Here is a 72,089-nt window from a genome sequence, read left to right as displayed (position 1 = left end):
GTGATGCCAAATTTAATTACCCGTTTATTCTTTGATTCGTTCTGTCTTTTAATCATATTAATACAGAAAATACAAAAATAAACAACTATCAGATGCTAGCTTTTATAAGTGGCTCTAATACCACTGAAGGAGAATAGTGATCCAAAATGCAGCGCAAATTAAAATTTTCTCCTTTAGTGATCCTTACGAATGGGCATGATCAGTGATAGAATCGTTACCTCTTGTGGCGATTGAAACCCTTGATGCAGATCAAAGGAGTGATCACGAACATTGAATGGTGACAACGCCTCTACTAAGTCCACACGAACGGAATCCTTCAGTCTCAGTGCTAGCTACTACGAATGAAGGCTTGGAGTGAGAGTGAGAGAGAGTGAGAGAAACGAAATTTTCAGCTAACCCCATGCTTCTTCACAAGGGTTCTATTTATAGAACCACTTGTGTGGGTTGCAAGCTAAAATGCCCACTTAAGTGTATGTGGCCCATATCTTATGATACACCAAAATCACTTAAGCGCGTGGTACCTTACCATATTTCGTATTCTACTTAAGTGCACCATACCTTACAATATTCTACAATTCACGTAAGTGCACCGTACCTTACGTTGTTCCTTATTTACTTTATCTCTCATCAAACCGTCCTTTTGTGTGTGACCCTGTAGGTTCTCACGACATTGGTAATTATATAAATCACGTATTTAACATAATAAACAGTAAGCGATATCTAGCAACACATCACTGCTACCCAAGACACTAAAAATATCAAGTGATATGACAAATCCTTTTGTGATAATATTATGTGTACAATCACCATATTACCCTTATATCTATATTGAACACAAGGCATAGACCATGTCATCCTTGTCCAGTTCAACATTGAGCCCTTAGACATTTATCCTGTTATGTAGGATGGGCAAATTCCATCTAGGTCACTCATGTCCTTCAACATGCTTCGTGGAGTACCCATCAACTGTCTATATGGTCATCCAGTTACGAACAACATTTGATCAACAATAAGGCACTCAACTCTACATCTAGGGTCCATAGTGGTTTCAGGTCGAAGGGTGGTATACACCAATATCACCATGAGAATAACTTATGACACTTTGCATAACATTCTATATAGTATTCTCATAGCGGGTCAATCCAGTATACATATTACTCTTAGTATTCATACCTATGTTTAAGACTTGATAACTCCTTATCCATGATCCATGAGATGTGGTCATCAGTCTATATACATAATAGTCTTAATGCTTTAATGTTATCCCATTTTACAACAAAGCTCGACTACAGATACTTTAAGAATAATATCCTTATGTTTAATAGGATTGATCGGTCACCATTTCACTTAATTTTCATCATGTTCTCGGCCAAAATGCATCAATGTGGTAACCTTTTATTTTGAGTTTTAGTGTTTGTATTTTAAGTATTTCATAGTTGAGTAAGTTTTATGCTTATTTTGCTTTTGGTGTTAATTTAAGTTTTTAGATGCTTTTGATGTCGTTTCCATGGTATTGTGCATGTTTCAGAAGTAGTTGAAGAGTCGGAAATGCCAAGGCAACAATTGAAGAGTGAAAGAAAAAGAAACAAAATATAGAGGAAAATTCCTGGAGCCAAACACGGCCCGTGTCTCCTGACACGGCCCGTGCTGCAAAGAAACCTTCTCCCCATACTAAAACCAGGGAGCTGACACGGCCGGCCGTGTTGCTTGGCACGGCCCGTGTCAGCAGGTCTGAAGGAGATCAAAAAAATTAAAGAGCCAACACGGCCCGTGTTGCCTGGCACGGCCCGTGTTGGCAGGTGCGCTGAAGTTTCTGAATTCTTGTTTTCACTCATGTAAGTGATCCCAGAGGGCAATTTTGACTTTTTGGCTTGGCTGTAATGTGTACTACACTATTTAGACCTAATGGAAAGAAAAAAGAGAGGACGGAACATAGAGAACTAGAGAATCAAGATTTCTGGAGAACGGAGGTCATCAAGCGCGGAAGCAATTGAAGATCGAAGCTATCTAATCTCTTGTAATGTCTAATTTTATATTTGTACCTTCTTTGAATATTATCATGAGCTAAACCCCCCAATGCTAGGGGGGTGTCCCTGAATTGCTTTTGTAATGAACCTTTTTCCTACAATGTTATGAATGTCTATGTTTTTATGAAATCAATTTGTTATAGCACGAGTGTAATGCTTGCCGTATTGGAAAATTAGGTATTGATTTGGAGGTAAAGGAGGTCTGACAAATCCCTTTATCACTATGTGTATAACAACATCGCTAATTTCGCTTAGGAATGAGGATCTAATAGTGATGATGGGAAATTCTTGATATTCATACATGGGATTAATATTCTTTTGAATGACTAAGGAATTGGGATTTAAAATTGAATGTTAATGGTTTCTGGCTAAGGAATTAGGGGAAACTACTCTTGAGAATCATATTGAATCATTCGAATATAGATATCATAAAATAAGGAATAAGTTTATTTCAGAGCAATTCATACACCCTTGATCTAGCATGTTTAACTTTTCTGCATTTAAAAAAAAATCTCTATTTTATTTCCTTTATATTTTACAAAGCAAAATCACTCTTCACTTATCAACCCAAGGTTATTTTGTTCAATTGAATCATTATCAACACTGATAGTTCCTACGCAGTCCTCGAGATCGATACTCAGGATAATTCCTTTTATTACTACATCGGTAAAATAGTACACTTGCTATTTTCCCGATCAAGTTTTTGGCGCCGTTGCCGGGGACTGCCAAACTATCTGTTAATAATTATTCAATTGGAATTTTGTTGCTCTGCAACTAAAATTTTACTTTATTTTATTTTTTATTTCACTGTGTCTATCCTAACCACTGTCTAATAGTTTATGCGAGGTAAGGCCTCAGCTGAATTTCTTTTTGACGCAGAACCAGAACGATCGTTGCGAGCACGAATCAGAAAAGCCAGACACGACAGACTGGAAGTAACAGAAGAACCGCTGATAGTTTCTGATTCTGAGAAAGAGGGAACCGTTTCAATTCATTCGGAACACTCTAATTCTGAAAATTCTGATACCGAACCTGAAACTATGGCAGCTGACCCACCTCCTGCAGAGAGACTATTAGGTGATTACGGGGGAGCTAATGCCCCGCCTGGAAGGATGACAATCGTGAATCAACCAGTCACTGTTGCCCACTTTCAACTTCATCCCTCAACGATACGGCAATTAGAAAGGAGACCTTTCTCAGGAAAAATTAACGAAGATGCCAACAAGCATTTGCAAAGGTTTCTGACTATGACTACGTCGTTAAAGATTGAGGGGCATTCTGAGGAAGCTAAGAAGCTGGTCATGTTTCCGTTTACATTGTCAGAAGATGCTGAAGAGTGGTTCTACTCTTTACCTGCTGGAAGCATCACAACTTGGCAACAGATGGAGACAACTTTTCTCAACGAGTACTTTCCGGCCTCTGTGTACATCCGAAAGAGGTACGACATAGTGAATTTTAAACAGAAGGAAGGAGAGTCACTTGGAGATGCATATAAGAGGTTCAAACGATTGTTGGTTGCATGTCCTACTCATAATATGGATGCAACGGAGCAAATGCAGAATTTTGTGAATGGTCTTCGGCTGAAGACTAAGCAACTCATTGACACAGCAGCTGGTGGCTCAACCAACTTTACAACAGCCACTGGTATTAAAAAGATTATCGAAGCCATTGCAGCCAATGAGCACCTGGAGTTGTATGACCGCAGTGTTAGTCAACCCGAAGGGATAATTGACCTGAAATTGGCAAGCCAAGTGGTGAAGATGGAAGATCAAATAGCAGCTGAAGTAGAAAGGAGACTGAAGAAGATGGCTATTGATACCCAAACTGTGGCACAGGTTCAACAGGTTCAACCAACTCAAACTAGTAATTGCGAAATTTGTGGAGGACCTCATCTTACCGCACATTGCTTTGCTACCGCACAACAAATTGAGGAGATCAAGTTTCTTAGGCAGAACAACCCTTATTCAAACACATACAATCCGGGTTGGAAAAACCATCCAAATTTCTCATGGAAGGATCAACAAGGAAATGTGCAGAACCAACCACAACAACAACCGTATCAACAACCTCAACAACAGTTTCAGCAACAGGTACCAAGAAAAGCTGATTGGGAGATTGCCATTGAGAAGATGGCCGCTCAAAGCTCTCAATTTCAAGAAGAGACTCGAAGTAATTTAAAAAACACAGGTGCTTCAATTAAGAATCTTGAAATACAAATGAGTCAGATAGCACAACAACTAGCGGGTTCTCCACAACAGGGAGTTTTACCAAGTTCTACGGTTACTAATCCAAGAGAAAATTATCATGTGAATGCGGTGACCACCAGGAATGGTAAGTCAAAAGAAATACCTGAGAAGAGTTCTGAAGAAGAAGACGTATTGCTTGAAGTTGATCTAGAGATAAAAGAAAATGAGGTTGCAAATGAAGAGGTCACTCATGATGAACGAGTGGTTAAAGATAAAGTGAATGATCAAAAACCGGCCGTCAAACTGCCATTTCCAACAAGAAATAAGAAGAAAGGGCAGCATGAGAAAAACTTTGAGAAGTTCTTGGAAATGTTTAAAAAGCTTGAGCTAAACATTCCTTTCTTGGAGGCGCTTGAGCAAATGCCTACCTACGCAAAGTTCATGAAAGACATCATCTCGAAGAAGCGGACCATAGAAACTAACCCGATTATTCTAACGGAAACTTGTAATGCCATTTTGCAGGGTATGAAGGTTCCGGTGAAAAAGAAGGATCGGGGTTCTCTGACCATTCCGTGTGCCATTGGAGATAGATCCTTCAAGAAAGCTCTAATTGATTTGGGAGCGAGTGTAAGTCTGATGCCGCTGTCTATCTATAAGAAGTTGGGGATAGGTAAAATTCAAGATACGAGAATGACACTCCAATTTGCTGACCGCTCTGTGAAGAGACCCTATGGGATAGTAGAAGATGTGCTAGTAAAGATCGACAAGTTTATGTTTCCGGTGGATTTTGTCATTTTGGAAATGCCGGAAGATGAAGAGATACCAATCATTTTGGGGAGACCATTTTTAGAGACCGGGAGATGTTTGATCGACATAGAAGAAGGCACGATGACTTTGAAAGTGTATGATGAAGAGTTAAAAATTGATGTGCGAAACACCATGAAGTACAAGGATGAGGTTGCTACTAGCCAACATATTGAGACAATCGATCAAATATGTGAAAAGAAAAATTGCTTGACAACACAAAAATTTCCCTTGGAAAGGGTGTTGAGCTTATCAATTTTTAACAAAGAGGAAGAAAAGAAAGATGAACAAAAGAAGGGAACCGAATTGAAACAACCACCGGAGAACCTCAAATATGTTGTCCTCGACACAGAGAATTTGAAGGGAATAAGCCCTACAATATGCATGCACAAAATTCTCATGGAAGATGATCACCAGCCGGTTGTCCAACCTCAACAACGACTTAACCCAGCAATGAAGGAAGTAGTCAGAAAAGAGGTGCAACACGGCCGGCCGTGTGAGCTAGCACGGGCCGTGTTGCTCAATTTTCAGAAGCCAATACATTTTCCAGAGGAGCAACACGGGCAGCCGTGTGTGCCAACACGGGCCGTGTTGCATGCTTCCATTTTTCCCATACATTTTCCAGGGGTGCAACACGGCCGGCCGTGTGGTCTAGCACGGGCCGTGTTGCAGTGCGTAACTCAGAATTTTTTTTTAAAATTAGAGACATTGGAGTGGGGCCCACACGTTTTTAAATACCTTTTACCTCTCCCCCACTCACTTTTCAGCCACTTCATCTCCCCCAACCCTATTTTTCCCTCACATCTCCTAAACTCCATAACTTCTTTCACCTTAAAGTTCATATTTCTTCATAATCCAACCATTGTTTTCCAAAGTTCCTTCACAAAAGCTGGGCCGTTTCTCGCACTCTACACCGTGACGGTATTATTTTTCTCTATCTCCACTATTTTTTTCTGCTCACTTTTTCAGGTGACCATTATGCCCCCGAAAAGAGCCGACCGAGGAAAGACCGTGGTAGAGACCTCAAGACCGAGACAAAGGTCCCGGCGGATGCCAAATGCACACGGAATCATTTTTGAGGATGATGATCATGTCGAAAGGTACAAGACCCACCTTAAAAGGAAGCTTGTACCTACAAGGTATGTTTGTGATGACACTATGAGTGCATTAGGAATTCTAGATGATGTATCCCAAATGTTCCACAATTTAGGTATTTTTGAATTTATGCATGCTGATGTGCCTACCTATGAACGCATCACTCTAGAGTTCCTAAGCACTGTTAAATTTAAATTGGAAAAAAATTGGACTGGTCATGTCTATGAATATTTTGGCACTATGAGTTTCCGACTTTATAACGAAGATTACTCGATGTCGGTTATTCAGCTTGGGCAATGCCTCCGGTTACCATTGGTAGGATCCGGGGCAGTGCCAAATGACTTTTCTGCAGGTTCCTTTTGGTCCTCTATTACAGGTTTACCACAGTACGAACCCCGGAGTGCAAAAGCATCATGGATTCAAAACCCGTGCTTCCGATATGCTCAAAAAGGGTTAGCATTCACCTTGTTTGGACGAGGAGATAGTACAGGTGTAGCGGCAAAGCGGGAGTTATTTTTGATGCATGCCATGGTGAATGAGGAACCAGTGAATGTGGCGGCATTCGCCGCGGACCATTTAGGTACCATGGGGCGTGCCAGCTCAGGAGCCATTTCTGTGGGAGGTATGATAACACAAATTGCTGACTGGTGTGGTTGTAGGCCGGTGTTGGACGGAGAAACCCCGATGCAGGCGTTGGGTAAGCTTGACCTCAATGCCCTGTGTACGCAAGGCATGCTCGAACAAAGCCGTCATGGGTATGTGTTGGTAAGCCGAACACGCAGGCTGTTCCGCTTACCGAACACTGATAAAACTAACGTTGATAACAATGAGAATTGGTTGTATACCTCTGTTGACCCCGAAGAGGCGGGAGAAGATGAAATTTTTGCAGGTGATACGAGGGAGGAAGATGCACCGGCAAGGGAGAGGGCTGTTCCTCACCCTCACACCTCTCACCACAGAGGTATGGGAGCCTCCTCTGCTGGATGGACACCCATGGACATGGATCAGTTCCGTGTCGAGCAGGCTCGCCAGGGAGCGGAGATTGATCGGATCGTGACAGAGCAGCTCCGTCAAGGGGCTGCCATTAATGATATTCAAAGGATGATGCAACATATGATGTTGCAATTTCCACAGCACCCTCCTCCGCAGTAGGCACTGTAAGTCCCTCTTGCATTTGGGTTTAAACATTGGGGTCAATGTTTAGTTCAAGTGTGGGGGGGGGTTCCTTTCATTGTTTTAATTTATTTTCCGTTTTGCGTTTTGGCTTTTCATTTTTTTTAAAGTTAATTTTCCTTTGATTTCTTTTATTTTCAACTGTTTGGATGTTGGGTTACAGATTGATGGATAAAAACCAGAGGCGTGATGGAAAGATGGTTGGTGGATGAAAGACACAACCCGAACTCACGCTCCCGAGGCACCCTGGAAATTTATGCAGTCGAAGAAAAACTATTGTTGGACACAGTGGGATGAAAACTGGATTGAGATAGAAGTATGGTACACCTGAACCAAAAAGAAGCTACATTACACAGAGAGTGCTTTGGAACCTGCAAGTTTACCCCACATGGTGAGATTACAAAAAGCCAAATACTAAGAGATCATCATGAGAGTTAATCCAGGTATGACTCTATCGCTCTGGTTTTGCGTACGTTCTACTGACATAGCACTGCATTATGACACACACTGAGGCATTTTTGTTGTTGTTTAACCTTGAGCCTTTCCAGCCACCCTTGTACGTTTTATCCGTTGCGAACCCCTTTGAGCCTTTAACCATGTTGTTTGTTTGTAAACCGCTTATGTTACCCTATGGCCAGAAAAAGAAAAAAAATAGATAATAATCTCTTCTACCCTTGCTCGGCATAAATGTTGTGGATTTTGGAAACTGTGTGAATTCTAAGTTTGGGGTGGTAAATCTAATACCAAAGGGACAAGTGTGCGAAAAATTGTTACAAGAAAAGAAAAAAGAAAAATTGGAGGCTCTTTGAATGCTCCGGAAAAAGAAATAAAAAGAGAAAAGAAAAATAGAACTCATCAAAACGCACTTGTCCCAATTAAACGACTTGATTACATTTCAAATACTCAATCAGTTGAGTAAAGTTAAATAGTCGATGTCGAACCCCTGTATATCAAAATAAGCACAGGTACAAGAAACATAACAGGAGTGCCGAGCCAAAAACCCCTTGTGTATCCGTTTGTTGTTTATCCCACCTGTCCTAAGCCCCGTTACAACCCTAAGTCCTCCAAAAGTGTGTGAATTATGTTTGTGCAATAGAAGTAGAATTTATTCAAAAACTAAGAGTCGATATTGCATATACTGAATCTGTAGTGCTAACCCCGAGGGATTGTGTGAGATGTATGAAAAGCTTGCAGGTAAAGAGGTGCTGGACTGTGAGGTGTAGCGGATAGTGCGGATTGGGTGGCCAACGTCTGGACCATGAAGGTGGGAAACTCGGTGCGAATAACATCGGCTGTATAGTGGTAAAAAGGAATTTTGGGGTGACCTCTGTTTTTTTTTGTCTCTTGCATCACTTGAGGACAAGCAATGAGATAAGTTTGGGGTTGTGATCGGTCACCATTTCACTTAATTTTCATCATGTTCTCGGCCAAAATGCATCAATGTGGTAACCTTTTATTTTGAGTTTTAGTGTTTGTATTTTAAGTATTTCATAGTTGAGTAAGTTTTATGCTTATTTTGCTTTTGGTGTTAATTTAAGTTTTTAGATGCTTTTGATGTCGTTTCCATGGTATTGTGCATGTTTCAGAAGTAGTTGAAGAGTCGGAAATGCCAAGGCAACAATTGAAGAGTGAAAGAAAAAGAAACAAAATATAGAGGAAAATTCCTGGAGCCAAACACGGCCCGTGTCTCCTGACACGGCCCGTGCTGCAAAGAAACCTTCTCCCCATACTAAAACCAGGGAGCTGACACGGCCGGCCGTGTTGCTTGGCACGGCCCGTGTCAGCAGGTCTGAAGGAGATCAAAAAAATTAAAGAGCCAACACGGCCCGTGTTGCCTGGCACGGCCCGTGTTGGCAGGTGCGCTGAAGTTTCTGAATTCTTGTTTTCACTCATGTAAGTGATCCCAGAGGGCAATTTTGACTTTTTGGCTTGGCTGTAATGTGTACTACACTATTTAGACCTAATGGAAAGAAAAAAGAGAGGACGGAACATAGAGAACTAGAGAATCAAGATTTCTGGAGAACGGAGGTCATCAAGCGCGGAAGCAATTGAAGATCGAAGCTATCTAATCTCTTGTAATGTCTAATTTTATATTTGTACCTTCTTTGAATATTATCATGAGCTAAACCCCCCAATGCTAGGGGGGTGTCCCTGAATTGCTTTTGTAATGAACCTTTTTCCTACAATGTTATGAATGTCTATGTTTTTATGAAATCAATTTGTTATAGCACGAGTGTAATGCTTGCCGTATTGGAAAATTAGGTATTGATTTGGAGGTAAAGGAGGTCTGACAAATCCCTTTATCACTATGTGTATAACAACATCGCTAATTTCGCTTAGGAATGAGGATCTAATAGTGATGATGGGAAATTCTTGATATTCATACATGGGATTAATATTCTTTTGAATGACTAAGGAATTGGGATTTAAAATTGAATGTTAATGGTTTCTGGCTAAGGAATTAGGGGAAACTACTCTTGAGAATCATATTGAATCATTCGAATATAGATATCATAAAATAAGGAATAAGTTTATTTCAGAGCAATTCATACACCCTTGATCTAGCATGTTTAACTTTTCTGCATTTAAAAAAAAATCTCTATTTTATTTCCTTTATATTTTACAAAGCAAAATCACTCTTCACTTATCAACCCAAGGTTATTTTGTTCAATTGAATCATTATCAACACTGATAGTTCCTACGCAGTCCTCGAGATCGATACTCAGGATAATTCCTTTTATTACTACATCGGTAAAATAGTACACTTGCTATTTTCCCGATCAAGGATCTCATGATTAAGTCACACTTGATACATTAAATGGACTAGCTATTCTAGGGACTTTATTAAACAAACATAATAAAGAAAAAACCTTTTATTATTAATAAATAATTTGATACAAGTACCAAAAGTATTGGCATCTAGGGCTTACACCAACAGAAAGAGCACCTCAACTTCCGTTGGAGAAATAATCAAAATCCAAATGCCAACCAAGGGATGTAACAAAGCCAAAAAGCTCAATTTTAAAGGAAAACATCACAGTTGGAAGAGACCTTGCAAAATTTCATTAAAGCCACTCAAAGTAGCTTTGATTTGATAAATAAGAACCATGAGGAAATTAGTAGAAACTAGGATGCGTCTATAGAAAATATTGAGATGAAGATTGGTCAATTATCCAAAAAATTAGCTGCTTTACCAAGCTCAAATGGAGGATTCATCAGTAACATTGTTGATAATCCTAAGAATAAAACATGTAAGGTTCTGGATACGGATTTTAGGGTAGTTACTAGAAAGGATAAAGCTTAAAGAGTTCAAGAGGATAAAACCTAGAACAAGGAAGATGAAATTGAAAAGGAGGAGAGTGAGAATCAAGGTGACGAAGAGGAAAGGTGAGTCACCCTTGATCAACCCATTGATTAAAATTATCCTTTGAAGATAACAAAGGATCAAATTCTAAATTAACCAAACCCATCTTTACCAGATTATATAAAACTACCATATCCCATCATTAAGAAGAAACTAGTACATGAGGATGAGGCTGGAATGTTTGAAAATTTTAAAGAAATGTTGAGAAAACTTAAGGTAAGTATATATTTTTATGAAATTTTAGAGTGAATTCCCAAGTTTGTTAAGTTTATGCAGGTATTACTGAAAGGTGGAAAGCAGAAGTTGGCTCAATAGCATGTCAACATGACAAAGAAAGAAGAGACGCTAGAATCGACGGAAGTTCCACCAAAGATGAAGTATCCAGGGGAGTTCAACATCACTTTCACCATTAGGGGTATGAAAATTCCACATGCTTTATGTGACTTAGGATTATAAATGTCATGCCGTTGAGAAAATTTAAAGAATTGAAGATATGAGAGATCCTACCGAGTAACATGACACTCACTTTGGGCGATTCATCTGTGACTCGTTTGCTTGGTATTGTACAAGATATGCTAGTTCATGTTTATGGTTTGACATTCCCTGCAGACTCTATGGTGATCGACATGAAAAATGATTCGAAAGGGTCAATGATTCTTGGGTGCCCAATCTTGGCAACCAGGAAAGCAAAAATAGACGTGGAGACAGGTGAATTAATTTTGAAGTTTAACAAGGAGAAGGTGGTGTTTAATGCATATCAATGGACACCATATGTGGAAGATCTTGAGACATGCTATCAATTGAAAGATGAAGGTAGTGAAGTTAACAAGAGAATGAAAAAAGAGTTTTCACCGGCGTGACGGTATTGCGCCTGACGTGTTTTGAGCCTGAGATGTCAAGCGATTAATGGAAAAGAAACTCTAGATGGGAGGAAACCCATTATTTTTAATTAGTTGTTTTCTTCATAATTTAATTTATTTAATTCAAGACCATACCAAGAGGAAGTAGCTACTCAATCATAAATTTTCCATGAAGATCTCAATTGTACTTAATAAACAAATTTGTGGTTTTATATTTTTTTTCCAAATTATGAGTTTAGCACTTTTGTATTGAGCAGATGATCCAAAAGAATTGATAATCACAATATCAACTAGAAACTTGAAGGCGAAGAATAAGAAAAGAATCAATGAAATTATACTCAACCTACAAATACCTCATATTGTAAGGTTTGAGCCAAATATTTCCATTGTTCACTTTTGATTTTTTATGAGTGTATCCATGCATTATTCTTTTATCTGGTTTGATCTATTTCTGATTAAGTTATTTGGTTTGAACAACACACACTGAGGCAATTTTTTTTGTTTATAACTTTGAACCTTTTTAAACCATTATTTAGTAATAGGTATATCTATTGCTAAACACTTTGAGCCTAATCCTTTCTTTCGATAACATGGCCTAAAGTTCTTAGCCATATTACTCGAAAGATATTTTCTTTCAACCCTCTCTTTGGAGTTACGTAGAAGTATAGTCTTAAAGTGTATGAAAAAGATTAAGTTTGGGGTTTCTTTTGGAAGTGAGAAAAGTTTTAAGTTTAGGGTTGGGGTACTAGGTACTAGAGAATATGATCTAAAATTTCAAAAATCATTGTGAAAAAGAAATGGAGAAAGACACCTTTTCAAAAAAAAAGAATGAGAAAAAAAAGAATGATATTATAATAAGGACCAAAACTCTCTAATACTGGCAAAAAGGAACAAAGAGGTATGATGATATAAGAAGAACTAGGAACCTAACTCCAATGGTTTAAACCTACTTTCCTAAAACTATCCTATCCTAACATAAGCCAAGTTACAACCTGAAAAGTCTTATGTTGTATGTGTTGTGGTATCTATGATTGACTCTATTATAACATGATCAAGCTAAGTTTAATTGATTTTGCATGTTGATTGAGATGTCACCCTATCCTTTTGAGTGAGTTATAGTGAGTTGCGAGACTGGTTAAGTACTTGTCAATGTTGAGGATGTTTTTTCGAATTTGTTGGACAGAAGTTGAGAGTTAGAACAATGGTCAGGTAAGAGAAATATTTACTTTGGTGATGTTCAATTGTTATTGTGCAACTTGTTGTCTGTTGAAATGTCAAGTTTGGGGTTGTGATGACAATCCATCATTGCATATATTTAGTTGAAGAATCAGAGAAAAACAAGTGAAAGTCGAGCAAATATAAGGAATAATGACCAAAGAATGAAGGAAAAATATCTAAGTGTGAAAATTGTGGACTTAGTGAAAGTTTGAGTGAAAAAGGAGAAAAAAAGAATGAAGCTTCGAAAATAATTACACCCACCATCGCGCAACATCACACATGCGATAGAGCATTAAAAGTTGCATTGTGCATAATGTAGAGCATCATGCGCTCGATGGCCACTTTTCTAGGCCTTTTTCCGACGCGTTCTGGTCCATTCTGACGCCCTTAAAAGGGGATTTTATGCCCTTTCACAAGGGTTATAAAAATGGGAGATTGAAGCACAAATTAGAGAGCACAAGTGGCGATTTTTAAAGCATTTGAAGCCATTAGAGGCCATATTATCAAGGGGCTTATTATGTTATCTTAGTTTATCAATTATTGTACTTTTAATTACATTATGAGTAGCTGAATTCTTCTAAGTTAGGTTATGTTATGATGAACCTGTTTCTCAATTGTTGGATTCTATGTTGATTTGAACATTATATGAACCTATTGCTCTATAATCGTATTCAATTACTTCTTACTCGTAATGCTTTTTATGTGAGATACTCTTTTAATCTGATTTTGAGCACATAGGGAATACTGACCATTAGTCTATGTGTTAGACCTAGGATAATTGTTATACTCACGTTGGTTAAATAGAGATAGGAGACCCCGAGTAGTGGCATAGAGAATTAACATTTTATACATCGTCTAACCTTGCTTACGCTGGCAGATTAGGAATAGAAAGCTCCGAGTAGTGGTTAGTGAGTTATTTCGCGAGGGATCAACTGTAACGGTTTTGTCAATTTGTCATGAGGTTATAGTGATTAGATAATTCATAGAAGGCGTCAAACATCAATAACAGAGGAATATAGGATTCTACAATACAACTTGACCAATTCCATGACATTGTTTTCTCGTTTACTTATTTTTCGCATTGAAACTCGACCCCTAATTTTACTAGTTTTTATAAATTGCACGTATTTTCTCTTGGTTGGAGGCAGTAGCTGTGGATTCGATTTTTTTATTACTTTGATAGTATCGGTACACTTACCGAAAAGTCACCAGTCCCCCTCCCAAAAGAGCTAAAATCCATAAACACCACTTTACAATGAATTGTGATTGGTTAAAAGCGACCTATAAAGTTTGCATAAAAAATGAGGCCTAAGCCCTCGAAATTTGGCAGAGTTTGGCAGTTTTAAGACGTAACGCTAAGCCACACTCCACCACCCATTCTGCCATTGTCCGATAAAATGTTTCTAACATAACTTGGGCCATTTCCTCATTTATAACTTTGTGCTCATGTTTATAGTTCATAATGAAGGAGAAGATCGATCCAAAATGCAACGAAATTTAAAATTTCTCCTTTAGTGATCCTTACGAATGAGCATGATCAGTGATAGAATTGTTACCTCTTATGGAGATTGTAACCTTTGATGCAGATCTACAGAGCAATCACGAACGTTGAACGATGACAACGTCTCTACTCAGTCCACACAGACGAATTCCTTCAATCTCAGTGCTAGCTGCTACGAATGAATGCTTTGAGTGAGAGAGAGAGAGAGGGAGAGAGAGAAACAAAATTGCAATTTCGCAAATGCTTCTACACAAGAGTTCTATTTATATAACCACTTGTGTGGGATGCAAGCTAAAAATCCCACTCAAGTGTATGTGGCCCATATCTTATAATATGCCAAAATCACTTAAGCGCGTGGTACCTTACCATATTTCGTATTCTACTTAAGTACATCGTACCTTACGATGTTCTACAATTCACTTAAGTGCACCGTACATTACAGTATTCCTTAGTTACTCTATCTCTCATCAATTTGTCCTTTTGTGTGTGACCCTGTAGGTTTTCGCGGCATTGACAATTATATTTAATCATGTATTTAACATAATAAACAGTGAGCGGTATCTAGCAACATATCACTGCTATCCAAGACACGAAAATGTCATGTGATCTGACAAATCCTTCTGTGATAATACTTATGTGTATAATTACCCGTTTGCCCTTATGTCTATATTGAACACAAGGCATAAACCGTGTCATCCTTGTCCAGTTCAATATTGGGCCCATAGACATTTATCCTATTACGTAGGATTGGAAAATTCCATCTAGGTCACTCATGTCCCTTAGCATGCTTCATGGAGTACCATCAATTGTCTTTATGGTCATCTAGTTACAGACAATGTTTGATTAGCAATAAGGCACTCGACTCTACATCTAGGGTCCATAGTGGTTTCAGGTCGAAGGGTGGTATACACCATTATCACCATAAGAATAACTTATGACACTTTGCATAACATTTTATATAGTATTCTCATAGCGGGTCAATCCGGTATAAATATTACTCTTAATATTCATTCCTATGTTTAAGACTTGATAACTCCTTATCCATGATCCATGAGATATGATCATCAGCCTATATACATAATAGTCTTAATGCTTTAATGTTATCCCACTTCACAATAAAGCTCGACTATGGATACTTTAAGAATAATGTCCTTATGTTTAATGTGATCTCATGATTAAGTCACACTTGATACATTAAACGGACTATCTATTCTAGGGACTTTATTAGACAAACATAATAAAGAAAAAGCATTTTATTATTAATCAATAATTCGATACAAGTACCAAAAGTATTGGCCTCTAGGGCTTACACCAACACATAAGAGCACACACAGGAAGAGGTTAAAAATTAGAAAGAGAATATATAGCAGAAGGAGAATAGTCAATATACTTAACTCACACATAAGAGGTATAGGTGCTTACCTCTCCAAATGTTGCATTGTCGTCAATTCTAGGCCGATGTTTTTATTTGCTTCATGAATTAAATTTTTGAAACTTACCCAACACCTTTGTTGTAAAACTTCCCCCACTTCTCCAAAACCCTGCAAATTATCCAAAGCGAATGCTCTCTCCCTCACAATATGGTAATCCACTAATTTGAGATATTTTTCAGCACGAGCCTTAGAGAGAAATTTGAGATTGGGGAAGGTAGGAGCGTTAGGAGTGGGAGGAGCCCTTGAGGATGAATCTCTTTTCAATCGTCTTCTCTTTGAAGCCATTTTTACCTACAACAACAACACAAAAACCACATTGCGCAGAGAAAAAGAAAATAATTATGCAAGGAGTGCTTAGATGAATATGTGAAAAGTAGAAGGAGTAGAGAAATATTTATGGAAAAAGTGATTTAAAAAATCACTATTTATAGGTTAACTAGTCGTTTCCCATCGCACGCATTATACATCCATCGCATGTGATGGCAACAAACACCTCCAACATCTCTCTCTAACGTTCATATCATGCGCGTCATGCCATCATCACATGCATGGTGTCAATGGTACTCAGATTCTCCTCAATGTCTCTATCACGTGCGTTATGTATATATCACGCGTGCGATAGCCTAAGTGATTATTCTAGGGGATAAATCTTTTTTTCCCTCTTTTTTCTTCTTCTTTTCTTCTCCTTTGCTTTTTTCTTTCTTCTCTTCTTTTACCTGTTTTCTCTTCTAGCAAAATAACACACAAATTAAACATGTTTAAAAATTAAAACTCAACGCAAAATAAAATAAATTCTTACACATGGGTTGCCTATCATCAAGCACTTATTTTTCGTCATTAGCTTGACGGTTCATGCCTAAGGCACGTCAGGCGCAAGGGATACCCTCACACTGGTCAATTCACTTATTTCTTTTTCTTTTTCAACCTTACTACCTTTTTCCTCCAGATGGTAGCAAGTATCCAAGTCCTCTAAATACGGTGTATAGTGATACACTTTAAAAACCAATGTTTCTTTGTTGAACTTCAAGATAAGTTCATCCGTTTCCAGATCTATCTTTGCTTTCCGGTTTCCAAGAATGGGCGTCCAAGAATAATAGACCCTCTTGAATCTCCCTTTGTATCAAGCACCATAAAATTTACAGGAAACACTAAACCATCGACATGTACTAACACGTCTCGTAAGATACCAAGATGTTGAGTAACAAATGAATCAACTAAAGTGAGAGTCATGTTACTCAGTGTGATCTCACCCACTTTTAATTCTTTAACCTTGTTCAGTGGCATGACATTTATACTAGACCTTAAATCACATAAAGCATGTGAGATTTTTACTCCTCAAATATTACTGAAGATAGTAAACTTACATGGGTCTTTTAGCTTTAGTGGTAATGTTTGAGGCACTACCATCTCACCCTTCTCCGTCATATTTACCTGTTCCTTGACCACTTTCTCATTCGTTCCCTTTAGTAATGCATTCAGAAATTTAGCAAACTTAGACATTAATTCTAAAATCTCATGGAACGAAATAATTACCATAAGTGTAGTCAACATCTTCTTGAACTTTGCAAACATCCCTGCCTCGTCGTCCTAAATCGTTTCTTCTTAATTATGGGATACATAGGTTTGATGTAATATGGTAGTTCTGGATTTCGATCATTCAGAATCTACTTCTTTGTTCTTTTCCAGTAGGAGTTTTTATCTATTAGTTTCTCAATGGTGACTCTTGTTTCCTCTTTGTCATCCTGATTTCCACTTTCCTTTTTTTCAATCCTCACTTCTTCCTTTTCCCCCAAGTCCTCTTCAATTATTTCATCTTCACCCTTTTTGGTGACCACCTTAAACATGTTTCTACATCCTTGTAAGATTCGTTCTTAAGACTATCAATAGTGTTACCTGTAAATCCTCAACTTGAGCTTGGTAAAACATCTATTTGTCTAGATAATTGACCAATCCGTATCTCTAATTTTTTGATTGACGCGTCATGGTTCTTATTCATTGTCTCATGGTTCTTATTCACCTGATCAAAATTACTTTAAGTGACTTTAATGAAATTTTGCAAGGTCTCTTCTAGTTGTGAAGGTTTTCCTTGGATTGGATTTTGTTGGCCTTGTTGCATACCTTGATTAGCACTTGAACTTAGGTTGTTATTCCAATGGAAATTCGGGTAATCCTTCGATCCCGAATTGTAGTTGTTGGAATAAGGGTTATTCTTTTGAAAATTGGCGAATTGCGCTTCTTCACTTGACCCTACCAAAGAGCACCTTCCATTTGCATGTTCCCCTCCACAAAAATCACACTTAAGTGCTTGTACCTGGCTCATGTTAGCTTTACTTAAGCTGCTTTCAGCTAGCTTTTTATTTAACAATCCAATTTCAGCCAACAATGGAGTGTGAGTATCAACAACTAACATACCTTTGGGTGTGCCGATCGTTTCAATTTTTACCGACCTTTTGCTTTTTGAATGATAATCATTCAGACATATCTTCTCAATAAGGTATTTCACTTGTGGTTCAGTCGGTCATTGATCGGATTGTGCTACCTGCGAAAGCATCCAACAACTCGTGTGTATGACTCTTGAGGCCTTTGATGAAATTCTAAATTTGCATCATATTATTCATATTATGATTCAGACAGCTGCATAACAAATTTTTTAACCTTTCCCATGAGTCATACAATGACTCAGTTCCTGCTACTCAAAATTTACAATTTTTGCTCTTCACTTAGCAAACTGAGTAGTTATGAAGAATCTTTCTAGGAATTTGTCCATCATTCCTTCCATGTTTGAATGCTCCACTTGGAAGGCAAAGTAACTAATCCTCAGCCCTTCCAATTAGTGAGAACCCAAAAAACCTCAATTTGACTTGGTCTTTAGTGACATCGGTTGACCTGTTAACTTTGATATTAAATTTTTTGTACTTTTAGGTTTAAGAGAAAATTCGTTCGACGAGAACGCGATTAGAGACCCATGCACGCATCTTGCACGCTTCTATGAAACAACTTTAATGTGCAAACTAACTAATGTCACTGAAGACCAGGTTAAATTGAGGTTGTTTGGGTTCTCACTGATTGGAAGGGCGAAATATTGGTTACTTTTCCTTTCGAATGGAACAATCCAGAATTGGAGGATAAATTCCTTGAAATATTTTTTACTACTAATCATTTTACCGAGCTCCGAGCATAAATTGTTAATTTTGAGTAGCAGGAAATTGAGTCACTTTATGACACTTGAGAAATATTCAAACTTTTGTTGCGCAGATGCCTGAATTACAACATGAATAATATGAAGCAGATACAAAACTTCATCAAAGGTCCCAAAAGTCAAACTCACATGTTATTTGATGTTTCCTCAATAGGTATTATCCACTAAATGACTGAACCACATATAAAAGAACTCATTGAGAAGATTTGTATGAATGCGTACCATTCAAAAAGTGAAAGATCGGTCAAGCTTGAAACTGTGGGCATGCCTAAAGGTATGTTACCTCTTGACACCCATACTGCTCTTTTAGTTCAAATTGAATTATTAAATAAACAGCTAGCTGAAAGCAGCTTAGGTAGAGCTAACATGAGCCAAGTACAAGCACTTAGGTATGATTTTTATGGAGGAGAACATGTGAATGGAAGGTGCTCATTAAAAGGGACAAGTGAGAAGGTCCAGTTTGCTAATTTTCAAAAGAACAACCCGTATTGCAACAGATACAATCCGGGTTGGAAAGGTCACCCAAATTTCCATTGAAACAATAATTAGAATTCAAATGCTAGCCAAGGGATGCAACAAAGCCAACAAGCTTAGTTTCAAAGGAAGCCATCACAGTTGGAAGAGACTTTGCATAATTTCATTAAAGTCACACAAAGTAGTTTTAATCAGATAAATTAGAACCATGAGGAAATGAGTAGAAACTAGGACGCGTCGATAAAAAATATGGAGATGAAGATTGGTCAGTTATCAAAATAAATAGTTGTTTTGCCAATCTCAAGTGTAGGATTCACCAGTAACACTGTTGATAATCCTAAGAATGAAACATGCCAGGTTATGGATACAAATTTTGGGTAGTTACTAAAAGTGATAAAGCTGAAAGAGTTCAAGAGGATAAAATCGAGAAAAAGAAAGGTGGAATTGAAAAGGAGGAAAGGGTAAATCATAGTGACAAATAAGAAATGGGAATCAACATTGATCAACTTATAGATAAAAAATCTCCTTGGAATAGAACAAATGAGAAAATCCTAAATGAACTAAACCCACCTTTACCAGATTACATAAAACCACCATATCCCATCATTAAGAAGAAACTGGTACATGAGGATGAGGCTAGAATGCTTGAAAAATTTAAAGAAGTGGTGAGACAACTTCAGGTAAGTATCTATTTTCATGAAATTTTAGAGTTAATTCCCAAGTTTGCTAAGTTTATGTAGGTATTGCTAAAATGTGGAAAGCAGAAGTTGACTCAAGAACAGGTCAACATGACAAAGAAAGAGGAGGCTGTAGAACTGTCGGAAGTTCCAGCAAAGATGAAGGATCCAGGGAGTTTAACATCAGTTGCCCCATTGGTGGGTTAAGAATCCAATATGCTTTATGCTTTATGCCACTGAGCAAATTTAAGGAATTGGAGATATGAGAGATCATACCGAGTAACATAACACTCACGTTGGCTGATTCATCTATGACTCATCCGCTTGGTATTGTACAAGATATGCTAGTTCATGTTGATGGTTTGACCTTCCCTACACACTTTGTGGTTATTGATATGAAAAATTATTCAAAAGTATCACTGGTTCTCGGGCGCCTAGTCTTGGCAACCGAGAAGGAAAAAATAGATGTGGAGACATGTGAATTAATTTTGAAGTTTAATAAGGAGAAAGTGGTGTTTAATGCATATAAGTGGACACCATATGTGGAAGATCTAGAGACATGCTATCAATTGGGAGATAAAGGTAGTGAAGTTCACAAAAGAATGAAAAAAGGAGTTTTCACCGGCGTGAGGGTATCCCTTGTGCCTGACATGTTTTGAGAATTGAGCGTCAAGCTATTGATGGAAAAGAAACACTGGATGAGAGGCAACCCATAAATTTTAGTTAGTTTTAGTTTTATAGAACTTACTTTATTTTTATTCAAGACCATCCACAAGATAAACTAGATACTCAAGGATAACCCTTCCATGAAGATCCATGTTATTTTTAATAAACAAGTTTGTAGCTATTTTGTTTCTGTCAGATTGCGAGTTTAGCACTTTAGCTTGAACAAATGATCCAAAAGAAACTTGACCATCACAATAGCAACTAACAACTTGAAGGATAAGGATGAGAAAAGAATAAACGGACTTGTACTCAACCTACAGATACTCCATCTAGTAAGGTTTGATCCAAATATTTCCATTGTTCACTTTTCTTTCTTTATCAGTGTACCCATGCATATTCTCTTATCTGGTTTGATCTATTTCTGATTAAGTTATTTGGTTTGACCAACATACACTAAGGCGGTTTTTTGTTTATCACTTTGAGTTTTTGTAAACCACCATGTAGTAATAGGTATATCCATTGTTAACCACTTTGAGCCTAAGCCTTTTTTTTGTGACGTAGCCTAAAATTCTTAGCCATATTACTTGAAAGACCTTTTCTTTCCACCCTCTCTTTGGAGTTAGGTAGAAGTATAGTTCCTAAAGTATATGAGAAAGATTAAGTTTGGGGTTGCTCTTGGAAGTGAGCAAAGTTTTCAGGTTAGGGTTGGGGTACTAGAGAATATGATCCAAAATTTCAAATATTATTGTGAAAATAAGTGAAAAAAAGACACTTCTTTAAAAAAAGAATGAGAAAAGAAAAGAATGATATTATAAGAAGGATCAAAACTCTCTAGTACTATAAAAAAGGAACAAAGAGGTATGATAATAGAAGGAGAAATAGGAACTTAACTCCAAAGGTTTAAATCTATTTTACTCAAAATATCCTACCCTAACATAAGCAAAGTTACAACATGAAATATCCTCTAATGTGTGTGTTCTGATTTCTATGATGAAATCTATTAGAACATGATCAAGCTTAGTTTAATTGATTTTGCATATTGATTGAGAGATCACCATATCTATTGAGTGAATTGAGAGACAGGTTAAGTACTCGTCAATGTTGAGGATGTTTTTTTGAATTCACGGAATAGAAGTTGGGAGCTAGAACAATGGTCAGGTAAAAGAAATATTTAATTGTGTGATGTTCGATTGTTATTGTGTGACTTGTTGTCTGTTGAAATATGCAATTGCAGGCGGGTTACTTGAGGAAAAACACCAATTCAAGTTTGGGGTTGTGATGACAATCCATGAATATTATTAGTAGAAGAATCGGAGCTAAACAAGTGAAAGTCGGGCATATATGAAGAAGAATGATCAAAGAATATGAGGGAGAAATAACTAAGTGTGCAAATTGCGAACTTAGTGAAAATTTGAGTGAAAAAGAGCAAAAAAGGATCCAGCTTCAGAAATAATTACATTCACCATCACACACGTGATAAGGGATTTAAAACTACATCGTGCGTGCGATGCAATGTATCACATGTGCGATGGTCACTTTTCTAGGATTTTTCTGATGCCTTCTGGTCCATTATGACAACTTTAAACGAGGATTTTCTACACTTTCACAAGGGTTACAAAATTTGAAGATTGAAGCATGATTTTGAGGGAACAAGTGGATATTTTTAGAGCATTTGAAGCCATTGGAGGCCATCACTTTAAGGGACTTCTTATGTTATTTTTATCTATCAATTATGGTATTGCTAATTGCATTGTGAGTAGCTGAAATCCTATAGGTTAGGTTGTGTTATGATGAACCTATTTTTATATTGTTGGATTCTATGTTGATTTGACCATTGTACGAACCTATTAATCTATAATCTTATTCAATTGCGTCTTGTTCATAATGCGTGTTATGTGAGATACTATTTTAATCTGATTTTAGACACGTAGGGAATACTGACCATTAGTCTATGTGTTGGACCTAGGGCAATTGTTGTATTTTTTCCGGTTGAATAGGGATAGGATGCCCCGAGTAGTGGTGTAGAGAATTAAAGTTCTATACATTGCCCAATCCTGCTTACGCTGGCGGACTAGGGATAGAAAGCTCTGAGTAGTGGTTAGTAAGTTAGTTCGCGAGGGATCAGCTATAGAGATTTTGTTAATTCACCGTGGGGTTATAGTGATTAGATCATTCATATAGGGCATCAAACATAAACAATAGAGGAATAAGGGATTTTATAACACAACCTGACTAGTTTCGTGACATTGTTTACTCGTTTATTTACTTTTCACACTAAAACTCGACCCCCCCCCCCCCCTTACTAGTTTTTATACATTGCACACATTTTGTCTTTCTTGGAGGAAATCCTTGTGGACTTAATCTTTTTATTACTTCGATATTATTAATACACTTGTCGAGATGTCATCAAAACCTTCTCGAGACATGTACTTCATTGATTCTTTTACAGTAATCCCACATAGTTTGGGGTGGTACAGTTGCCATGGTGATTTCCTCTTCAGGGTCAGAAGAAATCATTGGTTAATCTTCTACTAAGATACTTTGAGCTAGAGTTATTTCTCTGACTGCTCACCTAATAGCACATGCGATTCTTTCAGTTTCTGGATCAAACGGTGTCAACGTCGTTCCCGAGTTACGCATACACAAACAAGAATTACCTCAGTAGCACTAGTATTAACAAGAAAATAAAACAAAACAATCAAAAACTAAAAATAAAATGTTGCATAATCATCGCCTTGTTGAAATATCAATAATTCCTAGAAACGGCGAAAAAAACTTGATGTTTTCTTGGTAAGTGTACTGATAGTGTCACAGTAATAAAATATTGAATCCATAGGGATTGCTTTTTAACAAGACAAAAAGTGTGTAATGCATAGAAAATAGTAAAGGGGGGGGGATCAAATTTTAAAGCGAAAATAAATAAAGAGTTTTGACAAAATTATAGAAGCAGTCAGATTGTGTATAGAATCCCTTATTTCTCTATTGTTGATGTTTGATGCCTTACATGAATAATCTCATCACTATAATCCCACATCGAATTAACAAAACCTCTATAACCAATCCCTTTAAATATAGCTCACTAATCATTACTCGAAGCTTCATATCCCTAGTCCACTAGCGTAAGCAGGATTAGGCGATGCAATAGAGCCTTAATTCACTAGCCACTGCTCGGAGTTTCCTATTCCTAGTTAACCAACATAAGTATGACACTTATCCTAGGTCCAACACATAGACTAATGATCAATATTCCCTATGTGTCCAAAATCAGATTAAAAGAGTATCTCACATAAAAAGTATTACGAACAAGAAACAATTGAATAGAATTATAGATTAAAGCATTCATGCAAAGTCAAATCAACATATTGCACAACAATATTGATATGGGTTCATCAAAACACAACCTAACATAGAAGAGTTTATCTAGTCATAATTCAAAATACAGTACTAAAAACAATTGGCGAGAATTGCATATAAGATCCCTTGAAGGATTGACCTCGAGTGGCTCCAAATGCTCTCAAAAAACCACTCGAGAAAGTGTAGAAAATTGTACTCTTTATGCCAAAAATTTGTAAGCCTTGAGAAAATGCAGAAAATCCCCTTTAATAGCCTTCAAAATGAACCAGGACGCGTCAGAAAACCCCAAAAAATGGAGCCATCACGCGCATGATGATCTGCATCGCACGCACGATGCAACCTTTATGTCCCTATCGCGTATGTGATGTTGTGCGTGATTATTCCAGTGGTTGCATGCTTTTGCTCCCCTTTTCACCTGATTTTTCACTAAGTCCAATTTCTTGACACTTAATTATTTTTTCCTTATTCTTTGGTCTTTCTTATTAAATTATGCTCCTCTTGAACTTATTTTGATCTATTACTTTGGCTGATTTCATGCAATAACAGACTATCATCAAGTAGCCTTGGATACACATAGAAGCAATATATAATGGTGTTTGTTATTAGGTCTTTGTGGATTCGCCAACTCTTTATACTACTTGATATAGTTATATATTTGTGGCCTATCAATTTTTTGGCGCCGTTTTCGGAGACCATTTTTTCAATATCGTAATTCAACTGTTTCGCCGTTTAGACTAAGACAATTTTTTGTTTTTATTAATTTTTCTCGCTTTCGGTTGTATGCAAAGAACCTAAAGCTCAAAGAATATCTTTGATTGACAAAATTGAGCGTTATCTCCAGATAAGACACTGGTTACAAGAAATTAAAAGAGAAATGGTAAAAATCATTTTATAATAAACTAGTAAAAAACTCGTGCTATCACACGGATCCCGCCTGGATTCACATTACACGTCGCCCACTATCGTGTGTTAAGTTTGAATTCATTTATTCAGTTGGTTAACAGTCACATAGCTACAATCTTATAATCATTATATGCACCAATATAATATGTATTGATCCAAACAATATATTAAAAAAATGTATGTAATATGGCGAAAACAATAATGTGTTTTGTTACTGATTACAAACATTACCAAAGAAAGGATTCAAGTTATATAATGTTTTAAATTTGAGATTTATACATAATAAAATCTAGAAGAAGATGTTTCTAAACATCTCAAAACATATATATAAACCAACATAATTTGTGACTTTAATAGAGCACTTCATCCATTGCAACAATAATCTCATAGGTCATGTTTCTATCATACAACAACATGAGGAAATATATAATATTGCAACCAATTTCTGTTAGTACCTTAGGATTGACATTAATTTTGTAAAACAAATAATGTAATCACCTCTGTTGTTTTAATACGTTGGGTTGAAGAAGTTCAACATCTGGACCAACATGTCATATAAGATGTCACGACATCGTGACTGTGACATCACACATGTGTATAAAACTGAATTAGTTAATTCAGGCATGTGGTAACTAATTTAATATTCTGGGATTAGTGAGGATATTTGGTGAATATCCTAACTTCTATGTGGAGATCTTGAAGACTCAATCAGAATATTTGGTGAATATACAGTTTTCAAATATGGAGATTTTTTAGGAAATAAAAGATTGAAGACCTTGATTCTAGCAGAAGAATTCTGCCAGCTTGGTAACAGTAAAAGAGAAGTTTGCTGCGATTTCTGAAGGCCCAAATCCAGTTGGGTGGTTAGGTTATAAATAGCAGATTATAACCTAGGTTTTGTAAGCCTCAAAGAATGTAAAATTAGGGGTGTATGTGAGGTAAACCTCCCAACCTGTGGGAAGGTTACCAGGTGTTTCTCAGTGCTAGAAAGCATGAGATTATTTGTAACTCAAAGCCTGTAGGCAAGAGTTGTTATGATCTTGAACGAAGCTGTGAAGCAAGTTCAAGTTGTTTAGCATTACATTGTAATTGTAGTGATAGGAATGGAAACTGGAGGTTTCTATCTAGGAGTTCCTAGGTATAGATTGCATTGGGTAGGGATTAAGTGAAGAGTTGTAAACGGGGGAGTTTAACTCTAAATTAATACTGCTGATAGTGGATCTTCTTCCTGACTTGGTATGCCCCTAGAGTAGGTAATGTTGTACCGAACTGGGTTAACAATTACTTGTGTTTTTTACCTTCTGCATGTTATAATTTTGTCTGTATTTCAGCCTGTTTATCAAGGAAATAATAGACCTGGCACATAGCTTCTGTCTGAATGCCAAACAGAATGTTATGACATTCATCATTGACAGCTGGTACTGAAGTATAGACTGGTTGGTCTTTTACAGTACAACAAACTGTAATGCTGGAACAGGTGATGTTCAAATCAATGTTGAGACATCATGCTGATAACTGAGCAGGCTCAATAGAAGGAAGTGCTATGTTTGATCTTTGTTGTGTCCTTGTACCAGATGGACAGAACTGGGTGTTCTTCCATTCTATGGTGATATAGTAGCAGAGGTCTTGACATCTGTGAATGTGTGCATATGAGTACTGGGTTGTAATTTGATTAACTGTCTTGCTGTATTAGTAACTATGTTGGATCAGATGTCATGACTTCGAGTAGAACATCTGAACTCTGACTACACCAGAATTTCAATTGGTATCAGAGCAGGCATCCTGTTCTGTTTCTGGATGAGATCCATGGGTGATACTTTCTGGTATCTTGCAAGGAGTTATGTTAGTACTGATGCTAGAACCTGTGGAAGGTTCTGTGATTTCCCTGAATGGTCCCTTGAAGTAGGTGGATGGACTATTCATGACAGGAACTGTGTGTACCTATCTCTGGAGGTTGGCAATTGGCCTTTGTGTGGGACAGCTCTGCTAGTATTGAATCATATTCAAACTTGGTATGATCTTGGAGGCTGATCTGGTGAAGTGTGTGTTCATAGGTTGAGTTGTATTATGATTTCCGCTGCATAATACCTGGCAAAACTCAAACTCTGATGTAGTTTCCCCTCATGTGGATGGAAGGCTGTTGTATTCAAGATTTCATCATAATCTACTGAAGATGTCAAAGATACTTGAGTCTCCTCAAGTCCACTCATCATGACGATCTCACTTCAGGATGGTAAGAATCACCTGATCACTGATTCTTTTACTCTCTTGGGTAGTGTATATGAAGACCTTGAAGACTTTCAAGGAGGTTTTGTTCCAAGGAGGTGGAACTAATGTTCTATGTGATGTTAGAACATGTTGTTCAACAAGTATACAACTACTGGTTGAAGAGCAGATGTTTTTAGGTGTCAAACAAAGGGATACTTGTGTTTGAAACCTACTCCTGACCTGGAAGAGGAGACATCTGTGTGTGCTCAAGAAGGTCACTTTTAGAAGTCTGATCCCTAGAAGTGGAGCTGGTTGAGATGTGACACTATGAAAATTCCTGCTGTTTGTCTTATCCCTGTAGATTGATCAGGGTTGGATAGTTGTTCCCTGAAGTACTATGGAAGACAAGTTCCCTGGATGTTAGAAGTCAATAATGGGGTAACCTGATTGCTATTCCATTTAAGAGGACTGGGACCATGAATCTTGTTATTCAAACACCACGCTCAGAAGTGGCAGTTCTTTCAAGGAGTGAGAATATGAAGATTCAGAGGTTGGTTGAGGTAGTATGCTCTGGCAATGCATACCTACTATTGACTGGTGTTGTTTTCTTTCACTAGTACTTATGATCAGCTAGAGCCTGATTGGAGTATGTTTAGGTATAACTCATAGAGTTAGTTGCCACTGGTAGGGATGGTGTATGTCATGTTGAGACATTTGTGTACAATACATGGATATTGGTGTGGAGTTTCCATGATTGTTAATTTGAGGGGGAGTTTTGGTTAACCTCCTCACGTTTGGTCAGCCTAGGGTCTGGTTGACTGTTGACCTGTGTCACATGGGGTCTGGTTGTTGTGTGACACATTTGCAAGGAAGGATTCATCTCTCTCATTTCTAAGGGTGAATCTAATATGAAAAGATTCTCAAAACTGTTGAGGTGCTTGCAAGCAGAAGATGTTGACACAAGAAGAGTATTTTCAAAGTATTCTTATGGTGGAAGTATTTGAAAGGAAAATTGGGAAAGGATTTAAGATCAATGTCTACTTGTGCCAAGTACAAGTATTTAATTGATTATCCTTGGAGCTCAAGATAACTGATGTTTTTAAAGATGATGGAACATCTCATCTTCAAGACCCTGTGCAGAATCACATGAAGGATAGTACATTGGTTTATGATCTATCACTTTGGTGGCAGCAAAAGCATATCATCTCTGAAAAGGTTTCCTGGCAAGAAACATGTTCAGCCTTGTTGTGTATAAGAAGAAGAAAACATCATAGTCCTGATGGTGGTTACTTGGATCAGTTTACTTCTGATCTAGGTAAGGAAGTGCATTGGCTAATGCTCCTGTGGAGTTAAGAATAAGTGACAGCATTCTTGACATCATGGAAACAACCTTGCTTTAGGAAGTGGAATCCTTGGTATAGCTGAAGGGTTAGTTTCTAACTGGTCCTTCTGAAGACTCATGCATCAAAGTGTCTGATGTCTTTGGAGAAGAAGCAGGGATTCATCAAGGTGTGAGCTTGGATGACTTAACTGCAAACCTGCAGGATGGAGGTGGTTTACTCTAACTTGGTTCCACAATCAAGTCTATGAGAACGTTGAACTCTGGTTCTGTGAAGGGAGGAAGTTCTTTCAAGTGGCAAAAGAAAGAGCTGAATTCAACAGCTAGATGTTAAAACACAATGTTGTGACATCTGGTTCAACATCAGAATCTTAGTTGGTGAAGTGGTACATCAACTTAAGATAGAAGGGTCTACAGAGTTATAGATTGGGTACTTCAAAAAGATCGTCCTCATTGCAGTTCTTTGGAGTTGCTGGATGGAGAGGATGTTACATGTTCATGTCTTAGAGAATCTAAGTTTTGTTTAACATGTAGCTTGAAGTTCAAGTCTCACTTGGAAGGTCAGAATATCTTTGGAAGAAGTCTGATAAACGTGGAGAGGTCAAAAAGTGGCATTTGACTTTTTCATATGAGGATTCATGAAGGAGGTAATCAACCAGTGGCATTTGGTCTATCTCAGAAGTGAGTTCGAAGAATCAAGATAATCAACATATGGCAGCTGATTATTCTTGAGGAAAGTCTGAGACAAGTTACTTTTGAGGAGAAAAGTAGTAAGTTGAAGACAAAAGGGAGGTGTTTTCTATTCATCTCTTGGAGCTTGTGGTAGGAGTTCTGAGCTATCTATGAAAGATTATCTCTTGTAATGGGGTGAGAATGTATATGTCCCAATTTGTGTCTGGTTTCTTTTGGATCAAGCTAGTGACTCAGTGATATCTAAAGATTATCAGATGGTGGTTTTAGTTATGTTGTGAAGGATGTCCTAACTTATGTTAGAACATTTTGTGAAATGGTTTTCTGTTCTGGTTAGAAGAGAGATTGACACAGAGTGTGGATGTGTTCAGCCAAGAGGGTTGAACAGAGGGTGTGCTCTTGAAGACATGAAGATGCGTCTTATGTTTTCCATTCATCAAGTGGTCTGGGTTCTCTTTGAATCAGGAAGAATGTGAAGGTCCAACTTTGGGGTGTTGGATATGTTCATGTGTGATCTCCAAGTTTCAAGAGGAGAGTTGGTTGTTCATGACAGGGGGAGTTCTGTCTTTGCACTGCAAGTAATCATCAAGCTTGTGGTCTATGTGTTCTCAGATAACAAGGTATGGCACCTTGTTAGTTAGTGGGATGATATGGTGTGTGTCCAGGCTGAGTGAGCAGAAGAATGTCTGACCGGATGTCATGACATTGCCTTGGACAATATTGTTATTTCCTTCTGAAACTTACAGTCATAAGGAAATATGGATGTGGTGTGTCTCATTATGTTATATTAGAATGAGCCTGGGTGTTACAGCTGTGTGGAACAGGTGCTGGAGTTACTGTTATTTGATTTATGCACAGATTTAGGGGGAGGAGGAGTACCCTTGTGCATTTGTGTGTCTTACTAGTTGTATCCATAACTAGTAATTCTGTTGTTTGTTGCACAGATTTAGGGGGAGGAGAAGTACCCTTGTGCATGTGTGTATTACTAGTAACCATAACTAGTAATTGTTTTGCTTCTGCTGCTGATTAAACTACTGTTATGTTGTTTAACTGCTGGTAGTTTTCCTTGTGAACAAAAAGGACAGAGTGTTCACAAGATGTCATATGTGATGTCTTAACATAAGATATCCTATGAACCTACAGAAAGTGGTTTTAGGAAATGGTGATAGGGAGAATATATGAAGAATGCAGACAAAAGCAGTGTCAAATGTTAAGACATAGCTTGCAACGTGTCTAACAACATTTATGGAATAGTCTTGGAACTGTTGTTTCTAGAAAGAAACAGTCAAGAGCTATAAAAGGTATTCAAAGATAGTCTGGGATATTGGTGGTGATTCTCTGACTGACTCTCAGCAAATATTTATGGATCTTGACCAAGTATTTACTCCTACCGTTAATTCCTAAGCAAATATTTATGGATCTTGACCAAGTATTTACTACTACCGTTAAATCCTAAGCATGGTCTGGCCTATTTAAAGGATGTATCAGCACTCCTCTTCTCACAAGAGCGACATTCCATTCCCTCTAAACCATGGGGTTTGTTAAGATTTGGGCATACTGCGCCTGGATCTGGTTTTGTGAAGGTTTCATTTATAAATGTTTAGCTAAAAAGGGGGAGAGAAACATTGTCCTGAGGATGTACCAGAAGCAAGCAAAATGTGGTAGCAAGGAGAAGTTGGGTTCAGGCACAAAAGTCACTAACTAGGTATATCACTTGTGACTTGTGATATGAGTTAAGAGGACAGTTGTGTCTTGTGATCTGAGTTACATAATCTATGTACTCAGCATTACATATTCTTCAGGAAGCCCCAGTGTTGAGGGGAAGGGTTGTGATGAAGCTGATCCTTGTACATCTTCTTCCTCATGTACACCAGAAGTGGTGTTGGTAATGGGGCTGAAAATGACAGAGAGGAAGTGCAGGGCCATATTGGGATGTGGTGTCTAGTGTAATGTTTATTTGTTTTAGCTAAAATTTGCCAAAGGGGGAGATTGTTAGTACCTTAGGATTGGCATTAATTTTGTAAAACAAATAATGTAATCACCTCTGTTGTTTTAATATGTTGGGTTGAAGAAGTTCAACATCTGGACCAACATGTCATATAAGATGTCACGACATCGTGACTGTGATATCACACATGTGCATAAAACTGAATTAGTTAATTCAGGCATGTGGTAACTAATTTAATATTCTGGGATTAGTGAGGATATTTGGTGAATATCCTAACTTCTATGTGGAGATCTTGAAGACTCAATCAGAATATTTGGTGAATATACAGTTTCCAAATATGGAGATTTTTTAGGAAATAAAAGATTGAAGACCTTGATTGTAGCAGAAGAATTCTGCCAGCTTTGTAACAACAAAAGAGAAGTTTGCTGCGATTTCTGAAGGCCCAAATCCAGTTGGGTGGTTAGGTTATAAATAGCAGATTGTAACCTAGGTTTTGTAAGCCTCAAAGAATGTAAAATTAGGGGTGTATGTGAGGTAAACCTCCCAACCTGTGGGAAGGTTACCAGGTGTTTCTCAGTGCTAGAAAGCATGAGATTATTTGTAACTCAAAGCCTGTAGGCAAGAGTTGTTATGATCTTGAACGAAGCTGTGAAGCAAGTTCAAGTTGTTTAGCATTACATTGTAATTGTAGTGATAGGAATGGAAACTGGAGGTTTCTATCTAGGAGTTCCTAGGTATAGATTGCATTGGGTAGGGATTAAGTGAAGAGTTGTAAACGGGGGAGTTTAACTCTGAATTAATACTGCTGATAGTGGATCTTCTTCCTGGCTTGGTATGCCCCCAGAGTAGGTAATGTTGTACCGAACTGGGTTAACAAGTACTTGTATTTTTTACCTTCTGCACATTATAATTCTGTCTGTATTTCAGCCTGTTTATCAAGGAAATAACAGACCTGGCACATAGCTTCTGTCTGAATGCCAAACAGAATGTTATGACATTCATCATTGACAGCTGGTACTGAAGTATAGACTGGTTGGTCTTTTACAATACAACAAACTGTAATGCTGGAACAGGTGATGTTCAAATCAATGTTGAGACATCATGCTGATAACTGAGCAAGCTCAATAGAAGGAAGTGCTATGTTTGATCTCTGTTGTGTCCTTGTACCAGATGGACAGAACTGGGTGTTCTTCCATTCTATGGTGATATAGTAGCAGAGGTCTTGACATTTGTGAATGTGTGCATATGAGTACTGGGTTGTAATTTGATTAACTGTCTTGTTGTATTAGTAACTATGTAGGATCAGATGTCATGACTTCGAGTAGAACATCTGAACTCTGACTACACTAGAATTTCAATTTCCAAACAACATTGAAATAAAAATTTAAAAGATGAACATTGAATTTATAACATAATTAGAAAAAGAAATATCCGTTTACCAACTAAGATATTGCTTGGAAGACCTCCTTGAGCATAACATTGGTAGTATTCAAACATGGTGCATTCTTTTTGTTATGTATTAAGATTTTCAAATTACTCTTGCTCTTCACTCTTGAAACTGCTACATACAATTGTCCATGACTAAAAATAGGAGTAAGCAAATACAATTCTATACTATCAAGCGATTGAACTTGGGATTTATTTATTGTCATTGCGTATATGAGACAATGATAGAGAATTATCTCCTAATGAACTTGAATGGCCAGGGTGATTCAGAAGGGACATAAATTTTTGGGGAATATAAACTATGTATCCAATATTCTTTCCAAACACGTTTTTGGCCTCGAGGACGTGATTTGCTAACCTTATGACAATTAATCTTGTTGCATTGCATAACCCTTCTTCCCGGTCCAAATTTATCATTAGCATAATGGATGTTCCAACTTTCAGTTTGATCATATAATTTGGTAGACCCGATGTTCTTAGAAAACTCTGAAATTCAGGAGTTAGAACTTCATAAGCTTGATTATAATTGGCTAGTAGGACTTCTTTAATATCTCAAATATAATCAAATTGTCACTCTTGATTTACATAAAATATGCAGTTAAAAGTAAATGCACAAATATGGACACCATAATAGAGCAGAAGTCTATGGATATTACGTTAACAAACATATAAAACACCATATTAGAAATTGAGTTAACTTTCTAAAAACATGATCATCCAATTAAAGTAACACAAATATTAAAGGAAAACCCTAATTGGATATACTTATCTTTACTGAGGATTATTTTTTAGTTCCTTCGCTATATTGAATGGTTGAATATTTTAAGTTTATAATATGTAGATTTGACAGATTGATAAAAAAGTATAAGCAGAAGTAGAAATGACACACAATACATGTATAGTCTAATAAGAGCAATGTCCAAGTTATTCAAGATTTTTCATGTTTAAGTTTATAATATGCAGATTTGGCAAATTGATAAAAGTATTTGACAAACCATAAAATCTATAATCCTTGTAACAATCTTCCATAAATCCTTTAAGTTATTGATATCCCTAATATATTCAATTGGATATGCCATTAGGGTTTTGTGTTAAGCTGCAACAACAACAAAAGTATAATAACTTTAATAATTCTTCCATTGCAAATACACAGTGGTAGTAATTCTTCATTTGGAGATACTATAAAAAAGAACTATAAACAAATGTAGAAACACAACATTCAATATAAATGACATAATAAAAACATTACATTATAAGACGTACAAACACCATCAATTGTTAGTTTAAGTTGTAATTATACACTAATCATTCAAAGGAACATTCTTAAAAAGTACATTAGTTTAGGTTGATATCAACCGAAGATTAAATATAAAGGCAAAATCTCATAGATAATAGAAGTAGAAAAAATACAGTTGTGATAAAGTAGTGATTATATGTTAATTTTATATCTATAATGCTACGTGACAAATTGCAATTTCATATATGATATTCTTCAAATATGAAAAAATGATTCTAAATGAGTATGTGTTTTCGAATTAACTTTAAACTTTACATATTAGATACGAATTAACTTCCTTATGATATTCAAGATAAACTGCAACTTTACATATGTTTATATTACATTTGGACAGATTGTTCTCTTTAAATAATTATCTTTCCATATTATGGATATGTTTATATAGCATTTGGACAAATTGAAAAAAAATAATAAGAAAATGCATAATCACAATTCATTCAAAATAACGTAATTTAGCATTCAATGACAAAACTTAAATAAACATTGTTTTTCAACTTAAAAATCAAATGTATGTTGAGATATATCAAATCATATCTCAATCTATCCGTTTCTAAAGGCAAAAGATGATATTGTAAAAACTATTATGGTTGACACAACCAATATTAGATAGGCAACTTAAGTTAAAAATACAACATAACATAAATAACATATTAGATATCCAACATGAAAATATAAAGTTATTTCTCCTTTTTAACATATTTAACCAACTTTGTGGACGACATCTAAACATTCTCCCTATCATCTAGCAAATCGGTTGCAAACCTTTTTGAAGGAGTGAGTCCCAAATTTTCATCAGCAGGATCATAATCAGCAGAGGTTGACATAAATTCTTGTATATAAATTTAAAAAAGAAAAATGAGATTAAAAAAACATAATAAACATGAATAGAACTGGTACAATGACAATGATGAATGATAAAGTTATATCATTACATAATCAATTAGAAGTTCATCATGAGTGAATGACTCAACGATTTATAGTTTGGATGTCTGCTGAAAAAAAGTAAAATAATGGATCAATCTCTAAAAAAGTATATAACCATATAAGTAAGTATTTGCTATAAGAGTACCTCTTCACATTTGAATTGATCCCTTAATTTCTTAATATAATCTTCATTATCTCTGAAGTCAACAACAGACAACCGACCATACTTTGGTTGAAAGACGACTCTTATTGCCAACTCTCTATTCAACATTGCATCTAATGGATATGGAAATTCCAGGGGATTGTCTTCATCAGCCTAAAATTTCATAAATCATTATAATCATTACAAATATAAATGACATGCTGAGTATAAAGATAAATAAGTAACTCAATCAATTCAGTCTTTAGCTCAAGCGCAAATTTTCCAAAAAGTTTTACACAATCACTATCCCAAAAGACAAATTTGTCCATGTGTTTGCCATCAACAACATGGACCTCAAGTTTGCATCTATTTCAACAATAAGTATGAAGTCATAGTTAAGATATTGCATAATCCAGAATAATATGAAAAATATAAAACCATAAACAAATAAAATACCTTGGAATAGGTTCATCAGTCTCATATTTTTTTTGTAACACCTTAACTTCCCATCTCTGAGTGAAACATTTTTCGTACATTGACCACAACCATCATAATACCACCCGGTTTGACCAACTTCAAATTTCTTCAATTTGGCAACAGTGACACAAGTTATCTCCTAATTTTCATGATTTAGTATAAATGGTGAGACGTTGGAGTTAAAATACAATAGATTTGAAATTAAATATATAAATTACAATATTAACATATTGAACCATCATACACGTACATATTGCAGTTTGGCGATGTCAGAAACACTTAAAACCCGTGCTTTCCATATAAATTTATCAAGGTAAGAGTATTTAGAGTTTTGAGTTACATCGACTTGCATAGTAGACACTGATAATAAATGAATATTTTCCTTGATTCTGAATTTTTAAAAGAATAACATGAATGTCAAAGAAAATTAAAGAGAACAAACAACTACTATATCACATATCATAACACACGTATATAACAACTACCCTTCTTTGAACTTCTTAATCTCCTTAATGTTATTGTCATTGATTGTTAATGTTGTCCCATTCCATGCATTCAAAATATTCAATGGAAAACTTCCTACATATTTGTACAATAACATAGTGTAGCCGAGATATATTAGAAATAAGAAAAATTAAACTATTTATATAAGTGTTTTACAATTAGCCAAAATGAATACCTTCAACTGACTTGATCCTTAAATTCTGCAAAAACATAATAACATGATCATTGTCATCCTTATTATTGTAGAAATTGGAAAACTATGATGCAAGGTCACCACATATAGTGCAATGAACCACAAACATACCGCAGTAAAACAACATAGCATAAATGACATAAGTTAAAAAATCAAACTGAGATATAATACAAACACAATGCAATATTAAAGACTATTTAGAATTATGTAGGAATGCCTCGTATCTATAATGGTTACAAATAACTTTGTTTTTGTTATTTATACCATTCAATTGAGTCTTAGTGACTTCATGAGCTCCTCCAATAACATCTAACAATAAATCAAACCATTAAAGAAATAAAACCAAATTAAATGATTACAGATACAAAACAACAAATATTAACGGTTAGACTACCAACTAAGAATTTAGGTTGAAATTTTTCAGCAAGCATGTCAGCCAAACTTGTCAATTTAAAATGGTTCAGAGGAATGTCGGGCAAATTTGTAGCCTTTGCAGATGTTGCACCATGAAAAATCAACTTGAATTTTTGAGTGGTTGCTTTGAATGAGAAATCATTTTTAGCAACCTTGAAGTTCTGCATGATGTAAGTGTGTCCTACAATAATTGTAGATTTATGCTTCTGAATCAAATGTCGTGGTATAATAACTTGAATTATATCACACTACAAAATCAGTTAAATTCATTACATCAGAAACAAAAGCATACTGCTATGGATGAAATCAAATACAAATAGCAAAAGTAAAGTGAGATTAAACGTACACCTTTCCATCAACTAAAACCATTTATATGTGCTCTTTGTTAGACATGTTCGCGGCAGACCACAAATCTCTAATCCTTACAGCAATCTTCCATAAATCATTTGAGTCATTGATATCCCTAATATCTTCAATTGGATGTGCCATTAGGGGTTTGTGTTAAGCTGCAACAACAACAAAAGTAGAACACTTTTAATAATTATCCCATTACAAATACAATGGTAATAATTTTTCAAGCAAGATTAAAATACAATCATATTCAAAACGAACAACAAATACTACATAAATCAAACAGTCAAAATGAGCAACAAATGCTAGAACAAATGTACCACTTAGAACACCATGAAAATACATTTCAGTTACCGTCATCAAAGTTGAGGTAATCAAACAGTCAACATAAATATGATACATAAGGGTTATTTGACATATACAAACTACAAATGAAAACAAGACGAAACATAATGCTACCCATACGAAATATGCCGAAAAGTTCATAATATTTACGAAGAATAACGCATTGTATGATTGCATATGAAAGGAAGACAAAGTAGTAATACATGAAATGCTTGAAAGTTGAATGAAACGATTCTTCTACCGGTTGTTCTTCTTTTGCATAGGTGAAATGCATGGAATGTAGTGACAAAAATGATTTAAGGAGTCTGAGTCTTGCCTCTTGAGTTCCTTTTTAATATATTGAGCAAAGAGAAAATGAATGGTTCACATAAAAAAATGTAAATTGACTTCTCAATGGGACTATTAACTTCTATAAATCAAATAAAATGCAATTAGTCTAAATTATCCTTGAAATTAAATTAATTAATCATGATCAAAGAATCGTAAACTTTGTGATGTCTATTAGTTAGATTATATTTGATTAGATGTTTGATATTGATCGCGTCTCTTCACTCTCTTGGTGGTGACATCTTTCTATACGACTATAAACAAAGATTTCATTTTCAGTTTCCTCGATAAAATTATCTATCTAGTCTTTATTTAAGTCTTTACTTAGACTGTGTGAGCCCCCGACTCCAGTGTCTATCCCCAACAACAATAATGATGGCAAGAGCAACCTCACAGTGTCTTCTCTCACTCATATACTTCACTCTCCTCCTTTCATCATCTCTCCTCTCCGCAACCCACGAAGAAGAAAATGACAACCCAATCACCCGCTTCCAACGCTACCTCCAAATCAACACAGCACACCCAAACCCAGACTACTCCTCCGCCATCTCATACCTCATCTCCCAAGCAGACTCCATCGGAGGAATCCTCCACAAAACCCTAGAATTCTCCCCAGGCAAGCCTCTCCTCCTTCTAACATGGCCTGGCTCCCACTCTTCCCTCCCCTCCATCTTGCTCAACTCTCATCTCGACTCTGTCCCCGCCGAATCCTCCAAATGGACACATCCTCCCTTCTCCGCCATCCGCACCTCCGACGGCAACATCTTCGCCCGTGGCGCACAGGATGATAAATGCATAGCCATGCAGTATCTCGAGGCAATCCGCAATCTCCGCAGTAACGGCTTCGTTCCTGTTCGTTCCATTCACATCTCCCTTGTCCCCGATGAGGAGGTCGGTGGCTTTGGTGGAGCTGCCAAATTCGTTGAGTCTGAGGAATTTCAAGCGCTTAACGTTGGGTTTGCGCTTGACGAAGGACAGGCTTCTGTTGGGGATGAGTTTAGGGTTTTCTATGCTGATAGGATTCCGTGGAATTTGAAGATTAAGGCTAAGGGACAACCTGGACATGGTTCTAAGTTGTATGATAATAGTGCTATGGAGAATTTGATGAAGAGTGTTGAAGTTGTGTCTAAGTATAGGGAGAGTCAGTTTGACGTTGTTAAGGCTGGGAAGGCTCTCAATTCTGAAGTTGTTTCTGTTAATCCGGTTTATCTCAAAGCAGGAGTTCCCACTCAAGATGTGAGTGTTGCATTTGCAATGCCTCATATTTTTATTTTCTTGCAATTTGGTTGTATGCTTGTATGAGATCACTATGATGCCGCTTTGTTATATTGGATGCACGTGTAAGGTGTAGATAAATTAAATTCATTTGTTATTTGGGAAGATGGTTGTTGATTTGTGTTGATGTTGCTAAATGATGTTTATGAAGGGATTTGCGATGAATGTGCAACCTTCGGAGGCGGAGGCTGGTTTTGATCTTAGGTTGACACCTACGACTGACCCTGAGGAAATGAAGAGGCGAATTGCTGCTGAATGGGCACCCTCTGTTAGAAATGTGTCATTTGAGGTGAAATCTCTTGTGAAAATCTAATTTTTCTTTTGGATTTTATTGCAGAATGATTTTGTTTTTGTAAAGTAAGGAAGTTTCCATAGGTAGATCTAGTCTAGTCAGTATAGATTGTGGAAATTGGAAGACTTACACTTTGTCATGAGAGAAATAGGAAAGAGAGACCTAGAAAAGGGAGAAACGGTTGGTAAGTTATAAGAGAGTGGAAGCAAAAATGCTGTACTGCTCCTTTCCATTCTTTTCACAGAACGGTGAAGAAAATGAGTCCATGAGGAAGGGAAACCTCATTTTTTTTCATTCCATTTATATCCCTGCAAAGCGTCAACACTTCTGTTCTTGTATTTCACTGCTCCTTATCATGGCTGTCACCCCCTTTCAATTCCCAGCAGCACCTTGGTTCATCAATCAAACAAATATATAGTTAATAGTAAATCAAATAATAAATATTGAATGAATATTTGGTTTATAAAACAGTGTAGAGACGTTGTACTTCTTTAGAACTATGGAAGGCACCGGGAGATGAAATTGAGAGGGATTTTTGGAGGCTGTGGTGGAGAGATGTTGGAAGTTGGAATATCATGTGAGAAGTGTAATAATATTTGTCTCAGATAAATGCTACTCCCTCCATTCTCTTTTATAAGCAAATTTGGACGTTCTAGGTTTCATTGAATAAACAATGTATTTGGACTATATATAGACTAGATACATCAATTATTCAATCAATTTAAAAAGTAAAAATTTGCTTATAATAGGGAATGGACGGAGTATTATGCTATTAATGCAGTTTAAAGCTTAAGCATGCAACAACATCTATGCTATTGATTGGTGATCTACTTGTGATTCAAATTCCACAATTTCCGTTGCTAGAAAAAGCTTTCATAGAATTACCAATTCCTCACATGAACAGAATTAGAGCATATATTGCTTTATTAACAATTTATAGAGGAACAAGTTGAATTCTATGAGAGCTAGCAAGTTGGTTTTCATCACTTGGTTATAAGGCCCGCCTTTGCAACAAATGTGAATCCTAAAGAGATTTAACATTAGCAAGTTATAAACAAAGGATAATAGACCATACACTAATTTATATTAATTGGATTACTTTTTTTTTCTTCGCATTGTAGTTCCTCTGAATATAATTTATAGATATTCTACTTCAATTTTTTCTCCTTTTCATGTTTCTCAGTATTTGACTCCCTCCACCCAAATCCTTTAGTTGCTGTCTCATCGCCCCTGTCAACCCAGCACGTCTTCCCCTCTGCTGTTTGGGTATTACCCACTTTGCATTTCCCTCCATCATTGAGACTAGATGACAATAAACTCTTCTGCTACACACCCATTATAATCATATCTTTTTAGTAAAAGGCAGGTTAAGTCTTTTGTGGAATTGCAAGATCAGTAGGTTGTCCACAGGCAGAGATCCAGCTTGCTCCAGGAATCAATGTGGAATTGTCGTGTTTTTCACCGCCGTCCACCCTTTATGGCTCTTCTGCTACAGATCCAAAATAATCTTATCTTTGCTCTCCAATTCACCATCCAGCCTCCTGTTGAGCATAATCATTGAGATGAATAAATATAGATTTTATTCACCTCCTTCCTTCCATATTCTTTTTGCCTCGCAGAAATCGGAAAAGATTTTTGTCTTCTGTCAGGGGATGACAATCTTGAAGGATTCACATTTGATTTTTACATGTCATTTTATTGGTTGAATAAACAAAAACGGACAGTTGCAACTCCAACCAAAATGGGATTTTCAATTGGAGATGAGAGTACAAAAAAAAACATAATCATCTTACTCTTACCAAAAGAGTGATGAGAGAGGAGGAGTGGTAGGGGGGCTAGGGACGACAAAGGTGGTGGAAGGTCACGCACAAAACAACTTTATCAGGAATCTAGAAACTCTTCAACCTCTTTCTTTTTCACTAACTTTCTGGAGGAGGCTAAAGCTCGAGTTATGGCATATTTTCGTCAAATTTGGTAGAGTAGGAGAGGTCTTTATTCCAAGAAAGTTGATAAAACAGGGAGGAGATTTTTTTTAAGTTAAAAAATGTTAGGGATGAGGCAGACTTGCCCTAGAGGTTCAATGATGTTTGGCGGGGAACATACAAGCTGATGACAAATTTATCGTAGTTCAGGAGGTGAGCCAAGGGCTACTCAAGAAAGGCGTTTGAGAGCGGTCAAGAATTCCAGCAACCTATTAAAATGAGTAACATGTTGCCAAAAGGTTAATTTTAACAGGCGGGCCAGTGGTGAAGGTCTGTGAGTTGACGGATCGTGCAGTTGCAAGTTACAACATCATTGGATCGGTCATGTGGCATAACGTGCGGGTTTTAATTGTCAAGCAAGAGACGGTGGGTTCAGCGTGCTTATCAGTCTGATAAGGGAGGTGGGCCGGTCATGCCGGGCTTGGAAACAACATGCTTCTGCCTTTGCTGCAGGATCTCTCTCTCTTATTCAGATTGTGGGCGCTGTGGGCCAAGAAGAGGAGGTTGGCATCTTTATTAGGTGAGGCTGGTAACAACACCAACAGTGTGGAGCCCAACCCAAGGTGTTTTTTATAACAGGTGCCTTGAAAAAAAGCAGCTCTATGGTCAACGTCAATGCCAAACCTTATTCGAAAGAAAATTCCCTTGTGCGAATGTTGTTACGGCCCTTAAGGTGGTAAGCAGAGGCGTAGGAATAAAATGCAAGGTGAAGTGAGTAAAATATTACTTTCCATGGGGTGCTTAGTATGGATTTCTTTTAAAGGGGAAAGTCAGTAGTGATAAAAGTCTTGAGCAAGTTGGAGGTATTCCGTCGATTTGAAATAAGGTAAAAGCTTCTTTAGTTTTTACTTTTATTAGAAAAGGTTTTGTGGGTATGGGTCTAGATTTAATTGAAGAACAGAAAAGGTGTTGTGTTGTGAATGAGTATGAGAGTTAGTGGGTAATTATTATATTATTAATTCAGTGTTTAGGTCTAGAATAAATAAGGGAAGACATTGGAGAGTTGATCATGTGGGAATTGGATAAGAAAAGGGGCCATTTTGGCATTAGGGAGGTGCAGACCCTCGAAGTTCTGCGGTACAGCACTTCTGATCCGGGAGGATACATTTTTTCTACTGTGTTTTATTTCAGTTGGTTTCTATCAACTGGGTTCAGACCCTCGAAGTTCTGCGGTACTATTCTGTATTTCAAGGGATTTTCCCTATTAGACCAGCACTTCTATGTCAGTTGGTTTCTATCAACTGGTATCAGATCACTTCTGATCCGGGAGGATACATTTTTTCATCTGCTTTATTTCACCTTGAGGACAAGGTGTATCTTTAGGACGGAGTATTGATAGACTCTTTGGCAATTTAATTAGGTAATTTTTGGTAGTTTTCTCAGTTTGTTTTAGGCTGGTCTGCGGCAGTCTCTGTGGTTTCTGGGTGTTCAGGGCTGTTTTGGAGGAACGATGGGGTTTTATTGTTTTGTGTGGGTTTTGTACATGCTTTACTTTGGAAAGTGTTTACGGGTGAATTCACAGATTTTCTGGTCTAATAGATTTACTGAGATGCACGGCCAGGTTGCTGGACCTCAATCGTTTTAATGGTAATTGCAAGACGTTTTCCCTGTTTTTTTGGTTCTGGTGTGCGGTGTTGCAGTCTGTCAAGCTTGGAGCGACTGCTGTCTTGATTTTTCTGCGGTTTAGGAGTGGCATGGCATTTTCTGTAAATGTGTATCGGTCCTCTAAGATGTGTGGCAAGTTTCTGAGTTAGGAAGTGGGGGAACAATACCTCCTCTGCACCTGAACCATCTAGCCCTTTGTTATGATGACAAAGTTCTTTTTTATTTGGAGGATCCTCAAAATCCATGTCATTTGTATGAGTTCTTTTCACTACCATGGTCTGTGACAGTGTTCAAAGCATGCATTTAACTTGCCTTGCCTTCGATGCTTGGCTCCTATTTTGCACGTCTTCATGAGAGGAATAATTGGGTTAGTAGTACTTTCGTATTATCCTGAGTTTTTTTTGATGTTTTTTCTTGTATCGGGTTGGGTATGTCTTGAATTTTGTGTGTCTTGTATTGTTGGTTTGGTTTTGTAATGTGGGTATTGCCTATTGTTTTTTTTGGCTTGGATCTTGTGCTGGTTAGCAGCTTGGTTTTAGGAAAACTTTTGATCATCCATTGCACTCCTTATGCTATATTTGTGCTGATTTGGAAAAAAAAAAAGAGTCCAATTAAAGGAGAAAATAGTTACAAAGGAAACAAACGGAAATATTTGGAAGCAAATAGAAATAATGTTAAAGGAAATTTGTAGAGACCGACCTCACGAATGAAGGGAAACTCAAGCATTAAATCCAACAACGATAGTCACTCTCAGATTTTTTGTAGAATAAAATCAATCAGATTAAAACATGATAGCGTAAACCAATCAGGTTAAAACTTTGTCATCGTAATATGATCTGAAAAGATATTTGTTCTTGTTCTTGTTCTTGGCTTCAACTTTCAACTCACTGCTTACTTGTTTTCTCCCATGCTTTCCATCAATTACTGAGCTCTGTTGCTTTTTGACCTCTGCCATAGACCGTTTTCGGGGCACCATTGTTGCGTTTTGACACTGAATGAAAATTTCTGTCACGGTAATCACCACCGACCATGCTTTTCTGACCACTGCCACCCCCTTGATGTCTGCATTGGGCTAACTCCATTATCCTCTCTACACTTATGACATGGCTTACTGTTGAAAACCGTAGTAGAAAAACTAGTGTAGTAGTAGTATCGTAATTAGTTAGTTTGTTAGGATTTTCGTTAGTTTGTTAGTCTTATCCTAAACTCTATAAAGAGCAAGGTGTAATCATTTTCATCTATCTCTAATTAATATAAAATCTAAGGAGTTTTTCTTTCTCCTAAAGTCTGAAGCTTATTTTTCTTATGAGATAATTCTTCATCTCTTTGAACATGTGATTTTTAACAATTAGATCAATCATTTTAATTGATGGTTGATAGCCTGTTGGATTTCTTTCTTTCGGAAAGTTGTAACTTCGGAGTCTTAGAACCCCCCCTTTTCTCTTTTAATGAAAATCTTATATACAATGTATAAAAACTTGTGATAGCTTATTCTTGTACACTTGTACGGTTAGACTTTATTCTTCATCAAACGGTCTACTACCATGACAGAACATTTTTTTTATCAATAATTTATTTTAGGATTGTATATAAAGTAAGAAACAAAAAAGATATTAATGAAACTGTGGCTCTGTTGTTAAAACCAGTTTCTTTACCATTTATTTCTTGACAGATCACAGAGAAAGGACCCATCAGAGACTATTTGGGGCGTCCTTTATTAACTGCAACTAATGATTCCAATCCATGGTGGTTAGTTTTCAAGCAGGCTATAACCTCAGTTGGAGAAAAACTTTCAACGCCTGAAATTCTTCCATCCACAACAGATGCTCGATATCTTCGACAGAAAGGGATTCCTGTACTTGGTTTTTCCCCAATGAGAAATACTCCCATCTTGCTTCATGACCACAATGAGGTTAAACAACTTTTCTAATTGTTATTTTGTTTAATTTCTATTCCATTATTCATGAACTCTTTTACTTTAGTATATATATATATTTTTTTTTGACTCACTTGGCTTGAACATGCAGCATCTACGAGATACTGTGTACATGAAGGGAATACAGGTATACGAGTCATTGATAAGCTCCTTGAGTTCGTTTACAGAAGCTTCACATTAGTTGCATACAGTTGTATTAGGAAAGGCATCTGAGTTGTTATCTCGTTTTGACAATGTTGATAATTGAGGGACTTCTCTAAATGTGTATTGTATCTATCAAGTTTGTTCTACTGCAAAGTGTTCTGGAGATTAATATCATCATTGTAATATGTCTTTGAATAATTTGAATTAAATTCTCTGTATTATATAATAAAATTGTATTTGTACTAAGTTAATAATCGGTTCTTGGCACGAGACATAAATGTCTTTGAAAATCCTAAACATGTACTTTCATCATAAAATTGTCCTTAAAAATCTTAAACAGGTTCTTCATCATGAATTCATGATAGGTATTGATTGTATTGTTTATACATTTTGGTTGGTAAAGAAATGAATAGAAAGTGAAAAGAAGAAAGAAAGAAAAAGGAGCATGATAATTTAGTGGGTTAGAACCAAAGTTGACCCCCTCTTCTCTTCTCTTCTTGGTGATGGTGCTTGTGAGCTAACTTCATGCCCCTCCTCTTGTTCTCTATTTAGACTGTAGGCTATTTTTGTGTGGGGTGAGCTTTTAATTTTTAATTTATTTTTAAGAGTTATAGATCTATGACAATGAGATTTGGTCTGTAAGAAAATATTTGTTTGGAGTTATTTCATCCAAAGTTCTTCAAAATAAATGTTATGATAGAATATCATTTTAAGAAAATTTGTTTTTAAATAAACATGAAAATGTATTTGAAAGCATGAATAAAAATGGTTGATGAAGGAAAATTTTTCTTTTCCTTATATCGGTCTCTAAGCCGAACTATATATAATTAAGTCTTAATATTTGTTTGATTTTTTTTCTTTATTTTTTGGTTTATTGATCTAATAGGTCTGAGTGCAATTGATTGTTTGTATGTAATAAGTAAACTAGAGAATTAAAGAATAACAATTACGGTTGACAAATATAATAAAAAATAGTAGTAGTATTTTTTTTCTTTAAATCATCTATCTATCTAAATGTGAGAACTCTTATGATCACTCCTATAATAATTTTAATTTATTATGACCTTTTATAAAATATAAAATATATATTTATAACTATTCATGTATTAGGAATCTCCAATTGCAAGACAACTTATTCATCAAAGCAATCTTTCAGATATTGAGCATCTCCAATCGTCAAGATAAATATTTTATTATAATACATATATAAGATGTTAATTTTACAAAACATGAAATTACACAAACCTCCCAAATACTAGGAATCTCTGATCGCACGGTTATCCTCTTTGTCATAACAACCTCCTAGGTATTGAAAATCTTAAATTCCAAATGACAGGTTTTATGGCACATAAAATTATATTTATGGTCGAGATTATTCTCATCTCAATATGAACAATCATTACATTCTCATGATCCTACTAATCGGATAGACAAATACTATTGAGTATCATTGTTCCCTAGATCAATTCTCTCAATTATGTCGACAAATACTATTGAGTATCATTGTTCTCTATCAATTCTCTCAATTATGTAGACGATAGAAAATATTTAACATAAATAGTACTATATAACTAATATTAGAGATTCATTACACATGTAGTCATATGGAATTGCATAATATCACATCTTTAGGGTATAATCATCTAACGGAACCTAATCTAAGGAGATAACCACCCATAAGATTCGTGGTTTTTACAATTGAAAATAAAATATTAAGACTTATTATGATGAAGAATGAACTCTTATTGTAGCATTCATTTCCACCTTCCTCTAACTTAAAAAATACTTTAGATGATATAAAACTTGGACCCTCAATCACTAAACATGTTTCTCTCTCTATAGATAAAAACTTTGAATATCAAAATCGTTCCACACCTTACCCTTATCACGCCACTATTAAGTGATTTTCATGACTTAGAATTTGACAGCCATTTTGGACCGCGTTGCTTGTCTTGGGGTCGTGACGCTATCAGACCATCTTTTGATTCTCGTTTCATGCAAGGAGTTGAGATTGAGTCGAGATTGAGTCACTGGATTTGGTTAACGCCGCTCTTGTCTTTTAGACTTGATACCACCGCTATCTAGGTTATGCGCGCCATTATCTCATGTGTTTTTTTTATGGACTTATGCATTTCTCCCGTTATTCATATTCCATTCCTCTCTTTGAATATTCATCATAGTTTTCATATTGAAAATTCTATAAAACTTGTCTAGTTAAGATAATTTTATCATAGTTTAATTTTTTCCATTAATCTTCAAATTCTTTATCAAAACTTGTAAAACAAGAATTCATTAATAGTAACCACTTTTAAAAATATTAATTGTAAGTGCTAAAAACATGGTATGGAAGACTCCCACTACGACTCTAAACTTGACCTTTCTTTGCCCTAAAGGAAAATGCTTGAAAAATGAGATTTTTAATAAAAGTTTAGGAAGCCACATGAATTGATGATAATTTTGAAGTTGATACTACTTAGAAAGTACTTCCATGTGCTTGTTTTTCACTTTCATTCTCATACTTTAAGATAGATAACTCAAAAAACTTTATTCTTATATTTTTTATCTTTCAATTTTTTCTCTCTTCTCGAAAATTCGCTAGAATTATATACATCACTTAATCAATATATACATATTATTTTACCATAGACTTGGAGTAAATATAAACAATATATCAAATTATTATTACACACACTTTTTGAGATCTTAGAGTTGTAACATGTCTTTGGTTTGAGTATGATAAGTTTAGGTTAAATGGGATAAACCATTGGAGTTAGGCACTATCTTCTTTCATTCAACTACTTGAATTTTCCAATACACAATTTGGTGTCGTGAGTACTAATATTCAACACCAATACAAAATAAATAACATAAACACAAAACTAAATAAAATAGAACTAAAGGAAAGAGAAAATATAATCTAGAGTGAGACGCCCAAATCACATGTGGTTTGAATCATTGTTAGGGGAGAAAAAGTCTAACTTAACTTTTTTTCTCCATTTAAACTCAAATTTTAATGCTCTTTCTCTAGCAACAAGCATCTCTCTTTGCATCTTAAAAAATGCTTGCATGTTGTCCCTCATCCCAAAGCGCTCATGAGCATCAGGACGAGGTTTCTGTGGTAGTAATATTGCATGACCGCTCTAAAGAAGAGATCCATGATGGATGGTTCAATTAATAATCTAGAAGCTAAGTCTTTCATCTAAGACATAATATATATGGGATATAAGGGATAAACTTGACGGTGAAGGTATTAGTCATGTTCTATTAGTTGATCTTCTTGAGTTTGATTCTTTGCCGGTGGTGGAAGTTCTCTCATTAGCTTATCAAGGTATAATAAAGGCTAAAAAAACACATTTCCGAGCACTATGCGTGGCTTCAACTTCCTTTACAACCTCATATTTGTTTGAATCTGAATGCACCAAAGGTGTGCCCAAGTAAACAACATCTATCCAAGAATATGAACAAGATTTTTATTCACTGATAATGGGTTATGACGGGTACTTAAGAATTTGTACCATTGTACCTAATCACACATAAAAAGGAGCGAGTTCAAGGAAGGTAGTCTCACCTGTTCACCCGCTCTCCTTTGCATGAAAGGAATAACGACAAAAACACTATTATACAACTAATCATACTAGAGCTCTAATAACTTTCTTAAACCTTTATTGGCGTAGAAAAAATGGGGAGGAAAAGCAATAGCAAGACAAGATTATTTCATTAAACTAATCAATATTTCCCCCAACAAAATATGAAACAAAGAAAAGATAATAGGAACTTACCAGCGAGGAGTCTAAAGAAGGTGGAAAAAATGGAGAACGAAAGGACTTTGGAAAGGAGAAATCAAGAAAACTTTGAATGCAAGTAAAAATTGCATGAATAAAACAAAAGGAGAAAAGAAGGAAAAACAACTCATTCCAATATTTAGAGATACATTTTCCTTAAAGAAAGAAGAAGATAAGGCGAATATGTCACGATCCAAATGCACTAAAACCTAGGGGTCACATATCGACCAATAAACAAGCACCTTGTTATTAGTCATAACATCATAATAATAATAATTACATTTTCAAAGAAACAATCATACCATTCCAAATGATAGGATATCATAACCTTACACACTATACATAATGCGTGGCCGCATCCCTAGACTAAATTTTTTCTTATTTGATTTATAACTCTTGGTTTGTGGTTAGCATGAATCTGGTTACATGTCATTGATGTGTCTAGATAAGGAGCACATTCAGTAAAATATTTTTAGTTCTCCAAGGACACTATCTCACTTAACGAGCATCGGTTCACATGAAAATTAAAGTGAAAAGCTTTTATGGAGAAGTAGGAAACATACTAGTGAGATCTACTCCCTCCGTTCCATATTATAAGCAAATTTCACTTTTTAGATTCATTAAATAACTAATGTATTTGGTCTATATATAGATCAGATACATTAATTATTTAATGAATCTAAAAAAGGGAGAATCATAAACTTCCCTTATTCATACCATTAGAAGTTGTAATTTTTCTTTCTTGGAATGATAGAGATAATTTTTTTTTGAGTAAGCAACAATCATAGAATATTTCACCACATCAATCATCGCAACCACATGACTTCCCAACTCCTCAACCAAAGGGCAATCTCTGCATCTTTTGTAAGAGAAACCTAGACAAAAACTTATAGCCATAACTTCTTATAAGTCTTGACTTTTTCATCAATGGCCATATTATGTACAAAAAGAGAATAAAGTTAATAAGCTACAAAAATAAAGTAAGATATTATGCAGTAAAAATATTGTCAAACACACCCAACAAAGCATTGATTTCATAAGAACTAGGGGTATGTATGTTGACTTGAAATTTGCACTTGCGTGTGTACGTTGAATATGGTGTATATACTCAGGCCTAATGTTTTATACTGACATATGTATGTTTTCTTGATGCATGTATGTAGTTGAAATACTAGAAATAATGTACATACTCAAGTTTTGGCGTACCTACGATGACTTAGCTCCATGCATGGGCTTACGTACTTTGGCTTGGGCATACATATGATGAATGGAAGAATTCAGGCTCCACTTTTTGTTCACATCTTGACTTCTTGTCTCCCGTAAAATAGCTCAAAGCACTCCAAAATACTCCCTCCGTTCCTTTATAAGTGTCACTTTCTTGTAAAAAAATTGTTTCTTTTTAATTGTCACTTGCAAAGTTCAAGGTAGTATTAATTATAATTTTGTCAAAATTATCCCTAGATAATGATTGGAGAGAGATAAAAAGTAAAGTGAATGTAATAAATAATTAAGGGTAATATAGGTAAAAGAAGAATTAATGTTTGAAAAGTAACAATAATGATTAGCTTCCTTGGTATGTGTAAAAAGTCAAAAAATGACACTTAAAAAGGAACGGAGGGAGTAGCAGATTAAGATAGAAGAGTCAAATATTTAAATATAACTAAAACATAAAATTTTAATAGAAAACTTAAATAAATAATAATAAATGCGAAATTTAGTAAATTTCTTAGTAAAAGTAAACACATAAAACTAGTTAAATGATGACTCATACTTCGAAGGTGTGCCCAGGTAAACATCATATACCCAAGAAAATGAAGAAAGTTTTTCTTCATTGATTATGGACTTTGATGGATTCTTAACAAGATGTACCATTGTACCTTATCACACAAAAAGAAGTGCGAGTTTAATGAATATACTTCCATTGTTCACCATTCTCCTATACATGAAAGGAACAACGACATAAACACTATTATACAACTAATCACACCAGAGCACTAACAATTTCCCTAAACCTTCATTGAAGACGAAAAATGGGGAGGAGAAGCAATAAGAATACACAAAAATTTCATTAAACTAGTCAATATATTTCCCATCAAAATATATAATAAATAAAGGATAAGATGAATTTACTAGGGAGAGTTTGAATAAGGTTGAAAAAGTGGAAAACGAAAACACTTCAGAAAGGAGAAGTCAAGAGCACTTTAAATGTAAGAAACAATTGCATGAAGGAAAAAAAAAGCAAACACAAGTCATTTTAATATATATATATATATATATATATATATATATATATATATATATATATATATATATATATATATATATATATATATATATATTCCTCAAGGAAAAACATGAAGAGACGAAGAACTAACAATACAAAGGCAATAAAACCTAAGGCTTGCGTATCAACCAGTAAACAAGCACCGTGTCATTATAGATGACATCAACAAAATAATAATGACAATTATTGTTCTTAAGAAACAATCATACCATGCCTACCAATAGGATATCGCCTTATGCACTATAAATAATCGTGTGGAGGATAACAAAGTCAATGATTCCAAGGAACATTATCACTTTCTAACAAGGTAAAATAGGAATTCCAAAGACAAAGAAAAATAAGACATATTAAATTTGTATGAAACATCCACTAATACAACCACCAAAATAGATTGAGGTCATAAGCCACATCCCGATTTTGTTTGATTTTGATTAGGGGGTTATTATTCCCGACTAGGACATTTGGTATATTCAAAACGATCTTATAAGAAAATAGGCCTATAATAAAGAAAAAGTTTGAATCATTCTACAATCTTAAGGGATATTAGATTAAGATCAAGGTATCAGATGGATGAAGCAATCTCGAGAAAAGGTGATGAGGCTTTAAGGACATGTTAAGGTAGGTCCAAAGGAAACATATAATCAAGATGAGTGATTGAATAAGGCCAACCAATTAAACAAGCAAATGATACTATGACATTTATCCTCCACAAGAAGGTTCAAGACCCTAAAAACCCTAGAATCCATATATAAAAGGGGGAACAAATGTCAAAGTCAAGACACACACATTCAAACTTAAAACATTATTTTCTACCTCTAAGGATTTCCAAATACCACCCCCAAATTCCAAATCTAACCTCAGATACTCATTAACTACAAAAAATACCATCCCAATTGAATAAATAAGTTCACTATCACTCATCTCAAGTACAAATCAGATCCAAAATGTAGTTCTCTTTCATATGAGAGAAATAGAGATAAGGTTTTCTCTAGAATTTTAATTTCGAAACCAAGTTGAGATAAAAAAACTGAGATGATTTGGTAATATTGCTAATATACAATGTAAACATGATATATTACATATACATAACATTTTTTTTAAGTTTGTAACTATCAACACTGATAGTGACATGCAATAAAATGAAATAATTTAACTTTTTATATTTATTTTTTGATCATTAGTTTATTATTTTTTTTGGGTTTTTTTAGTGTAATTTTTTCTAACTAAAGGAAAAAATATTATAGTCTACCTATCCTCTTTAATTTTAGATAGATAGTATATTTTCATTCAAGAATGATGAAAGTAAATCATCACACAAGTCTATTTTATCAAGAATTCAAAAAAAATATATTATTATTTAACATTTATATTTTAGAGTGGATGCCATGCAGGACAACTCAAGGCTTTTCCATCACCTGACCACCATAGTGGATTATATATCATATGTTCTTCCTATAATGGGAATTAGACTAAGCATTATCCACAAAACAATGACATGGATATGAGATATAATGATGGCCAAAGATGTAGTTGTCTTGATTTTTTTATTCTTTTCTTCCATTATTTACCATTATTTACTATCCCTAAATTTGGTTATTTTTAGTTTTGGTATGTCTATCTTAACATGTTATTGTTTAACTATTATCTTAATTTTGATTTCATTTTTTCTCGTTTTTTATTTATTCTAAAGGGGAAGAAGCATATTCTTAAGAGAAATATATTATCTTTTTCTGAAACTTGTAAGGGGAGATAAAATTCCATATTTTTCTAATTGTCGTTTTAAGTCACGTTCAGTGGGATGTTTTTGTCAACATAAAAAGTGGGAGGACGTGGTTTTATGTTTGAACATGTATATTTTATCTTCTCGCGATCATATTGTAAACAATGTTCTATTTCTCTCTTAAGATTAAAATATGCAGACACACAACGATATTCTAAACTTCATCCTTTCAAACAACAATTAAGAAAACTCTTAAAAAAAAAGAAGAAATAATATTTTTTGACGTATATAATTGATTACACTTATCTTCATAATCGATTATGAAGCGTGCTTCGGTCACAAGTCATAAATCTGACCACATAATTGATTATGATGCATAACATAATTAATTATACACCTATTTATAATTGAGTAACTGATTATGATTCTTGAATAATTAGTTATGACATGTATCAGGTTAATTATTTCTTGTTTCACTTTAAAATAGTTGATTATGTCTTATCAATACTGGATTATGGGCCAAATATATATTATTTTTATTATTTTCATTTATATGAGAATTTATGGAAGCTTTTTATATATATATATATATATATATATATATATATAATATATATATATATATATATATATATAATATATATATATATATATATATATATATATATATATATATATATATATATATATATATATATATATATATATATATATATATATATATATATATATCAGCTGACTATATATCTTACAGACATTCTCCTCTCTTTCTCTCAGTCTAATTCAAAATTTTCATTTTTTTTATTAAGAGAGAAACCATTATATAGATATATTTGTAACTTCCATGCTAAAGGTGTTATCCTTCTCATATGATCTCAATGTAAACAAAGATATGACTTTTTTTTCTTGAACTTGAAAGTTTTAAATGGTGCAAGTTAAATTTGTGTTAAAATCTTGGTGTAAAGATAGTTAGCAGAATGTTAGGGGAGTTTATCACTAGGGAGCATTGAACAATGTGAGACTTCTTCTTTTGGAGCAACACCTTTGTGAGAGACACACCACATATTCACCTAAAATCTTAAGGTAATAGGTGGGTGGATTCTCTCACTTATAAATGCCCAAGTCTCCATATTTCCAACCAATGTGTGACTATTATCCACACTACTCACACTTGATACATTCTCATTTCGAGTCGATGACTCTGGGAGACCTCTTAGGGACCACCTTTGGAGCATAGTCCATACATGTGAAGGGGATATGGGTTTTTCTTGCAGGAAACCATAGACTCTACATACCTTGGTTCTTATATTGTGTCAAACCTTTAAACTTACAACAAACAACATGTACAAATTATCTAAAATGTATCAGAGCTTTGAATCTATGTGATACATATCATCCCATCATACATTATGGTTACATCATCATAAAATTTTTGCATATGCATTTTTCCAGGAATCCAAGAGCCAAGTTTGTTGGCTGAGTACTCAAGACAAAACATGACTTTTGAAAGAAAAGGAATTCACAGTTACAAGCCCGTGGAACCACAATTGAAGGTTTTGAAAGGACTAGGGGCACGCATGATTCTCGAGAATAAAGAAGAATTCAAGAAGTCTTATGGAAACCTCCTAGGAATTATGAATAATGAAGTCAACACCATGGTTGTAAACACTCTTGTGCAATTTTATGATCCCCCGTGAGATATTTTACCTTTCAGGATTATCAGTTAACACCTACTTTGGAAGAATACTCTCATATTTTGGATATTGGGATTAAGAACCGAGTTCCTTGTGTCTGCACTAAAGAGCTCCCTAAGTCTCATATCCTTGCTGAAGCCCTTCACCTAGAGAAGAAGGAAGTATAGCTGAATCTGAAGCTTAAGGGTGGAATCCATGGTTTTATCTCAAAGTTTCTGGTGGATAATGTCACTACTTTTGACGATGCTGAAAGCTGGATGACTTTCAACGCCATTCTATCTTTACTTATCTTTGGGATATTATTGTTTCCAAATATTGAAGACTTTGTGGATTTGGATGCTATCCATATTTTTCTGACTCATAATCATGTTCATACTATTCTTGTTGATACTTACTACTTTATTCACGTAAGGACTCAGAAGAAGAAGGGAACCATCATATGATGTATCCTTTTGCTGTACAAATGGTTTATTTCGCATATGCCCAACAAAGGTTCTTTCATTGAGAATAAAGATAATCTGAAGTGGTCTCAAAGGATCATGTCCTTGAATGCTGAAGATATTTCTTGGTACTCTAGAATCTACAATAATGTCAAACTCATCCTCAATTATGGTTACTTCCCTAATGTACCCCTTCTTGGTATAAAAGGTGGAATCAACTACAATCTGATATTGGCACTACGTCGATTGGGATACCCTATGATGGACAAACCTGATTCCAAGTGTGTGGAAGATTTTGTCTTGTACGAATGGGTTGACAATCCAGAGTTACTCAAGAAGATTATCAAGGCTTGGGGAGAGATATATCCTCAAGGAATAGCTGAAATGGGTAAGAAGAACTACATAACTAGGGAAGCTTATACCAGATGGGTGAAGGATAGGGTTAAAGAGATATTGCTGCCGTTTCCATCAGAGCCGTCTATGAGCATCAAGCCTCCAGAATTCACTGTTAATCTTATTTTCGAAGTTGACGAGCTGAGGGGAATTATCAAGGCATTAGAGAAAGAGAATACGGATCTCAGATCTAGTCTTGATAAGATTTCATTGGAGAAGGAGAACTTGAGATTCAATCTGAACTAGAAAAGGGATAGAGCACTTCAAGCGGACAACAAGGTTCAACCTGAGTTGTACAAGAGAAGAAAGGTATGCGAAGCATTAAAGGGAACTTGTACTAGTCTATCAGCTAAGAAGAAGCAACTAGCAAAAACTCAATATCAAGCCTGCAAATTGGAGATTAACTACAAGGAGAAAATCAAGAAACTTCAAGACCAATTGGAAGTTTGCAAGAAGGGGCTGAAAGATGAACAAAGTCGTGTCAAGCAGCTAGAGCTTACTCTTCATCAGCGCCAGAGTGATCTAGACCAAAGGTTTGAATAGATTTGTGGGTTGAAGGATCAAGCACACAAGGATCTGAAGAATACTAATATGCTCAAGTAAGAGAATGATCATTGGGAGAGGCACAATTGACATCTTCACAGACTCCTAGACCAGAAGGAGGCATTTTTTAGAGATCTTTTAGATGAACCTGATCACACCTTATTGCACAACCTTCTTAAGGATGCATAATATTGGAGGGAAAAACATGCACGCCTGACCCAGTTTGATGAACATGCCATGGAAGACCTGCCAGAATTGTTGAAGGAAGCCTTTGCTGTTGTGTTTTCGTATAAGGTTCCTTCGGCTGCATTCCATTTCGTTTCTGTTTGTAGGGTGGTGCTTGATAGGGTTAAAGCTGAGCTTGTTGTAGCCCGTCGGGTAGGTTCTTGATTTGTACTTGTACCCCATTTTGTATATTGAATAAAAGAATTTCTTTGCTATTTGACTTCATATATTGTCTCGGTCTTTACGCCTTATGATTACTTGTGTTAATAAACAAAACTTAAGGATCCCCTGGAAATTTTTCTTTATAAAAATAAATGATAAAAATGAAAATATGCATATGTCAAAATTCTTTTTGCATGCATTCATGCATCCACACATTCACTTGCTTTGGCCTTCGGAAAAACAAAATGCTTACCTTCTCATATTTCCGTAGTAACTATGACGACTCGTCACAAATATTTTACCCGAGCTAACAAGAAAAGACTCACGACTGATTACGAATCCGACAGTACTGCTGTTAAGGAAACTTTGGCCCAATTCCAGGACAAAATGGATATTTTCCATGGCAACATGGAGACCATCATGAAGTATCTCCAGACTCAGAGGGCTTCTACCTCTGCTAATCCTATTACTATTGTTGTCACCAATGCTGTTGTGGTGACTACTTCGGCTGTTGATGTTGTGGCCATCGTTGAGACTCTCGTCGAGATAGTGGTACCAACTGTTGTGAATCAACCCATCTTTCCATCTGCTTCCAATAGGCTTGTTACTTCCTACCCATGGGAAATTCCCCCAAACTTTGCCTACCAATTTGCCAATGGGGGTGCTTTCATCCTGCACCAAACTCTTGCTACCCCTCCTGCTGTTGGGAATTCTGCTTTCCCTTGGGGTATGCCCGTGATTTAATCTCCTCAAACGGTTGATGCTGGAAACCCTTAGAACATTCAAGGTCAGGTTCATGCTGAAACTCTTGACGATGATGCTGAATACCGAGACCCGCGCCTCCACTTCTAGATTTCTTCCCAGGCAGCTCAGTCTGTGAATCAGAATCAGTACGAAGCTGCTCAGATTGCCTATCCTGGGGTAACTTATGTACCTATCCTGCCTTATGTACCTATCAACCCTGCACTTCAATATGTGCAATCTGGGGAACCTCTGTCTCCTAATGCTCAAACGGGAGTGCAGTTCCCTCAGGTTGTGAACGCTACTCCTTAGACAGTACCTCCTAGTTTTTCTTATCCTCCTCAGATGTTGTTTGCTCCTCAGTCTTGTGCTTGCTCATGCATATGCTCATGATGTTTCTCAACCATCCAGTTAGGTCGTTATTCCAAATGCTAGTCCGGCTAGGCCAGCGGACTATCAATTTCTATACGATATAATCCGGGCTATAGAGGGTTTCTCGACTTTTGGTATGGATGCTGGAGACGTATGTTTGGTTCCAAATGTGGTGCTTCCTCAAAAATTCAAGGTACCAGATTTTCTAAAATACAAGGGATTGAGCTGTCCTCAGAGTTATGTTACGATGTATTGCAGAAAGATGGCATCATATGTTGATAACAATGACTTATTGATTCATTGTTTCTAAGATAGTCTTTCTAGGGCTTCCTTGGGTTGGTACATGAGCTTGGAGCGTATCAAAATCAGGTCATGGAGAGACTTATTAGAAGCATTCCTGAAATAATATAAGTATAATCTAGATATGATGCCGATCGGGTTGCAATTGCAGAATCAATATCAGAAGTCTAGTGAAGCGTTCAAAGAGTACGCTCAGAGATGGCGTGAAATGGCTTCTCGGGTCAGGCCAGCTTTGTCTGACAATGAACTAATTGACATCTTTAGGGGTATCCTACAGGGATTTTATTTTGAGAAGATGATTAATAGCTCCTTATGCAATTTTTCAGATATCGTGACTATCGGTGAAAGAATTGAGAATGGGGGTTAAATTTGGAAAAATTGTGAGTACTGTTACTCAGCCAACTGTGAATAAGAAACTGCAAGGTAGCTTTACGAAGAAGAAGAAAGGTGAGACAAGTTCTGTGACAGAAAATGTTCACCCTTAGTATTAGGTTCATATGACTCATGCGCCATATTATCCTTATCTATATATTGCCGCTGTCCAGTATCAACAACCTCCTTTCCAGTACCAATCACATAATCGTAATCAACAGCCCGCACCGGCTCAACTTGCTCAGACTCAATAAGATGCTCGTGATAATAGGGGTCAAGGTCAAGGATAGAATTACAGAAACAAATATGGTAAACATCCTCATACCGATAAGATCTCTATACTATATGCTGAATTATTGCCATATCTGATTCATGTGGGGACTCTTGTACCAAAGGAACTTCCTCAGGCCATCCCTCCTTATCATCACAAGCATAACCCTAATGCCTCTTGCGCCTACCATACTCGGTATATAAGGAATTCTATTGAAGACTATTGGACTCTCAAGAATAAAACTCAAGAGCTGATTAACCTGAAGGTTTTGTCATTTTCAGAAGAAAAACCTAACGTAAAGAAAAATCCTCTGCCAAATCATAATGGGCCAGCGATCAGTGCAATGATTGATGAAGATACTGCAGAATCGGTCAGAAGGGTCGTTGATGTAAGAACTCCAATGTCTGTAGTTGTGAGAAATCTCGAAGAGCATGGGTTTCTGAATGGTATTCATGATAATTGCGGGGTGTGTGAACTAGATCCTGATTGCTGTGATTTTTTAAAGGGTTGTGTACAGAACTTGATGAATCAGGGGTTGGTACAATTCTCAAGATCAAGAATAGTTGAAGAGATTGCTGTTATCGAACCAATAACCATAGTATATAGAAAAAAGAAGATCGAAGGGGGTACAAAAGTCATGACGCGTAGTGGTTGTGTATTCGCTCCAAAGTACACTCTTAGGTTATCTCTATCACCCATAGTTGTCCCTCATAAGAAGAAGGCTCTTCCTACCCCTCCTCCGCAGGCAGGGGCATATGTACCCGCCACTCCGGTCGTGACAACTATTCCAGCTGCAACAAAGGTTACTCCCAATAAAGTTGTAGAATCTGAAACTTCCAAAGGTAAAGGGATGATAAATGAAGATGAGCAGGTTGAAGGTCACAAGAAAGGTATCCCTATTGAGGAAAGCCAAGAATTCCTCAAATTGACCAAAAAGAGTGACTTCAAAATTGTTGATCAGCTGGGTTAAACTCTCTCCAAAATCTCTATATTGTCTTTACTCATGAGTTCTTAGGCTCACCGTAAGGTATTATTGAAAGTCCTAAATGCTGCCCATGTGATGCAAGATATCACAGTCGATCAATTTGATGATGTGGTTGCAAATATCACTACCAACAGGTATCTAGGATTTAATAAGAAGAATTACCACCAGAGGGAAATGGCCATAATAAGGCATTGCATATCTCAATCATGTGTGTAGAACCCTGCTATCTCTAGTTCTTGTTGATACTGGTTCCTCACTTAATATGACGCCGAAAGCTACATTGAGCCAACTATAGTTTAAGGGACCCGAGATGAGGGCTAATGCCCTGATTGTTAGAGCTTTTGACGGCTCTAGGAGGAAGGTTATTGGCGAGGTGGATCGACCTATTTGCGTAGGACCTCATCAATTTACTATCACCTTCCAAGTCATGGACATCAATCCAGACTATAGTTGTTTGTTGGATAGACCACGAATTCATGCTACTGAGGCAATCACTTCTACGCTGCACCAAAGGTTAAACTTCATGATCAATGACAAATTGGTTATAGTTTGTGGTGAAGAGGACCTTTTGGTTAGTGAGCTTTCTTCATTTAGATATGTCGAGACATATGAAGGGGTTGTTGAAATTCCACTCCACTGTTTAGAATTTGAAGATGTCAGCTCAGCTACTTATAATCATGATCAGTCATCTGCAACAATTCTATCTTCAGTCAAAAGCGCCAAGCAAACTTTGGAGAAAGGTCCGTTAGCTGGTTGGGGTCAAATTGTCAATGTGACAAACAAGCACAACATATTCGGTATTGGCTATCGCCCATCAGCTTGCAAAGTAAGTCCTAGGAAGCAGAAGTTCACTCTTGTCAAGTTTAGCATTGCAGGTTTCCAAGATGATCACACCGTGGCGTTTATTGGAGAATCTAATGGCAGCAAATAGGAGACTCCCAGTTTTGTACGCAGATGTCCTCCGGGATTCAAGCTTACCAACTGGACGACTCCCATGATTCCTATAGTATATTTAGATAAAATGTAATGCATTTTGTTTTCTTGATCCCTTGTCTTCGCCTGAGACAAGAGGATAACTTGTAAGAGCCTCCTTGTTTAAAAGTATTATGTAATTAAATAAGGAAAGTATTTTTACATTTAAAATTTTATTCCATTTCTTTTAGTTATTTTACTTTTTCACCAAAATATGAAATGGAAAAAGTTTCTTTTTCTTTCTCCACTTTATTAAAAGGATACTAAAAATAAGCTCATAACATGCAAAGCAAACAAAACCATTGATAACAACATGGAAAGAATCTGATGTAAGTTTGGATTTCCAATTAACCAAGCTGAAGATGACAGTGAGGAAGATTGTGAATTACCGATTGAGCTAGCAAGGCTCCTTGAGCACGAGGAGAAAGAGAATTCAACCATACAAAGAACCAGTGAATGTTATTAACTTGGGTTCTAAAACCGATAAAAAAGAGGTGAAGATTGGGGCATCTCTGGCCGAGCATGTACACTCGGAGTTGGTTAAGTTACTGCATGAATATGTTGACATCTTTGCTTGGTTATATCAAGATATGCCAGGGTTAGACACCAACATTATTGAGCATCACTTGCCACTCAAGCTTGAATGTCCTCTAGTTAAGCAAAAGCTCTGAAGGACCCGACCCAACATGACACTCAAAATCAGAGAAGAGGTTAAGAAGCAGTTTGATGCTGGCTTTTTAGCTATTCTGAATATCCTCAATGGGTCGCTAACATCATTCAAGTTCTGAAGAAAGACAGTAAAGCCAGAATGTGCGTAGATTACCGAGACCTCAATAAGGCGAGCCCAAAGGATGATTTCCCTTTGCCTCATATTGCCATTTTGGTTGATAATACAAATCAGTTTTCCATTTTTTCCTTCATGGATAGTTTCTCAAGTATAACCAGATAAAGATATTTCCTAATGATATGGAGAAAACAACTTTTATCACACCTTGGGGAACATACTGCTACAAAGAAATTGAGGCGCAACATATCAATGTGCCATGATAACCCCCTTTCACGATATGATTCACAAAGAGATTGAGGTTTACATGGACAACATGATTTCCAAATCCAAAATTAAAGATAATCAATTGAAACACCTGAGGAAATTGTTTTCCAGGTTCTAGAAGTTCAAGTTACGATTGAATCCAACAAAGTTCACTTTTGGAGTCCGATCTGGTTAATTGTTGGGTTTCATAGTTTGTTAGAAAGGCATTGAAACCCTCTTTCACGATATGATTCATAAAGAGATTGAGGTTTACGTGGACGAAATGATTTCCAAATCCAGGATTGAAGATAATCACTTGGAACACCTGAGGAAATTGTTTTCCAGGCTCCGGAAGTTCAAGTTGCGATTGAATCCAGCAAAGTGCACTTTTGGGGTCCAATATGGTAAATTGTTGGGTTTTATAGTCTGTCAGAAAGGCATTGAGGTTGACCTTAATAAAGTTATATCCATCCAAGATATGCCACCTCCACGAACAGAAAAATAAGTTGGAGCTTTCCTTGGTCGATTTAATTATATATACAGATTGATATCATATTTAATATCTACCTGCGAACCAATATTCAAATTGTTGAGGAAGAATCAATCGATTGTGTGGGATAGTGATTGTCAAGTGGCATTTGAAAAAATAAAAAGTATTTGCAAGAACCACCAATCCTCATACCACCTGTTTCTGGTAGGCCTCTTATTATGTATCTTACGGTACTCGATGAATCCATGGGTTGCATTTTGGGTCAGCATGATGACACAGGAAGAAAGAACATGCAATATATCATCTCAGCACTAAATTCACTGAGTGTGAGACCAGATACTCAATTTTAGAGAATACTTGTTGTGCTTTGGCTTGGGCTGCTCGACGCCTTAGACAATACATGGTTTGCCATACTACTTTAGGTTGGTGTAAGCCCTAGAGGCCAATACTTTTGGTACTTGTATCGAATAATAAAAGGCATTTTCTTTATTATGGTTGATTAATAAAGTCCCTAGAATAGATAGTCCGTTTAATGTATTAAGTGTGACTTAATCATGAGAACACATTAAACATAAGGGCACTGTTCTTAAAGTATCAGTAGTCGAGCTTTAATGTGAAGTGGGATAACATTAAAGCATTAAGACTATTATGTTTGTAGACTGATGATCACATCTCATGGATCATAGATAAAGAGTTATCAAGTCTTAAACATAGGTATGAATATTAGGAGTAATATTTATACCGGATTGACCCGTTATGAGAATACTATATAGAAAGTTATGCAAAGTGTCATAAGTTATTCTCATGGTGATAATAGTGTATACCACTCTTTGACCTGAAACCACTATGGATCCTAGATGTAGAGTCGAGTGCTTTATTGCTGATCCGACGTTGTCCGTAACTGGATAACCATAAAGACAGTTGATGGGTACTCCACGAAGCATGCTGAGGGACATGAGTGTCCTAGATGGAATTTGCCAATCCTGCGTAACAGGATAAATGTCTATGGGCCCAATATTGAACTGGACAAGGGTGACACGGTCTATACCTTGTGTTCAATATAGACATAAGGGCAAAGGGGTAATTATACACATAATTATTATCACAGGAGGTTTTGTCAGATCACATGACATTTTCGTGACTTGGGTAGCAGTGATGTGTTGCTAGATACCGCTCACTGTTTATTATGTTAAATGCATGATTTAATATAATTGCCAACGCCGCGAAAACCTATAGGGTCACACACAAAGGACGGATTGATGAGAGATAGAGTAACTAAGGAACACCGTAAGGTACGGTGCACTTAAGTGGGAGACGAAATATGGTAAGGTACCAAATACTTAAGTGATTTTGGGCATATTATAAGATATGGGCCAAAATACACTTAAGTGGGCTTTTTAGCTTGAAGCCCACACAAGTGGTTCTATAAATAGAACCCCTTGGATAGAAGCATGGTGACTCCACTCCACTCAGACTGAAATTCAAGTAGAGACTTGGAATTTTGTTTCCCTCTTTCTCTCACTCAAAGCCTTCATTCATAACAGCTAGCACTGCGATTGAAGGAATCCGTTCGTGTGGACTGAGTAGAGACGTTGTCATCGTTCAACGTTCGTGATCGCCCCGTGGATCTGTATCAAAGGTTTTGATCATTATCAGAGATCTGCACCAAAGGTTTGAATCGCCACAAGAGGTAACGATTCTATCACTGATCATGCCCATTCGTAAGGATCACTAAATGGAGAATTTTTTAAATTCCGCTGCGCCTTGGATGGCAATTCTCCTTCACTTTATTGATATCTAAAATGGATCCAATAAAGTATATATTTGAAGAGCCTGTTGTCACTAGTAGAATTGCTTGATGGAAAATGTTGTTGACCGAATATGATATTCAGTATGTGATTCAGAAAGCGATAAAGGGGAGTATTCTGTCTGACTACCTTGCTCATTTCCCTGTAGAGGGTTATCAACCATTGGGGTTTGACTTTCTAGATGAAGATATCATGTTTATCAAAGATTACACTATTACAAGCCTCAAGGAATGCCGCAAACCAAGATCGTGATGGACGCTTATGTTCGACGGTGCTTCCAATGCTCTTGGTCATGGAATAGGCGCAATTATCACTTCTCCAACTGGCTTCCACCTTCCATTTACCGCTAGATTATGCTTTGACTGCACAAATAATATGGTAGAATATAAGGCATGTATCTATGGTATTGAGGCGGCCATCGACTTAAGGATTAAAATTCTTGAAGTATATGGAGATTCGGCTCTGGAAATCAGTCAGTTAAAAGGTAACTCTAAGACTTGGGATAGCAAGTTGATACCTTATAAAGTGCATATCAGAAAATTGATACCCTACTTTGATGAAATCTCTTTTCATCGTATCCCTAGGGAAGAAAATCAGTTGCCAGACGCTCCAGCTACATTGGCATCCAGGTTTAAAGTCAAATGGAAGAATGAAGCGCCAACTATCCATATTGACCACTTGGATGAACCAACACATTGTCTAGCAATCGAGGCAGATCCTGATGATAAGCCCTGGTTCTACGACATAAAGTCATTTCTGAAGAAACAACAATATCATGAGGGTATATTTATTACCGATAAGAAAGCTTTGAGAAGACTTTCCTCCAAGTTTTTCTTAAACGGTGATGTGTTATACAAGAGGAATTATGATTCCATGTTGCTCAGATGCGCGGATAGGGACAAAGCAAGCACGATCATAAAATCCATACATGAAGGCTGGAAGGGTGTACATATGAGAGGTCCTACTATAGCCAAGAAGGTCCTCGGACTGGGTGTTACTGGACAACGACGAAGGTTGACTGTTACAACTTTGTTAAAAGATGCCACACATGTCAAGTATATGGTGACAAGATCTTTGTGCCACCAACTCCGTTGAACATTTTGACGTCCCCATGGCCCTTCTCTATATGTGGTATTATATGATTGGGATGATATAACTGAAAGCTTCCAACAGTCATCTATTCATCTTAGTTGCTATTGATTACTTTACAAAGTGGGTTGAAGCTGCTTCATACACCAATGCCACTCGACAGGTGGTTACTCGGTTTATTAAGAAAGAGATAATCTGTTGCTATGGTATTCCTAGCAAGATCACCATTGACAATGATAGTAATCTCAATAACTAGATGATGAAGGAGTTGTGCAAAGAATTTAAGATCAAGTATCACAAATTTTCACCATATCGGCCTAAGATGAATGGCATTGTAGAAGCAGCTAATAAGAACATCAAAAGGATTATCCAGAAAATGGTCAGAACGTATAAAGATTGGCATGAGATGCTACCCTTCTCTATGCACGGTTACAAGACCTCAGTTCGTACATCCACTGGGGAAACTCCGTACTCACTAGTGTATAGGATGGAGGCTATTTTGCCTAATCGAAGTTGAGATTCCTTCACTCAGGGTTATTATGGAGGCTGACCTTGATAAAGTCGAATGGGTTAAATCTTGGTATGATTAGCTAAATCAAATTTAAGAAAAGCGTTTGGCGTCTGTATGCCATGGTAAGTTGTACCCAAGACGCCTCAAACGAGCTTTTGATAAGAAATTTCTTCCTCGTGAGTACCGCGCAGGAGAACTCGTGCTCAAGGGATATTATGCTATTCACTCGGATCCTCGGGGAAAATGAACTCCCAATATGAAAGACCTTTTATCATTAAGAAGACCTTATTAGGTGGAGCCCTAGTCCTCACCATAATGGATGGGGAAGATTTGTCGTCGCTAGTGAATGTTGACATAGTCAAAAGATATTATGCCTAACAAGAAATGATGATAAAATCCCGCGAGATTGACCTTCACAAGATCAATCTAGGCAAGAATGGCTATCCCGATGGACCGAAAAATGAATTGCCAATGCAAAAGTTAGCAGAAATATACCCGAATGCATCGCACGTTCGAACATACAACAGAGTCATCATCAAACTTTATATATTCTCGAAGGAAAAGGAAAACATCGATAAAACCCGGGGAAAGAGAATCTGGGTAAGGAAGTCGGTTATGCAAGGGGAATGTATTAGCACCCCTAACATCTGTTATACTCATCGGGAACCATTTTTATTGTTCTTTCTCTAATGGATGTTATATCTAAAGATTACTCGCGAAAGAATGAAGGAAAAAGAAAAAGAATTGATAGAGTTCTCGGTGAGGATTAGGGCCATAATGCATACGTATCCTTATAGTGAAATAAGGAATTCAGAGCTCCGTAGTTCATGGAACTAATGTTGGGAGGTGAAAATAAGTTGTGATAACGAACTATGGTTTAAACTAAAGAATAATGTTGTTTGACTCTAAAAAGGGATGAAATATGAACCCAAGAGTAAAACTGGCGTGAACCATATGTGGGGTAGTCGGAGCATGGTGCCACTATATGGTATGGCCGAAAACAAAGAGAATTAAGTGTTTGGTTTCACAGCACAAACAACTCTTAGTTCACAAGCTGACATAAGATGTAGCTCAAAGAGATAGTATATTTGGCTCAAGGATAATAGTATATCGCATGAGTGAATGGTTCAATGTTTGAAGGTAGATGATGGTTCATGAAAGATATGAATGATGCCCTAAAGCAGAAGTAATAATTAGGATTATGCTCGACAAGGGCTTGAAGCCTTGTGCCTGTGTATTCTCATCGTGAAATGAGAAAGTCAGAGCACTCGTAGTTCGTGGAACCATGAGAACAAAGGGGAATATTGAAAGTGATGAAAAGTATAACTTGTACCAACAGAATGGTGAAAACAAAGAGAGGTGTTTGTCTAAGTAACAGGGACTGATAAGATAAACACAATTTCAAGGGTTAACTGCAGTAGAATAAAGAGACAAATGTTTTACCTAAGCAACATGGACTTATAAGATAAACACAACTTCAAGGGTTGGCTGCAATGTTATTTAGTACATGGAATAATATATCACTGTAGGGACAAACAATTTGAAATCAAAGAAAAATGGTATCTTGGATCCATGAAGGAATAGACTCCGAACCAAAGAGTAAACACGCTCCTTAGCCAAAAAAGAAGGAATGACGTGTTTGGTTTCATAGCACATACATCTCTTAGTTCACAAGGTGGACTGCCGCTATATCGTCGTAAAAGGATGTGTATGAAATCCAAGGAAAAGTGATATTTGATCTCAAAAAGATGGTATTGATTGATGAATGGATAAATGATGAATAATATAGGATTAATAAATAGGGTGGCTCGTGGAGAATCTGAATCCTCGTGCCTATGTATTCTCATTATGCAATGAGAAAATCAGAGCTTTTGTAGTTCAACCTACTAGGGCTGACAGTAAGAGATTGAAGCAAGAGAAATGATATATGATAATGGAATATGAAGAAGAATTGACAGTCATTGGATATGAACCACACTAAAGTCTATGAGTAAAGGTGAGTATGATGAGCAACTAGGTCATTCATCCTGCACCCAAAGATATTCAAAATGAGTTAATGGAATTCTCCACTCTTATCATTCTTTACTACTTAAGGCTCGTGGCATGTGATTCTCATCGTAACTTTTAAGTTGTCGAAGAAGAATATTTACTGCTCCTTGTGATGATGAAGATCTTATCAATCATTCGATTCGAATTTCCTTAAAGTCTATGAACAAAGGCGAATACCTTGAGCAATTGGGTTATTCGTTCCGTACCCAAGGATACCCTAGACAAGGATAGGAATTCTCCACTCTTATCATTCTTTGTTACTTAAGGCTCATGTCATACAATTTGATCTTGATTGAGAAGTTTTTTGAGAAACACCTTTGATATGCCTTGTATAATCCGCTGCTTGATTTTCCGGGAATGCCTTGTATGAAAGTCTGGACTTGAGGCCTTGAGATCCACAACTTTACATAATAGTCTTATCAATCAAGTGATCAAGAGACTTTTGATCACTTGAATAGACTGTGGGATCATACATAAATCAATGGATTTAGTTAATCAAAATTTCTTTTGATCAACTTGAATCAAAGGGTTTGACTTAGTTGGTAATTATGGTTAACCTAATCTAAGATTAAAATATGTACAAGTTATACCTAAGGGATCATGCAAAGTTAAAGGTCAAATTAATTTTCAATTACCAACTCTCACATGAAAATTAATATGGTTAAAAGGATCAATTAGTCTAAATCTATTCCTAATCCTATGGGAACATGAATTTCACTACTAAAACCCTAGGGTTAAAATGGTCACATTCATATGAACAATTAAGAAATTAAACCTAGAATTTAATCTAACTAAAACTAATTATCCTAATTATTTCTAATTAGAACAATTAATTTTAATTAAAAAAATACTATCAAAATCTAATTAAATTCTATAAGATGTTAATCCTAATTAAGCTCCTAATTAACCTAACTATTAAGAATTAATATGGCAAAACAATTAATTAAAACAACAAAATAAATGATAGAAAACAAAAAAGCAAAAAACAAAAGGGCCTGAAGACGGGAGTAAGGCCCTGAACTATGGTGTCAAGAAGCAAAAACCACGTGGGTCTGGAGGCAAGGCCCGCCGAGGTCCCACTTCAGTCCAACTCCAATCCAGTGAGGGTATACTGGGAGGCCTGGTGGTGCAGGAATTAAGGGATTGGGCCCAAGGTGCATGAAGGCCCACTCAAAAGCCGAAGAAGAAAATCAACACATGGATAATTCAAACTGAATTTGAAAATGAACTTAAACGTGCACCATGTCACTGAGTCCCTCAGCTCAAGCCACCTCTGACGAACCACCACACCGGAAATCGCTTCCGATGGCGGTGGCCACCAGAAATTCAAATCAAACACCTCACTGAAACTGTCTCATCCTCCCCGATCCGAATCTTCAATCAATTTTAACCTAAACCATGAATAGAACACTAGCCGAATCCAAACACTCACAAACTCTAGGTCTTGAGATGCGAATTGAACAATGACCTGAAGGAATTAAATCTCCTCTTGTGAGGGCTTCAATTCTTCACCCTAATTACTACATGACTGCAAAGAAAAATTGAGATGAAATAAGGAGTAAAGCCTATCTACGAAACGAAGGAGTGTCCCGGATCTTGTTGAAATCGAAGGTGACGATATTGAACAAGAAAACCAGAGATTCTTCAGGTATGCAATTATTGGATCCTCGATCTTGCTTTCTTCTTCTTGGTGACTATAGTCTGTAGGAAATGAGGAGGGATTTCGATTCAAACCGTGTATGAGAGTAAGGAGAGGGATCTATTGATTGAGGTTCAAGCTCAAACGATTGAAACTTCTATGTGAAGCTTCAATGGCCTGGTAATAGAGCTATGGTGAGGGTGAGTTCAGAGAGAGAGAGAGAGGGAGAGAATTCGAGATTGATGTTGAGAGGATTCTGAGAATGAAAAAAAGGATCCTCTAACTAAACTATGATGAGAGTATTTATGGATTCCAAATTCTGTTCAAACTTAAATGAAATTAAGATCAAATGCAACAGAAATTAGAAAGCCAGTTATGGAATTTGTTGAGTTAGTTACTGAAATGAAATTAGTTGCAGAATGAAAATGTCAGTTGGTTGTAAACCGAATGAGCTAGGAAACTGTAGTGAAAGTAGTTAGTGGATATTAAAACAGTTGGCTTAAAATGGAACCTTGAATGTTAGATGTTATTAGCATGTAAACTAGTTAGGGAATTGCTTGACCACTTAGACTATTAGTAAGTGTTAATACTCTTTTGTCTTTTGCTTAGGAATGTGAATTATTTAAGCTGCCAATTCAATTGAACTTGTTGTTAGTTTATGTGTTGTGTAATGAATTAACATGAATTAGTTATGATGAAACATGCTGTTTTGTGGTGTTCTAAGGTTGTGAACTTGGTTGCATATTCCATGGCTATTGTTTTATGATGAATTTGTCATGGGCTAGTTTGGAATGGGATTGTTTTTGATGCATTATGATGCAGTACATACCCTGCATTTTCTAGGTTTTTAATGTATGTCTAAGTGGGGGCCTTGATGCAGTTTCAAGGCTGTAGGCTCTTCCATTCGATTTGGTTGTTGCATTGCTGAATGAATGTGTTATTTGCTATAGATTATGTAGACAAATTACTAGTGATTCAAATCTGACGTGTTGTTATTGAATTGCTTTTTGAAGCTGATGTTTGGCATTGCATGATTGTCTTGTGCAGTGCAGGTTTTGTTGTAGGATGTTGAGCTATGTTGTTGTTGCTTTTGCAGGACTTTGATATGTTGCTGCTACTGGATTGGAATTTGCAGGTTTGCATTGCCAACGTGTGTGTGGATGCAGATCTAATATGCTACTACTGTAGATGAATGTGATTGTTGTAGTTGAATGTTATGCAAGCCTTGATTGCTAATTGATTCAAAGTCTTGTGCTAATATGGTTTTGTGGGTGAAAATGAGGTATTGTTTTCAAGAACTTGGCTTAGCATGGGAATGATGTATCTTGCTCATGAAGGATTGCGACATTGTTGGGCATTGTTGATATTTTGGAACCCTAATGTTGGGCATTGTTGATATTTTGGAACCCAAGTAGGATTGTCATGATAGAAAGGGACATGTGATATATGCCAAAACATGTAGTATGCAAGCAAGTATAACATTAGGATTTTTCTTTGTATGGTCTTGCACACATGTAATGACATGCAAATATTCATGGATGAATGTTATGGAATGTATGATTGAAAATTGGAATTCAAGACTTTTATAACAAGTGTGTTGACTTTGGTCAATTGAAATTCTGGTATCAGATGTGAGATGTCGAAGGTAATGTCACGACACTAATATTAGAACAATACAATCAGGATAAAAGATAAAGAACAGTAATGCAAGAGACACAAATAATTGTTAACCCAGTTCGGTGCAAACTCACCTACGTCTGGGGGTTACCAAGCCAGAAAGGAAATCCACTAAACAGAATCAGTTCAAAGACTCTCAGTAAACAACTTCAAGTTACAGTCTTTTCACCTAATCTCTACTCGTGTGACTTCTACCTAAGAACTCTTAGATATGAGATCCTACTCACTCCCCCTCAATCACATCAGTGATATAAAACAAGAATTACAATGAAAAGAAAACACTCTTCAAAGATACATACTTGATCTTGTTTAAAAGCTTCAATCAAGTAAACACACACTCATGCTTTAAAGCTTAGAGTGGACAAATTACAATTCAAAAATCAGTTCAATTTAATCATCTATGGATGAATGAATGGCTTATAATTCACACGACCACACAAGACTAAAACCCTTATTCTCTCTATATATTTCGTTCATTATTTCTTGTGTATAAAATCAGGTTTTCCATGTTCTTTATATAGAAGCATTTGGCTGGGCTTGGACATCATAAAACCCTAAAACTATTTTCCATTCATATCTTCTCATGACAGCTGATTATATCTCATTGGAAAATAAGTCAATCTGGTTGTAATTACTGATTGAGGGCGCCTTCAATCATTACATCAATCACACATAGATTAACATTAAAAACGCAATCACATAATACATAACATTCAAACTGAATGTTCTGTATACAGATGTCATGACATCGGGTCTGACATCTCAGGAAAATCCTGCATATTCACATTTTAAACACCCTGCAGGTACATGTTATCTTATGTCAAGACAACACTTGTGACAACTTGTGAACACTCTAGGTTTTACCAAAATTGCTGTCAACATATAGAACCAACAAACTCCCCCTTTGGCAAATTTTGGCTAAAACATATATCAGTCCATTTGTTCACAAGAGTACAATAAAAACACATCAGTAGTTTAACAGCAGAAGTAATAAACCACACATTTACTAGCTATAATAGCAACTAGTAAACACATATTAAACACACAAGTGCTTCTTCTCCCCCTTAGTCTGCTCAATACAGACATCTCCTTCAACAACACCTGTAACATACATCACCCCATCTGACATCACCTGTAACATCACCTGTATTACACAGATTATCTCCAACACGCATCATCTTCTGTCATCTGTTAATAACATAACTACTTTAGCTACAACTCCTTTAGCTACTTCTCCCCCTTTTTAGCCAAAAGAGACCAAAGAGACCAATGAGACAAAATAAATGTCTATTAGTCCAATAGAATGTCACATAGAATGTCATAATATATTGTTTAGGTGATACAGAACCATAAACAAACACAACTATATAAGCTGAGATAAAATCCAGAGAAATAAAAAAGAACCCAAAAATTACATCAAGGCATCAAAACAAGACTGCCAAAAAAACATCAAACATCAACGCATCCAGAACAACACATCATCATAAAAGGGGAACAGTCTTCACCAACACTCAGTCAGAGGAGCTAGCATCTTTATCAGCTTCAGACCCAGAACTGCCACTTGATTCATCTTGAGATTCAGACCTCTCACTAGAGGTGTGGGCTTCTGTTTCCTTGGCTTGACCAACATTATCTTTATCTCATTGCTCCAAGCTATTAATCAGAACCTCCAAAGCTTCTTTTCTAACTTTAGCCACCTTTATCCTAGTCTCCAATTCCTTACAGGTCTCTTTCAGTTCAGCAATCAGACCACCTTGAGAGGCTGGC

The 72,089-nt window shown here is 36.3% G+C and overlaps 3 protein-coding genes and 1 long non-coding RNA gene across 4 annotated transcripts; 3 read left to right on the top strand and 1 right to left on the bottom strand.

The window, feature by feature from the left end:
• Nucleotides 1–34,919: 34,919 nt before the first annotated feature.
• LOC127122619 (uncharacterized) lies at nt 34,920–37,005 on the bottom strand. The gene is made up of 10 exons (XM_051052925.1): nt 36,943–37,005; nt 36,497–36,764; nt 36,347–36,411; nt 36,203–36,259; nt 36,085–36,109; nt 35,891–35,984; nt 35,656–35,794; nt 35,385–35,440; nt 35,225–35,294; nt 34,920–35,102 (listed from the first exon to the last, which is right to left on the bottom strand). The coding sequence occupies exons 1-10, from the start codon at nt 37,003–37,005 to the stop codon at nt 34,920–34,922; spliced, it is 1,020 nt and encodes a 339-aa protein (XP_050908882.1).
• A 719-nt stretch (nt 37,006–37,724) lies between these two features.
• LOC127118910 (uncharacterized) lies at nt 37,725–45,019 on the top strand. Its single transcript, XM_051049147.1, has 4 exons — nt 37,725–38,775; nt 38,966–39,103; nt 44,366–44,605; nt 44,721–45,019. The coding sequence occupies exons 1-4, from the start codon at nt 37,912–37,914 to the stop codon at nt 44,808–44,810; spliced, it is 1,332 nt and encodes a 443-aa protein (XP_050905104.1). The 5' UTR covers nt 37,725–37,911; the 3' UTR covers nt 44,811–45,019.
• Nucleotides 45,020–63,732: 18,713 nt separating this feature from the next.
• LOC127122618 (uncharacterized) lies at nt 63,733–64,452 on the top strand. Its single transcript, XM_051052923.1, has one exon. The coding sequence runs from the start codon at nt 63,733–63,735 to the stop codon at nt 64,450–64,452; it is 720 nt and encodes a 239-aa protein (XP_050908880.1).
• Nucleotides 64,453–68,042: 3,590 nt separating this feature from the next.
• Nucleotides 68,043–70,256, top strand: LOC127118909 (uncharacterized). The gene is made up of 2 exons (XR_007802440.1): nt 68,043–68,654; nt 69,742–70,256. It is a non-coding gene; the product is annotated as an uncharacterized LOC127118909 (long non-coding RNA).
• Nucleotides 70,257–72,089: the final 1,833 nt, after the last annotated feature.

This window comes from Lathyrus oleraceus, chromosome 2, assembly GCF_024323335.1.
Source record: "Lathyrus oleraceus cultivar Zhongwan6 chromosome 2, CAAS_Psat_ZW6_1.0, whole genome shotgun sequence".
In the NCBI taxonomy this organism is placed as follows: Eukaryota; Viridiplantae; Streptophyta; class Magnoliopsida; order Fabales; family Fabaceae; genus Lathyrus; species Lathyrus oleraceus.
This window is presented reverse-complemented; position numbering and strand designations above follow the sequence as displayed.

Coding starts and splice junctions, on each gene's coding strand:
- LOC127118910 (XM_051049147.1), top strand. CDS start 37,912: ATGATGGCAAGAGCAACCTCACAGTGTCTTCTCTCACTCATATACTTC. Junction 39,104..44,365: donor TTAGAAATGTGTCATTTGAG/GTGAAATCTCTT, acceptor ATTTCTTGACAG/ATCACAGAGAAAGGACCCAT. Junction 44,606..44,720: donor TGCTTCATGACCACAATGAG/GTTAAACAACTT, acceptor TTGAACATGCAG/CATCTACGAGATACTGTGTA.
- LOC127122618 (XM_051052923.1), top strand. CDS start 63,733: ATGGTAGAATATAAGGCATGTATCTATGGTATTGAGGCGGCCATCGAC.
- LOC127122619 (XM_051052925.1), bottom strand. CDS start 37,005: ATGGCACATCCAATTGAAGATATTAGGGATATCAATGACTCAAATGAT. Junction 36,110..36,202: donor TTTACTGCGGTATGTTTGTG/GTTCATTGCACT, acceptor ATGTTTTTGCAG/AATTTAAGGATCAAGTCAGT. Junction 35,295..35,384: donor ACTGATGAACCTATTCCAAG/GTATTTTATTTG, acceptor TTGTTGAAATAG/ATGCAAACTTGAGGTCCATG.